Source organism: Polypterus senegalus, chromosome 14 (assembly GCF_016835505.1).
Source record: "Polypterus senegalus isolate Bchr_013 chromosome 14, ASM1683550v1, whole genome shotgun sequence".
Classification (NCBI taxonomy): Eukaryota; Metazoa; Chordata; class Cladistia; order Polypteriformes; family Polypteridae; genus Polypterus; species Polypterus senegalus.
Genome location: NC_053167.1, coordinates 140,496,324 through 140,568,412, shown reverse-complemented (window position 1 = coordinate 140,568,412; position 72,089 = coordinate 140,496,324). Strand labels below are relative to the sequence as shown.

At 43.1% G+C, this 72,089-nt stretch overlaps 1 protein-coding gene across 1 annotated transcript; it reads left to right on the top strand.

Moving 5' to 3' along the window:
- The first annotated feature begins 23,323 nt into the window (after positions 1-23,323).
- On the top strand, positions 23,324-63,613 carry LOC120514351 (cytochrome P450 2J6-like). The gene is made up of 9 exons (XM_039734669.1): positions 23,324-23,530; positions 50,292-50,454; positions 53,475-53,624; positions 53,711-53,871; positions 54,022-54,198; positions 57,982-58,123; positions 58,309-58,496; positions 58,592-58,733; positions 63,423-63,613. Exons 1-9 carry the CDS (start codon positions 23,324-23,326, stop codon positions 63,596-63,598), a joined length of 1,506 nt encoding a protein of 501 aa, XP_039590603.1. The 3' UTR covers positions 63,599-63,613.
- Positions 63,614-72,089: the final 8,476 nt, after the last annotated feature.

The following is a 72,089-nucleotide window of genomic DNA, read 5'->3' as shown; positions in this document are numbered from 1 at the left end:
CGCAGCTAAGTGTGAAGCGGCTGGGATGAGAATCAGCACCTCCAAATCCGAGACATGGTCCTCAGCGGAAAAGGGTGGAGTGCCCTCTCAGGGTTGGGGGAGAGATCCTGCCCCAAGTGGAGGAGTTCAAGTATCTCGGGGTCTTGTTCACGAGTGAGGGAAGAATGGAGCGTGAGATCGACAGGCGGATCGGTGCGGCATCCGCAGTGATGCGGGCTCTGCATCGGTCTGTCGTGGTGAAAAGGAGCTGAGCCGTAAGGCAAAGCTCTCAATTTACCAGTCGATCTACGCTCCTACCCTCACCTGTGGTCATGAGCTATGGGTAGTGACGAAAGAACGAGATCGCGAATACAAGCGGCTGAAATGAGTTTCCTTTGCAGGGTGTCTGGGCTTTCCCTTTAAAGATAAGGTGAGAAGCTCAGTCATCCGGGAGGGGCTCAGAGTAGAGCCGCTGCTCCTCCACATCGAGAGGAGTCAGATGAGGTGGCTCGGGCATCTGATCAGGATGCCTCCTGGACGCCTCCCTGGTGAGGTGTTCCGGGCACGTCCAACCGGGAGGAGGCCCCGGGGAAGACCCAGGACACGCTGGAGGGACTATGTCTCCCGGCTGGCCTGGGAACACCTTGGGATTCTCCCGGAAGAGCTGGAAGAAGTGGCCGGGGAGAGGGAAGTCTGGGCCTCTCTGCTCAAGCTGCTGCCCCCACGACCCGATCTCGGTTATGCGAAAGAGGATGAATGGATTTTTTTATACGTGTGCCTCCATGTCCAATCTGTGTAGGGTCGAGCACATATATAGCGCCATTACAGTTTGTTTGTCCTTCTCCACTGTAAGTCCCTCTGTGAGCCCACCAAACACAGCCGTTAGTGGATTAGGAGGGACTGTGACACCAAGGCTGTCTGATCGTCATTTTAAGATTTTGGTCCAGAATGATGTGAATTTGGTGCACACGGCCCAAAACTTGTGGCCCAATGAGGCCGGAGTTCGATTGCAGCGTTCGCAGGTTGGATTTTGCCCTGGAAACATTTTGGACAATTTCAAGTGAGACAGATATGCTTGATATATTAATTTTCAGTTGAATAATTGTATGCTTTGCACATATGGAGCACGAATGGATTCTCTGCATTGCTACCATCCACTCCTTTTCTGAGATGTTGAGTGAGAGATCGTTTAACTACTGTCCTCTGGGATATTTGAAAGGGAGGGACTGTAAAATGTTTTTACATATTACGGAAATGCTGTTGGAGTCCTCAAGACCGATCGATATTTTTTCCAGCATCGAGGTAGGAGGGGGGTGAGGAAAATTGGGCAGGTTCTGTTTAATTAACAAAGTTTCTTATTTGAAGGTAGTGAAAGAAATGTGTTGCTGGAAAGTTAAATTTGGAGTATAATTGTTTGTAGGATGCAAAGAAGTTTATGTTGTTAATATTGTTTTTATCAGTATGCTGCTGCTGGAGTATGTGAATTTCCCTTTAGGATTAATAAAGTATCATTTATCTATATATCATATAGTGCATTTCATATCTATCTATCTATCTATCTATCTATCTATCTATCTATCTATCTATCTATCTATCTATTCTTCCTGAGAAATGCTGATTTTAAACTTGAAACTGTGTTAGTGTGTTGGTACCATTTTCATGCCAATAATTTTATGACTAATGTTGTTGTCTTTGTAGACACCGATAATGAATGGCCATTTATAATTGTCACTCTCTGGCCTTCACTATCTGTTGCAGATCAGATATTCTAAGACACTGTTTACAAACGAATTTACTTTCCCTATGGACTAAGAAAATGTATGCATTATGCAGTTGACTCACTCTGTACTCTATGAACCAGACAGATCTGCAAAACCTGCATCTCTGGTCTGTTGATCTCATAAATGATCCTTGAAGTGAATGAAGTCAGGCAGCAGATGTAAATAGTACTGGCCCTTTCTAGTGGGAACTAAATATGTAAGACTGTCACTGTTAATAACGGGGCACTTTTTTCTTTTGCTGTCTGGGACGCTAAAAACATTGGGGGCTAAATTTACAGTATACCCACTTCTCCAGACACCACTACACCACTGTGCAAGATATAAGAGAAGGTAATTTCAGCAGGTAAAATTTAAAAACAATTAACCTTAACGGCACTTGCCGTCCCTTTAATACGTTAATTTATCAAATCTAGTTAACGCCACACCTGCGCACTGCGTGCTCGTCTTTCTTCGCTACTCTTTAAAGACGTTACGTGTTTCCGTGCAAGGAGCTGTAATGCAGTAACAGCAGGCTATACGGTCTAGACATAGTAAATGACGACTTTTAGTATTTAGGCATTCACTAAATCCACTTCGTGAACCCTTTATGTGTTGTGCTTTCGAAGTATTAACACTGAGCCCATGAGCCCACTTCTCTTATATTTCACTTTACTTTTGTAACAGCGCCTTCCGCGACAAAACCGGAAGTACGCATTCCATGTCCCTGCCTCGAAAGTCGCACCAATTTTTAATTGGTCAAGAGGAAGAATTACAAAGAGCGCATTCTAATTTAATTGGACGATGGACATGACATTTAATCAAACCAAGCTAGGTCGCTGTTTATTTGCTAGTTGGTGACAAAAGGAATTCTTGATTGGCGTATATTTTGTGAAAATAAAAATCAATCTAAACGCATTAAGCGTTACACGTCCTCCAAATTTAATACGATCATAAAATGCCATTTCTGTCTGACCAGGTTATTCTTTTACATTGTTTTAATGAAGAAGGCGAGACGGAGACAGTATTAATTCGGGTAGCATGGTTTTCTCCGAATCTTACACTTGGGATCACACTCTTTGAATGGCGCGCATGTGTGAAATTAAATACATAACATTCTGTACACCCAAAACGTGTGTCTTCTAAACGTGTTTAGAAAATGGATGGACAATCTTCATTCTGCCTATTCATGTTCATGATCGCCAGCCATGGTGAAAAATTCCAAACTCCGTGAAAATCATTCCTGTGCAGTTCGTGTGCAGGAGTGGAGCTTGTAAAAGAGTTCGCCACGGGAAGACATTCACGGTCCGTCCATGGCCTGTAAAAAGAGGAACGTTCATTTATAGGTTAGTAATGGGCGGACTGATGCCTCGCGAAGAATCGAAACGTTTAAATCAATTGTGTCGAAAATCGTGTGGAAGTTCGAAGCATTTGACACACATCCCTCTAGTGACTTGTCCTGGCTATCTGTATTAACGTTACGCAAAGTATTACATTTTTTATTTTATTTCTCGCTGCCACAGATCGGCAACAAGATTGTGCATCATATAGTAAACATCTGTATACACATATTCTTTTTCATCTTCATTAGGAGAATATAGCAACGATACTCTCATGTCAATGCAATCGATGTAACGTGCGTATCTCAAACAAAATTCATTGTCGACATCCGCTCTGCTAAGAACAGCAGTAGATCAGTTGTGTGTAGTTAGCCCGATTAGGTGGCTCAATGGCATCACTGCTGTCTCCCCATAAGGCAATGGTTCTCAACCTGTGGGGCGCGAAGTAACAAAATGGGGGGCGCAAAGATGTGAAAAAAAGAAAACAAGAATCGAAATATGAAAAATACATCTATTGAAACCAAAACAAATTAACTTAAACTACATTCTGATACTATAGAAAAATAAATATGGAGCTAGATAAATGTCGATAAAAGTTAAGTAGGTATAACAAAATATGCATCTATGATATATCATTAATTTTAAAAGCACAGATTGATATTACTGGGCTCCTTTCAAAAAACGTTAGGGGGGCGCGATTAAAACTGTTATGAAAACTCGGGTCGCAAATACTTAAAGGTTGAGAAACGCTGACATGAGGAGACCAGGGGTTTGCGTCCTTGGTCCTCCCTGAAAAAATTCCACCTTCCCCTAGTTAAATTGTGCACTGAAAATAATGGCATGTCAGATTAAAATAATAAAAATGTGTATATCGGTTGCACATAATATAATTGTTTTTATCAAAAATAATGTAATTATGCTTGATGCACTAAATATATCCCAAAACATATTTTTATATTAAATGAATGAAACTTTTTCTTTCCCTGTTACATTTATTATATTATGTTAAATGAACATGTCAATAAATCAGAATATTTTACCAATTGTTTTATAAACTCACTTAGCTATAACCTTTTTGGGTTGTCAATTATTCCAGTATCGTTTTATAGTTTATGTTCAAAGTTATTATTAAGAACTAAATAGGTTTGCATATACCTTTTATTTGGTAAAAACAATTCAAACCAAATACAAAAGAGTATTATTCAAAAGCTGAATTGTACACCAGCTGTACAAGAACACTGCTTCTTTGGCTGTGCCAGAATGCCATGGCCAATGTACAACTAAATATGAACACAAAATCCACCTTGGATAGAGTGTTATCAATTACTGTATGTTGTCTGTTAGGCCTTTTCTCTTAATTTACCGTCTTAATCTTCTTTATTTATTTATCTGCTTTGTACAATGCTACAGTATATACTGTATACCCTGCCGTTCTTTCTTAAATTCTGTGAAGTGCCTTGAGCATGGGAAAGGCGCTATATGAATAAAATGTATTATTATTATATTATAAAATACATTTATTTCATATTTGTGTAACTGTATATATTATAGAATAAATGTTAAATATTAGCAAACTATAAAGTGCAAAAATTGCTACTTGGCACCTTCTTTCACAAAATAATTTATTATTTTCAAACCAGCAAATTCGTCAACTGCATTGTATTATATCCGGGTGTATTATTTATTTGTCTGTATTAATAGTATTTATCTAACTCAGCCACAGGGGATGCACAAACCAGTGTGTTTCTTCGTGCCGGTCACAAGCCCGGATAAATGGGGAGGGTTACGTCAGGAAGGGCATCCGGGAGTAAAATGTTGCCAAGTCAATATGCGGACAACGTCGACGATCCGCTGTGGGAACCCCTAACGGGAGCAGCCGAAAGAAGAAGAAGAAGAAGAAGATTAACAGTATTTATCTGGCTGAATTATGATAATACTATCAACAATACTAAAAGTTGTTGTCCCGTAACGAATGTCAGAAATTTTTCTTCCCCAAGTACGTAAACGTATATTCTAAGCGAATAAATCTTGACAACTTAATAGTACATTTACTGAGTATTGTTAGTCTGTGTGATGAAGTTTTTAAAATAAATATCTGAATATTTCTCGTGTTTTTTTTTTTTTTTACTTTTATTTCACTAACCTTTAACCGACGACAATAACTCAAACGTGACTTTACCGCCGCGTTATCCGACCCCCGCTGTTAATTTCCGGTGAGAACTATTTTGACATCTACCTAAATGACTGGAATTAGCATATTGCACATTCCATCCATCCATCTTCCAACCCGCTGAATCCGAACACAGGGTCGCGGGGGTCTGCCTGAGCCAATCCCAGCCAACACAGGGCACAAGGCAGGAACCAATCCACCGCAGGGTGCCAACCCACCGCAGGGCACACACAAACACACCCACACACCAAGTACACACTAGGGCCAATTTAGAATCCACCTAACCTGCATGTCTTTGGACTGTGGGAGGAAACCGCAGCGCCCGGAGGAAACCCACGCAGACACGGGGAGAACATGCAAACTCCACGCAGGGAAGCGAACCTGATCGAGTTATGTTCAAAAGTGGAACATAAACAATACATATAATATAAAGTAAATATCCATCCATTTTCCAACCCGCTGAATCCAAACACAGTGTCACGGGTGTCTGCTGGAGCCAATCCCAGCCAACACAGGAACCAATCCTGGGCAGGGTGCCAACCCACCGCAGGACACACACAAACACACCAGGGCCAATTCTAGAATCGCCAATCCACCTAACCTGCAGGGCTTTGGACTGTGGGAGGAAACCGGAGCGCCCGGAGGAAACACGGGGAGAACATGCAAACTCCACGCAGGGAGGACCCGGGAAGCAAACCCAGGTCTCCTAACTGCGAGGCAGCAGCGCTACCACTGCGCCATCGTGCCGCCCTTAAAGTAAATACATTTTTGTAAATGTAACAACCTGCCATTTCCTTTGTTTCCAGTGAAGTTAACAAATTCAACAAATTCTTGACTTTTCATACTAGTCCAGTAGTCCGCAAGTATATGTTCATTTTAGCATAATGTGATAATTAGGAAATATTTGAATGAATTTGTCAATCACACAATCCAAATCAAATTTCTTGGCTCTCTCAGCCTGCATGGAAATTACTGCGATATTTGAAAAGCACACGTCTGACATCTGCGGTGGGCTGGCGCCCTGTCCGGGGTTTGTTTCCTGCCTTGTACCCTGCGTTGGCTGGGATTGGCTCCAGCAGACCCCCGTGACCCTGTAGTTCGGATATGGCGGGTTGGAAAATGGATGGTTGTACGTCTGTCATTGTTGATGGCAGATGTTTTTTGATCAACGTTAAGTTTTCTGAATGATCTCTCGGCCTCAGAGATGTAACTGGTATTGTCCACGAGACTTGCAGTAGTCGTTTTGTTTCGTAGACAGCGTCTTCATATTTTTTAACATGTCCAGCAAAGAAGTGGCTACAATTTCACAACTCTCCTTCTTTCGCGCAGCTGAACGCTGTAGTTGTTTTATCCCAATGTCTAAATCGGTGGCGTTTGTCTTGTATTGCTCTGCCAGAGGAGTTAAATTCTCAACGTCTACGAACTTTTCATTGCTAGGTACGAACGAATCTATTGCCGAGGTCACGCGATTCACTCCATGTCTGTGATAAACTGATGGCACTCGTTGACTTAATGCCAGCTTCTTGGCTATTGCTGGGCTGCTGAGTGATCGAGCAAGGAGCTGCAACTCGTAGTAGTTGATACGTACATGCGGTTCATTATTGGCCGTTTTCTTTGTTATAAATATAGAAAGTGATACTATGACAGTGAAAGAACAGTAAATCTTATCAACATTTGCGCCTAGTCACCAAATTTTTACCAGGTCCTGCAACAGGTCTCTAAGACGTTTTACCAGGTCCTGGGACCTTGCTGGACTTGGTGTGGCGCAGCCACTGACTTCACGTAAACGCATACCTGCAGCAAAGTTATGTTGCTTTCTATCCTGAAACGGCTTAACGTTCACTTCCAGAAAAACATTGGCGGGATCTGCAGTGTACAGTAGAATACAGCGCACATCTGGGCCAGTCCGAGTCCGACGGACTGCAGCTACTCGAAGGGGCTAAATGAAATGCGAGAGAAAGCTCATCGAAAAGGAGCCAAAGCGAGTAGATTGTGCTGCCATTAATTTGTACCATTTATTAACAGATAATTGTGTGACATTGGTGATTTAACACAAGTGAATAAATCAAGTTTCACAGGTAAGATATTTATTTATACAGAAACGCGTGTATTTTTTCTAGTGCTTGTGCGCCATCTAGTGGTCATGTGGATGGTTAAGTAGTGAAAGTAGCGGTAAAAGTGTTACGAAAGAGAATCTTCTTCTTCCTTCGGCTGCTCCCGTTAGGGGTTACCACAGCGGATCGTCTGTCCGCATATGGATTTGGCAAACGTTTACACCGGATGCCGTTCCTGACGTAACCCTCCCCATTTATCCTAAAAATAGGAAGAGAAGTACAACAGGCTTCGAGTGACTGTCTTCATTCCAGAAGTTTGAGTGCGTATGAATGAGGTTGGTTTTAAGCCCTCGATGTCCCACTGGCCTTGAGAACCGCAAAAATTAGACCTCATTTAAAACAAAATCCTCTTTGGATCCTGAGGTGATAGCAAACTATCGTCCGATCTCCAACCTTCCATTTTTGTTTAAGGTTTTGGAAAAGGTTGTTTTGGTTCAGCTTCAGGATCACCTCAATAAATTCAGTCTGGTTTCCGCACTTCTCACAGTACAGAGACAGCCCTGGTCAGAGTCACCAATGACCTCCTGATGGCCGCTGATAACAGGGCTCTCCATCACTCCTTATCCTCCTGGACCTCACAGCTGCATTTGATACCGTAGATCATAATGTTCTCCTTCTTCGTCTTCACTATATAATTAGACTTTCTGGCACTGCTTTGGAGTGGTTTTGAGTCCTATCTCACAGACAAGGCTGTGTATGTGGCCTTGGGGGGTGCTAAATCTCATACCACCACTGTCACCTGTGGGGTTTCCTCAAAGATCAGTCCTTGGGCCGACCCTTTTTAATATCTATATACTACCCCTGGGTCCCATCATCCACAAGCATGGAGTTTCATTCCACTGTTATACCGATGATACGCAGCTTGATGTGAGGCTGGATTCAACTTCTCTTACATCTCTATCAACCCTATCTTCCTGCTTGGATGAGATTGAGGCCTGGATATCCAAGAACTTCCTCAAGCTGAACAGCACTAAAACCGAAGCTCTTTTAATTGGCACCCCTCCATCAACTTCATTCCTCTGTAAATTGTATTTCCTTTTCTGACCGTACCTTTCCCCTCTCCCCTTCAGTTACAAATCTGGGTGTCAAATTAGACTCCCACTTGACGTTTGAGGCACATGTCCATCACCTTTGTAAAATTGCTTTCCTTCATCTCTGAAACATAGCCAAACTCCGTCCCTACCTCTCCCTCTGTGACGCTGAAAAGCTGCTTCATGCCTTTATCTCCTCCAGGCTGGATTATTGTAATGCACTCCTCATCGGGATCCCCAGCAAGAGCCTTCAAAAGCTCCAACAAATTCAAAATAGTGCTGCAAGAATCCAGATGAGGGTGTGGAAATATGAACATATTTCACCAATCCTTCGGTCACTTCATTGGCTCCCCATCCACCTCCGTATCGAATACAAACTCTGTCTGCTCACTCACCAGTGTATCCATTGAAATGCTCCATAATAGCTGAAGGAACTCCTTATACTACAATCCACTGCAAGAAACTTCCATTTTGCAAATATTCACAGCCTTCGCCCCCCTTGTGACCAAGCTTCATACAATGGGTGACCGAGTCTTTGCAGCCGCTGCTCCACGGCTCTGGAATGGCCTACCAGAGAGCCTGAGAACACAGCAGACTGTGGGCCGTTTTAAAAAACAGCTAAACACTTTTCTATTTAGGAAAGCTTATTAACAAGAATGCTATAATTATTGTTATTTTATCTCTGTTTTTATCTCTCTTTGCCTTTGTTTAAACTTTTTATGTAGCACTTTGAGATTTACTGCTAATGTAAAGTGCCCTATAAATAAAATGCATTATTATTATTATTATTATGTCTCAAAGCCTGATAGATTCCTTTGGATTCACCACATAGCATAGCTTGACTTTTATTTCCGGGAAATATGTCACCTTAGTGATAGCTTGTGGTGATGTGTGTTTTTTCGCTATACCATCTAAAAAATGGTGTCATTATTTTTTTTCCAGCACCTCTTGACTCAGGCAGCATGATGGCGCAGTGGGTAGCGTGGCAGACTCGCAGTTAGGAGACCTGGGTTCACTTCCCGGGTCCTCTCTGTGTGAAGTTTGCGTGGGTTTCCTCTCACAATCCAAAGACATGCAGTTTAGGTGCATTGGCGATCCTAAATTTTCCCTAGTGGTGGGCTGGGATTAGGATATAGCAGGTTGGAAATTGACCTCTTGACTCGCCAATATGAGAAAACCATCCATCTCCTAACCCGCTGAATCCAAATACAGGGTCACGGGGGTCTGCCGGAGCCAACACAGGGCAGGAACCAATCCTGGGCAGGGTGCCAACCCACCGCAGGACACACACAAACGGGCCAATTTAGAATCGCCAATGCACCTAATCTGCATGTCTTTGGATCGTGGGAGGAAACCCACACAGACACAGGGAGAACATGCAAACTCTACACAGGGAGGACCCGGGAAGCAAACCAAGGTCTCATAACTGCGAGGCAGCAGCGCTACCACTGCACCACCGTGCCACCCTGAGAAAACCATCACATATGATATACGGTTCAACTCATCTTGATATCTACTTATTCAAAACATCAAGCTTTCATAGGGCTTCCCCACTATTTTTTGCCATATACAATACAGTACATTACAATACACAGAACATATAGACTCAAAACCCACATATCTGGTCACAACAACCGCTGTGACCTGTGAATGTGTCCCAGTTCATAGACAGTAGGACAGAAACAACATTGGAAAACCTTTAAGTAAGGCATCTTTAATGTTAAAAATGAATAGACCTCTTCAGGCTAAGATTCATTAAGCAAGAGAGGAGAACAATGTCTAGTCAAGATCTTTGGATAAGATAATTGTCCAACAAAGCCTTTTGAAGTTTCTGATGAGTTCTTCCATACAATGTGCGTCTGTAGTCAGGTTGTCTGTGTTAGTCCGAGAGATGCAAACAATCCTCATATCTGGACATAAAACCCATGTCTCTATTTAAACCAGGTTGTAATGTGTTCAATTTTAGATGCCTTTGACTTCCCATTCTTTTCTCTCTTGCTGTGTTCTGAAGTTGCCCATAAGCCCTGTGACTTTGAGGTCCCTCTCACTGTGTCCATGACTGTTGAAGTGGGCTGCTACAGGAACATCTGTGTTGCCAGTCTTGATGTGGAGCCCATGTAAGTTCATTCTCTGGCGGAGTGTTTGTCCAGTTTCTCCTACATAGAGTGCAGTGTCAGGACATTTCATACAGAGAATGAGGTAGACAACATTAGATGATCTGCAGGAAAATGTGTGATGTTCTAGTCGGCAGTGTGGTATAACTACACGGTCTGCATTTTAAATATGAGCACATGTTTTACATCTTTTCTGTAGGCAGGGAGTTGTGCCATTTTCTGTTGGTTCACTTAGGGAATTTCGGACAATTAGTTGCTGCAGGTTTGGCGATTGTCTGTATGCCAGGAGGGGAGGTTCTAGAAATCCATTTTTCAGCGTTTTGCTATTGTGTAGCATTGGTTCAAGTTCTTTTAAGATTTTTCGAAGTACTTCAAGATGTGGTTATAAGTGACAACAAGGGAATGTGGTTCTTGTCGTCTTTGTTTTTATATTCCAGAAAGTTGTCTCTGGGTATGGCAGTAGCTCTTCTTAATTGAGTGTCTGTTGTTTTGGAGGTATAACCTCATCTGATGAAATCTCATCTAAGCTCCTGCAGTTGTTTATCCCGGTCTGTCGGGTCTGATCAAATACAGTTGTATCGTATTGCTTGGCTGAAAATAATTTAGTGCCTTATATGCTTGGGGTGGAAGCTGTCACTTTTCAGGTAGGTCCATCTGTCTGTCGATTTGTGAAAAACAGAAATTACATGGGTGTTGTCTTTCAGTTGAATGGTGGTGTCAAGGAAGCTGACTTCTGTTTTTGAGTAATTCAGCTTCAGCTTTATGTTGGGGTGGAAGGAAATATATTCATAATGAAAATGGAGGAGGACCTTCTCACTGGCAGTCCAGATTATGAAGAGTCATCTATGGAACGGGGATACAACACTGGTTTTAAGATGCACGTTGTCATAAAATCTTCCTTCAATTTTTCCATAAATAGGTTTGCCTAGTGAGGTGTAAACCGACAGCCCATTGCTGTCCCCATTTGTTGTGAGTAGAAGTCTGGTCCAAATGAGAATTAATTATGTGTCAGAGTGAGTTTTATCATTTGTAGAAATGACTCTGTGGGTAAGCCATGTTGTTTGACTTACATTTCACGTGCCTATATGCCATCATCATGGGGGATGTTTATGTAAAGGGCCTCAACATCCATTGTGACCAGTAAGGTTCCCTCAGGTGAGGGGCCTATAGCAGACAGTTTTTTTAAGAAATCAGTGGTGTCCTAGATGTAGTTGGTTGTATAGTAGGCGAGGGGTTTAAAGATGTGCTCCATCCAACCTGAAACATTTTCTGTAAGAGAGCCAATTCATGAGCATGCATTACTACAAACTACAGGAAGACCCCACAGATCTCTACAAGAAGGAAATAAAAAGATAGCAAGTAGCTTTCCTCTTGATATCAGGGATCATGTAAACAGTTTAATTCCAGAGAACCCCAAAATGGGTTACTTCTACATGCTTCCTAAAATCCACAAAGATGGGAACCCAAAAAGACCTATAATCTCACGAATTGGCTCCCTTACAGAAAAAGATCTTGACTAGAGATTGTTCTCCTCTCTTGCTTAATGAATCTTAGCCTGAAGAGGTCGTTTCATTTTTTACATTTAAGTTGTCTCACTTAATGGTCTTCCAATGTTGTTCTTTGTCCGGGTGTCTATGTAGACACAGGGAACTCCAGTTTCTGTATTACATTTTGCCTGAAGAAAGGGCCTGAGTTGCCTTGAAACCTTGCATATTGTAATATTTCTATTTAGCCAATTAAAGGTGTCATTTTGCTTGACTTCTTACTACAGTCATAATGACTAACATGATACAGCACCCCAGTACTACAGGTAGTTTTGCAGAGTAAGTTAAGGCAGTTTCTGAGTTTTAATGATATTGATAACAAAAGAAAAGTGAAAAATGAGCGACAGCTCAGAAGGACTTGCTTCAAGAGGAAGGTCATTTTACAGTTTTAGAAAGTTCTCCATACCCTTTCAGATGCCAGTGATGATCCATAACTCTGTCCCGAACACTCCATGAAATGTCTACTGATCAAAGATGGCACATATACATCATGGCAAAAAACGTCAATCAGTAAGATTTTTAATAATTTTCATTGGAGGAAAACAGTTGACAATACATGAATCATAACTATTCCAAAGAGGCAGGTATAAGCAGACATACAGTCATATGAAAAAGTTTGGGAAACCCTCTCAGCCTGCATAATAATTGACTCTCCTTTCAACAAAAAAGATCACAGTGGTACGGCTTTCATTTCCTAGGAACATCTGAGTACTGGGGTGTTTTCCGAACAAAGATTTTTAGTGACGCAGTATTTAGTTGTATGAAATTAAATCAAATGTGAAAAACTGGCTGTGCACAAATGTGGGTCCCCTTGTCATTTTGCTGATTTGAATGCCTGTCACTGCTCAATGCTGATTACCTGCAACACCAAATTGGTTGGATGAGCTCATTAAGCCTTGAACTCCATAGACAGGTGTGTCCAATCATGAGTGGTAAAAGGTATTTAAGGTGGTCAATTGCAAGTTGTGTTTCCCTTTGACTCTCCTCTGAAGATGAACAGACAGCGTGGGATCCTCAAAGCAACTCTCAGAACATCTGAAAACAAAGATCGTTCAGTCTCATGGTTTAGGGGAAGGCTACAAAAAGCGATCTCAGAGGTTTAAACTGCCAGTTTCAACTGTAAGGAATGGAATCAGGAAATGGAAGGCCACAGGCACAGTTGCTGTTAAACCCAGCAGGTCTGGCAGGCCAAGAAAAATACAGGAGCGGCATATGCAGAGGCAGGATTGTGAGAATGGTTACAGACAACCACAGAACTCCTCCAAAGACCTGCAAGAACATCTCGCTGCAGATGGTGTATCTGTACATCATTCTACAATTCAGCGCAATTTGCACAAAGAACATCTGTATGGCAGGGTGATGAGAAAGAAGCCACAAACAGAGTCGCTTGTTGTATACAAATGCTCATTTAGACAAGACAGATTTATTTTGGAACAAAGTGCTTTGGACTGATGAGACAAAAATTTTGTTATTTGGTCAAACAAAAAGTGCTTTGTATGGTGAAAGAAGAACACCGCATTCCAAGAGGAACACCTGCTACCCCCTGTCAAATTTGGTGGAGGTTCCATCATGCTGTGGGGCTGTGTGGTTAGTTCAGAGACTGGGGTCCTTGTTAAAGTCGAGGGTCGGATGAATTCAACCCAATATCAACCAATTCTTCAGGATAATGTTCAAGCATCAGTCACAAAGTTGAAGTTACTTAAGCAGGGGCTGGATATTCCAACAAGACGATGACCCAAAACACAGCTGGAAATCTACAAAGGCATTCATGCAGAGGGAGAAGTACAATGTTCTGGAATGGCCGTCACAGTCCCCTGACTTGAATATCATCGAAAATCTATGGGATGATTTGAAGCAGGCTGTTCATGCTCGGCAGCCATCAATTTGAACTGAACTGGAGAGATTTTGTATGGAAGAATGGTCAGAAATACCTTCATTCAGAATCCAGACACTCATCAAAGGCTATAGGAGGTGTCTAGAGGCTCAACTAAGCATTGATGTCATATTTCTGTTGTGGTGCCCAAATTTATGCACCTGTCTAATTTTGTTATGATGCATATTGCATATTTTCTGTTAATCCAATAAACTTAATGTCACTGCTGTTTCCATAAGGAATGTCATATATTAAAGGGCAGTTGCCAATGAGAAACAAAAATCCAAAGAATTAAGAGGGCTTCCCAAACATTTTCATATGACCATATATGGTAAAAAAGGAAACGAGAACAGTTAAAGGGTTGGGGCCCCAAGAGGGATGGATGCCCTGCTTAACACTAGAATTACCAGAGCCTACGAAAAAAGTCATAGATCCGGCCCACCTTAAATCTGTTCGCACCTCTCCATCAGCGTCTTTTGTCCTGTAAATGTGCCGATAAAGACAGGCAGCAAGCAGCCAACTATTCCATCCACTGACAGCCACAGAAGGTGCACCAAGTTCTCCCAGCTCATGCCTTGATTGATTATCTGGGAGTGAAGTGCTGGAGTTTTAGAGTGGAAATAATAGATCGTTATTTGGAACACATGCATTTCATGTGTGTTCCATTTCTACAATAATCTGTGTAAACACATTGTTAAAACTGAAACGTTTTTCATATTTTAGTAGTAAATGACAAAATATTGGCATCTATATATATAATTCACTAAGGCAAGACAACCATGAAAAGCACGCCGGAAGGGGCGTGGATTCACTAAGCCGCCGACAAGTGAGACACCTATGGCGCACACAGGAAGGAGCCACGCCCACCAACTCCAAGACCGTTGGATACGACGACAACTCGCAGGGCCACGGCCACCAACTTGGACGTGACGACACAGAAAAAATGGCGTCATTTATGTTTGCCTGTCGTAGAGGCCACATGCAGTGCAGGTCGGGTTAATGTCATGTACCTCTGAGCTACGTTGACTGTTCATAGAGGCATGTTTCTCGCGGAGGTGAATCGCCATATGCAGCGTGTGAAACGGTTTGCGAGGGGTATCCCATGGGATTCTTAAAACAATCCTTTAAAACTGAGGTTAAAGCACAATGAAGGAATCAGTCTTTAAAAACCTATAAGCCCTGTGCCTCTGTTTCATTACCATCTCACCTGCTTCACTAATGCAGGCCCTGCAACAGTCGAGACGCTCTGTCAGCAGCTGACCTTCTCTGTGCCTGACTGGTTCACACAGAGGCAGCGCAAGAGAAAGCCGCGCCAGAGACAGACAGAGGCACACACACAGGCAGCTGGTGGGCGGCTCTCCGTGAGTTTCTCTTGCGAGCGGACACATGACCAGGCGGTGTGTATGCTTCGAGAACGAGGCTGGACGTGGCTTGCGACCGGGCACATGAGCAGGCAGCGTGTATGCTTCGAGTGCGAGGGCGTACGCGACAGGACCATCTAGGAAAAATCATGTCGCGGATGTGATTCGCTGTATGCAGTGTGTAAAGCAGTTTGTGTGTCACAGATGTGAATCGCTGTATGCGGCGTTTAGAACAGTTTGCGAGGGGTGTCCCTGTGTCTTTCCAGAAGTGTTCAACCATCAATAAATAATTATGCGGCGTTTGTTATGCCGTGGGTTCATTATTGTGTTGTATTTTGCTCTCTCCAGAGTTCCATCTTTTCATTCACTTACTGTTGTATTCTCACACTAACCTGTTTTAGACAACCGTATCTTTCCAGAAGTTTTTACCATTCAATAAATAATTATGCATGAGATTGAGCGTGTGTCTAGGCGTGGGTAAGCCGTTGAACCCCATTCGGGCTGCAAACCGTGGAATTGCCACTAAGTGCGACTCATACGCTCCCACTGTTTTCGTCCCTACCCTTTGTACACACCCCCCTCCCACACGTTGACTGTTCATAGAGGCGTTTCTCGCAGAGGTGAATCGCCATATGCGGCGTGTAAAACTGTTTGCGAGGGGTATCCCATGGGATCATTAAAACATTCCTTTACAACTGAGGTTAAAACACAATGAAGTGAGCAGTCTTTAAAAAACGAGTTTTCGGTTACGACGCACGACCGCGTGCAGCATAGCTAAGTGTTGTACACGCTACATACAGCAATTCGCATCCGCGACAAACATGCGTCTTCTTAGATGCTCCTGCACTTTGTACACACCGCCCTCCCACCTCGCTACGCACGGACGATTGTGTGTTGGTTCGTTCCGTGCATTGTTACAATGTTGCTTTTCTTGCTGATTTATTACATTACCGATTTTGCAAATGTTACATTTTCTCCCTGTGCTTAAAAATGATTAAAAAACCGGCTTGATTATGCGGCCTAAGGATTATGCGGCCTATGGTACGCCGCGGGTTGGCTAGTAAACTATATAACATATGAAGTCTGAAGTCCAAAGTTCAAATAAACACTTTCACAAAAGGTTCAAGGATAAGACAACAGCTTCCATGGTGTAGCGGTAATATTTGCTGACTTGTGATCAAGAATCCCCAGTTCAATCCCGACTGCTTCCTTGTAAGAGGATCTTACCTGTCCAGTACCAGGTCCATCGATTAAATGGTAACTTCTGGACTGAGCTCTTCTTAAAATGGGTAGAATTCTGTAGTTTGGGTGGAAATGTCATCAGAGGTCCTCCAGGATGTCTTCCTTCACTCTGTAGTGAAAGAGAAAGGAAGTTAATGACTGCGGTCAGCCCTTTGTCATTTCCTCTATCTCTTACCTGGACAGACTCCCAGAAGTGCTCCTTTGGCTCATGTGTCCGACTCTATATACATGTTAAATGTAGTGTGTAGTAGTTATGAAAGAGCCCATGGTACCCATATGGAACTATACGTCACAAAAAGTATTGTAACCTGGATATGGAAGAGACTTCTGTTATAGTATTGGATTGAGGTAAATTAAGAAATGGGCTCATCCAGGAGACCACATTCAGTTCTGATTCATAGGTCCTCTGGAGTAAAACTCCATCAGGGTCTGAGACCCCTAATCTTGACAACTAACATTACAACACTGTTTCAAGAGTCTGATTGGCCAAAGGAGTGCCCCTGGGCACCTTCTTGGCACTGGAATCCTGTTTTTTGGATTAGCAAATGACCGAGACCCACTGACAGTCCTCTTGTCTAGCAGCCTTTCAGCAGATGGGAGTTTTCTGTTTGGCTACCTTTGTTCTATACTGTATGATTGAACTGTAGAAGATAAGACTTTATTTATACATTAACTGTCGCCCCACATCTCTCTAACAATTAACTTATTTTTAATATGGTGGAATGTTTAACAAGACCAAAATTCTGCAGATCATATTTGTTCTTCTGTGAAACATTTACGTAATGGACCTTTCATCCTTCATGCATAATCTTATCTGCTATACTACAGCATACATGCATAAAAGTCTGAGGCCATACGTTGGTAAAGCCCTACCTGCCTGGGGCTGTCAATGGGCATTGAGCAGATTAGTCGTTGAAACATGCAAGGCAGGCACAGTATCTGCCAGGCTTGACCTCCCTTAGCACACACCATTTCCACAGAGTCAGCACTTCTGAAGGCTCCTCTTTTCAACTGGGTGGCTCACTCCTCCTATTTATTTGGCTCTCTCTGACTTTCTCCTTCTTGCTGACTTATTTGTGCCCTCTAAAGTACAATAATACAGTGGGGGCTTTAAGAAGTACATTAAGTGACCTGTAACTTGACACACACTGGGCCGTGTGATGGACGGTTAGAGAAGAAGATGATGTGGCACCCTGTCCACAGTTATGGTGGATCCTGAAAGTATTCTGACCCCTTCACTCTCTGCACAACTTTATTGTGTTGTAGATTTAATTTGAAATGGACACATTTTCTGTTTCTGCCCATTAATCTGCCCTCCATAACTCATAATGACAAAGTGAGAACATGTTTTCAGAATGGACTGCAAATCTCTCAATTATAAAAAACAATCCTAGGAGAGAAAGATGGGGGATGAGACGTGATCTTCACGTTAAAATCACGGAAGACACTTAAAAGACCAGCAAGACTACAGAGGTTGGCCATGGAGCATCTTGCATGGACCTTGAACATGAAACTTTGTGCCAAGAGATTGACCCAGGACCGTCTCATGATGACGTAGAATATGAGATTCTTGCAAGACACGCCCAACTTACAACCAATATCAAATAAGAGCACGGGCAGCAACACACTCAGTCGTGGTTTGGCTTTGAGCACACACAGATCCAGGGCTCTCAGCGCATATAAACCATAGAAGGACAATCTATATATATAATTCACTAAGTCCATGGCAAGCAAGACGCACGTAAGTCATGGCAAGCAAGACACACCCAAGACAGAGCCATGCCTGCCAACTCACAGAGCCCCACCCACCAACAATTCGCTAAGCGGCCGACCATGGCACCCTAGATAGGCCATGGGATACGCACCAACAATTTGAGCGAGAGCGAAAGCATTTGCCAAGAATGTTTTCATTAATCAAAAATGACAGTCGGAGGTTCGAAGACGATCAGATACCGTCATAGTTCCGACCATAGATGCTGCCGACCGGCGATCCGGCAGCGTTATTCCCATGACCCGCCGTGCAGCCAACCGGGAAACCAAAGTCTGTGGGTTCCGGGGGAGTATGGTTATAAAGCTGAAACTTAAAGTAATTGACGGAAGGGCACCACCAGGAGTGGAGCCTGTGGCTTAGTTTGACTCAACATGGGAAACCTCACCCGGCCTGGACACGAAGACGATTGACAGATCGATAGCTTTATCTCGATTCTGTGGGTGCTGGTGCATGGCCATTCTTAGTTGATGGAGCGATTTGTCTGGTTAATTCCGATAACAAGTGAGACTCCCTCCAGCTAAATAGTTACGCAGTTATACAACAATTGTATGTTGCTCTCTCCAAAGTTCCATGTTTTCATTCTCTTACAGTCGTATCCTCAAACCCACCCAATTTGGACAACTGTGTCTTTCAGGAATTGTTCACCCTTCAGCACATAATTATGCGGTGTATGCTACGCCTCGGGTTAGCTAGTACGTTATAAATGAAACGTAGACGACCAAGCGAAGAAGAAAGCAGCGCGGAGAAAACAGACTCAAAAGCGTTGGAGAGACAAAAAAGAAAAAGACTAATCTAGGTGCAAATTCAGAAAATAAGGAAAGTAATTATCAGCCCGGAACAAGTGGAATTAATAAAAAGCACGTCCAATCGGGCTCAAAATTAAAAGACAAAGTAGAACTTCATAAAGACGTTCACAAACGTTGGCGCTATACACATGCAGAGCAGGTTAGAGATTATGAAAGCAGTGGAATTCGAAAGGCTCAAAAAAGAAATGTTGGCATGATACACATGTGGAGAAAGTTAAAGCATATGAAAGTAGGAAAATTAGAAAGTCAATATCGCAGTATTGCAAACAAACAGAAATTATTACTCAAAAAAGGGAAAGTAATCACCACGGACCAGCTGTCATTGAAAAAAAAAGCAGGACAAAGCGAGGTCAGAAATAAAAGACAAAGAGTAGAAAACAAAGTAAAACATCATAAAGAGGTTAAAAGACAAGGGGGCCAAACACATGCCAAGCAGGTCAGAGAAAACGAACACTGGAATTCAAAAGACTCAAAAACAAAACGTAGGCGCGAAACACATGCAGCGCAAGATACAGAATATGAAGCAGAAGAAAACGACAGTGTCAAAACAAAGAAAGTAAAGATCGCATTGGCACAAAAAGAGAGGGGCAGCACGGTGGCACAGTGGGTAATCAGTACTTTGTAGAAGCTGCTTTGGTAGCAATTTCAGCTTTGTGTCTTTTTGGGTAACTCTCTACAAGCTTGGTACACCTGCATTTGGCCAATTTATCCCATTCTTCCTGGCAGATCATCTTAAGCTCTGTTAGATTTGGATGGGAAATGTCTGTAAACTGTCATCTTCAGGTCTCTCCACAAATCAGAGATGGGTTGGGAGCATGTGCTGATAACACCTTGTCACACCCACCACACGACAAACTACTTGGATTGGGACCCGAGTGCAGCAGGTGACACCTCAGCACTGCACTGGAATACGGTGATGTTTTATTTTGCGGTGGCTGGAGTGCCAATCCTGCCCACCAACCCCCAAGTTCTCTCTGTAAATTGGAGGTCCTGATTTCAGATTAACATCCTACCCAGGATGAAGCAATGACAGGTTAAAGGGCCTCACTCGAGGGCCCAACAGAGCAGAGTGTCTTCTGGTATTTATGGGATTCAAACTGGCAACCTTCTGATTGCCAGCACAGATCCCCTTGCCTCAGAGCCACCACTCCACTGTGACACACACATTAGAACTTTAGAAAACTTTTGACCAGAACATGTCCTTCAGCCCAACAAAGCTCGCCACTCTCACTTACTTAACACTAGAATTACCAGAGCCTATGAAAAAACTCTTTGATCCGTCACACCTTAAATCACTTCGCACCTCTCCGCCAGCGTCTTTTGTCCTTTAAATGTGTTGATAAGCAGCAAACAGCAAGCAGTCTGCTATCACAACCCCCCACCCCACACAGTTTTTTCAGCTCAAGTCTGTTTACCTGCGTGTCAGTTGCTTGGAGTTGTAAGCCAAGCAAAATCACACCTTTTATAAATATAACATCGTTATTTGGAACACATGCATTTCACGTGTGTTCCATGTCTACAGCGATCTATGTAAATACATCGTTAAAACAGAAACGTTTTTCATGTTTTAGTAATAATTGATAAAAATATACACATGAAGTTTATAATGTGTGAAGCCTGAAGACCAAATATCAAAGAAACATTTTCACAAAAGGTACAAATATAACAGAACATGTGCGCTTTTATTCAAAAATATAACTTCAGAAAAACAACCCGCATTAGGGTGCGACATTGACACACATTTACTATGAATGCCTCGGTGGCTCAATGGTATCAGATGTTGACTGGAAATCAAAACTTCACAGGTTCAATCCCTGACGAGTCCATTTTGAGAAGTGAGCTGCTCATATTCTTACTATTTTAGAATAAAAACATACATTTGATTTCAGTCTGTAACAGCCGGTGTAATGTATGATACTTGTAAAGGTTAGCTTTGTTCCTTTTTTTATTATTATTCAGTTTTATTCTCTCAGTCGCAATCACGATTAAAAAGATTCAGCATGTTGGGACTCGAAAGATTCCAAATATTGTTTTTACAGAAGTTCTGAAATAAAATTGAAACTAATGAAATAGCAACAATTCAAAGAAAAAGAAAATCTTAAAACTGTGTATCTGTAAAAACAAAAAAGGGGGTTGGCGAGTGAAGTGAGCAGAGGGTGAAGCCCACTAATTTATTAAAAATAAAAAAGGTAAATTTTCATTCATAAAATTAATCGGTACTTTGTAGAAGCTGCTTTGGTAGCAATTCCAGCTTTGTGTCTTTTTGGGTAACTCTCTACAAGCTTGGCACGCCTGCATTTGGCCAGTTTATCCCATTCTTCCTGGCAGATCATCTCAAGCTCTGTTAGATTTGGATGGGAAATGTCTGTAAACTGTCATCTTCAGGTCTCTCCACAAATCAGAGATGGGTTGGGAGCATGCGCTGATAACACCTTGTCGCACCCACCACACGACAAACTACTTGGATTGGGACCCGAGTGCAGCAGGTGACACCTCAACACTGCACTGGAATACGGTGATGTTTTATTTTGCGGTGGCTGGAGTGCCAATCCTGCCCACCAATCCCCAAGTTCTCTCTGTAAATTGGAGGTCCTGATTTCAGATTAACATCCTACCCAAGATGAAGCAACGACAGGTTAAAGGGCCTCAATCACGATCCTACGATGAATCTAACACTGCTGTTTTCCCATAAAGACACGCTATAGCTCTGCACTCTGTAGGAAGTAAGTAAATAAATCCAAATAAATAACATCTGGACGGTGTATGTGCCCTAAAAAGATGTCTGACTGCATTCTCGTGTCTGCATGCACTTTGTGTGGCATTACACGTTTATTTTTTGAGCATGCCCGTGTCGCTCAAACACAGGACGCTCTGCAGTGTACTTGTGAGTTTCTTTTTTATTCAGTTGTAGTCTTGAATAAAAGTGCACTTGTTTTGTTATACTTGTACATCAACATTTATATGTTACTTACATAAAAGCCAGATCGAATGTTATTTACTTACTTCCTACAGAGTGAAGAGTTATAGCGCGTCATTATGGGAAAATAGCAGTGTCAGCAGCGGGGTTTAGGGTAGGATTGTGAACGCAAGGTGCAACTTAAAACTTGCATTCGCTAAAATGCTTGTGTTGGTGTGAGCCATATGATGGACTGGCACCTTGGGCAGTCAACTGTATTGGATTGGCATTGTAGGCAGCCAACAGGTGAGTGTGGGGTTCATCCTTATAATGGGCTGGCACCCTGGACAGGCAAATGTAGTGGTCAGCCATATAGTGAACTGGCATCCTGGACATGTGAGTTTGAGTCCTGTATTGAACGGGCATCCTTGGCGGACATGTGTGAGCCTTGTAATGGATTGGCACCCTGGGCAGGCAAATGTGGTTGTGAGCTTTGTAATGGATTGGCATCTAGGCAGCCGACTGTAGTTGTGAGCCCTGTGATGTACTGGCACTCGTGGCAGACAGGTGTGGGGGTCAGCCCTCTAGTGAATTGGCATCCTGAGCAGGTGAGTGTGAGTCCTGCATTGAACTGGCATTCTGGGCATACATGTGTGAGTGTGAGCCCTATAATGAATTGGCAGCCTTGGCAGGCAAATATGGGGTTAGCTACGTAATGAACAGGCATCCTGGACAGGCATGTGTGAGACCCTGTAAATGACTGGCACACTGAGCGGACCTGATTTTGTATTTGGATTAAGAAGATTTGAGAATGAACATTGATTGATTGATTTTGAAGGTCTGGATATTAAGGTCATTTCCGCTCTTAACGACTCTTGCCTCGTTATGTATATAATGCCCACAAAGGAGAAGCGCAGGACACTTCTCCTAGATCTCAGTTGTCCAGCGTGAGGGGTGAGTGCAGAAAATGGACGGATGGGCTTATTTAATACGGCATGGAAAGACAAAAAATCCACTCTGAAGACGACAAACTGGCTTGAACCATGAAAAACGGAATGTTCAAGGTGAAACAAAACCAACACGTTCGCCCCGGAGGTGGAGCCGACCTGACGAGGGATTAGGGAGCTCCTGAAGTGGCCACGCCCTCTTTCTGTGCTCATCTGCGAGGCTCCTTTCTCCCAGGTGCGATTCTGCACCCTGCTGCCAGTCGCTGCCAGTCGCTGATCGCGTTGCTCCTGCACGGTGTGTTGGCGTTCAGCTGCCAAGGCGCTCGCGTGTGAATCTTCCCCAAGTGCGCATCAGCGCGCCACAAACTCCGAGCCTCAATGTCGCTTACTCATCTGCTGCCCGCTCCTCTGTGGGAGCGCCTGGAGCTCCAGTATCTTTTGGTGTTCATCGCCGTCTTCCTCTTGGTCACCGATTATGTCAGGAACAGATCTCCGAAGAACTTTCCACCGAGTCCACCGGGACTGCCCTTCGTTGGGAATGTCTTTCACTTGGACCCTAAGCAGCCGCATATTAACATGAAAAAGGTGAGTGCCGCTTGCATGGCTTTGTCTTTTAAGTGCTAGAACGGATTATTTTATTCTCTTATTTAGTATCTTAAAGTGTTGAGGTTACCACAACGTCACACTGTTCCGACTACTCGCGCTATTTTGCACAGGTGACAAGAAGTCTGGACGTCTCTGAGGACGGTGACATCCTCAACGCACGCCTAATTATACAAACGCATACAAGTCTGGATATTTTAATAATGTGACACTTTATGGTGTAGCAGAGGACAAGAACTGAGGGAACTTTCTGTACAAACCATCATAAGCAATCATACGCAATTACTTGGAAAAGGATAAGGACAAGAACGACATAAAAATGCAATTGATAACTGCGGGGCTGTGTGGGTCGTCATATAGGATTCTTGCTTGACAACCCATCATTTAATTCTGGGAAAGCATACCGTCTGCTACAGGAAATAAAATGCCAATAATCATCTTTCATAACTACGAAAATAACCTTCAGCACATAGAAAAACGAGTTTGCTAGCCATCTTTAAGTTTGTGTTTCTCACAGCGCAAAAGGTGTTGGAGTCATCAGGAACAACTGACGACGCTGCTGCAAAGGGTGCGTTACTTATGTAAATAGACTCACATTAGCAGTTTTCTGTGCCATTGTGAGTTTACAGTCACACAATTATTCACATGCACTTTTGAAATAATTAATTGATAAACTCTAAATTATGTTTATGTGTATTCAATATTGAAAATCATTGTCTTAACCGTTTAGCGCATTACAGATTCTGTACTGTAAAAATGCATAATTACACTTTTTCTCGATTGCTAAGACACATTCCTGGAAAGCTGCTCTTCTTTTCCCTAAACTGTGAACACAAAACCCAATTTTCAAGCTACATTCACAAAACCTCTGACTCTTCTTGCAAAACCAAACTTTCACCCCAAAACAGTTCAATCTGTGCTCAAAACTGAACTATGCTGTCAAATCAGGCCTCAAGTCAATCTAAATGAAATACTCTACTGAGTAGTCACTAAACACTACGTAGAAAAAAGGAAAACACAATGCTCAGGACATGAAGCGGTAGAAATAAATGTTTGTTTAGGCTAAATGCATGTTGCAAATCAAAATACCTGGGCATTTTTAGTAACACTTGTACATAGAAAAAAGAATTTGCAAAAAAACAGAAATTCTGTGCATTTACATGTAGCGCTTGTACGTAAAAATAAAGCACAAAAATATACAAATGAAGTACAAAGAAAAGAAGCGCATTACTCCACAGCCACAGCATCATTTCTCCGTACTGGGTCAGGCCACAGGACTTCATCTACATCACAGGCCATATTTTCTCTGGCCAGGCAATGGGGGGAAAAACCCCTGGCATGCCGTATCCAGGCTTGACATGCCTCCACACCCAGGTCACCACAGGCCAGTTCAATGGCTTGCAGGAGATTTACCCTGGTATAAGGTTGGCAGTCATATACCTTCCACCGCCATGAGGAGAAGAATTCTTCAATGGGGTTCAGGAAAGGGGAGTACGGTGGAAGGCAAAGATTGATAAAACCTTGGTTCATATTGAACCACTCTCTAACCTGGAGGCCTCTGTGAAACCTCACATTGTCCCAAACGACGACATACTGTAGATGGGCTGCTCATCCTGCTGCCCTAACAGAGCATCTCGCATGTGATTGAGGAAAATGAGGAGCTGGTGAGTGTTGTAAGGCCCTAGGTTGGCCTGATGGTGGACAACACCATGATTGCTGATGGCAGCACACAGTGTGACATTGCCACCACGCTGCCCAGGGACACCAACAATGGCCCGTTGGCCAATCACACTACGGCCTCTCCTTCTCCTTTTGGTGAGATTAAACCCAGCTTCATCCATGTAGATGTATTCATGGAGTTTTTCCATTGCATCCAGTTCAAAAACTCTCTGTAGGAATAGATATATATTTTTGTAAGTGATGTAGGCCAACTACAGTAAATCACTACTTACAGTAACCAACATTTATGTGTCTGGATATATACCAACCTGTACATACTGGAATCTTTGCTCTTTGACTCTATCAGAGTTGCGTTCAAAGGGCACTCTGTACAGATGTTTCATGCGCAGTCTGTTGCGCTTGAGGACACGGTCAACAGTAGAGAGGCTGACACTGTCAATACCCTCAAAATGCACATGGTCCTCAATGATCCTCAGCTGAATTTCACGCAGTTTAATGGTGTTGTTCTCACGGACCATGTCGACAATTAGGGTCTGTTGGTGTGGGGAGAACATAGATGTCCTACCACCCCCATGTGGCAGTCTTTCAATTCTACAAAAAGAGAACATGCACTTACAAAACTACATACATGGAATAGGCCTACAAACAGTCAGACTAACCCTCCATTACAATACTACAGTACACTGGCACAGTGATGAACTGAAACATGTTTACTGTGGTACAGTGTATAGTACAGTCATTGTACATATGGAATTGTTGTCAACATTTACATACTATCATGTCAAAAAAGGTAACTACCTGTTCTCTTCTCTAAATCTTCGGATTATGGTGGACACAGTGAATCTACTGATGTTTGGTTGTACCCTTAGTCCAGCCTCCTTCATTGTCATACCATGGACAGTCACAGTAGCTCTGATTTCATCAGATATTTCTGTTCTTTGTCCTCGCTGACCACCTCGACCACCTTGACCTGCTCAACCTCCTCTCACATGAACTCCTCTTCTTAGATTTCTATCCATTGTAGTGCCTCACAAACCAGTGCTCTGGCTTATATGTACCCTCACATCATTAGCCACAAGTGTGATCAATTTGGAGTTGTTGTGTTCAACCGGTGACAACTGAGCTTTAATTGTGTTTGACTTTTGCCACCTGTGCTCACCATTATGCAACAAAGGTGCATCACAATGACAATGTGTTGACAAGATGTGTCTAAACAGGTGAAAAGTGCTTATGGTTTTGCCAAAAGTGTGACGGATTCAATAAGTGGGTTCAGGCAACTGAGAATGTGGTTCAGACAATAGGGTTTAGTGTTTTAGCAATCGAGAAAAACTGTAACATAATGTATTTAGGCAGGAGGTTGGCACAGTGGGTAGCGCTGCTGCCTCGCAGTTAGGAGACCCGGGTTCTCCCTGCAGGGAGCTTGCATGTTCTCCCCATGTCTACGTGGGTTTCCTTCCACAGTCCAAACTGTGAGTTTGGTGTATGTGCCTTGTGCCCTGGGATTGGCTTCAGCAGACCCCTTGTAGTTAGGATATAGTTAGCGGGTTGGATGATGTATATTTTAACAGTGTATTCTCCTATTTTCCATTAAATCAGGTTGAGTTTCGAAGGCTCCTTAACTCTTTCTCCTGTCCACCTAGTTATTCGGTCCCTTATTGTTCGTTTCTCTGGTTTTTGTGCATGTAAATGAAAAATTGTAAAATGTTTCTCTGATATCACAAGGCTCCCTCAGAGCCCCTGCAGCCAGGATTTAATTTTTAATTGTCATTTTACCACACAAATAAGTGAAGCGCAATGAAAATGGCACACACTGAAAATGTCCGGCAATGCACAGTGGACCAGTCCAAACACAATCTTGTATGCAGTAGCTCAGTCGGTAGAGCGGGTTGTCCAGCAATCGCAGGTTCGATCCTGGCTCCTGGCATGAGAATGCAGCTGTTGTGTCCTTGGGCAAGACACTTAACCTACCTTGCCTGCTGGTGGTGGTCGGAAGGATTGGTGGCGCCAGTGTTCGGCAGCCTCGCCTCTGTCAGTGTGCCCCAGGGCAGCTGTGGCTACAAAGTAGCTTATCATCACCAGCGTGTGAATGTGTGTGTGAATGGGTGAATGACTGTTGTGTTGTGAAGCGCCTAGGGGGGTTCTTGAACTCTAGTGGGCGCTATATCAAATACAGGCCATTTACAATCTGACTTAGACAGGTGAGAGAACACAAGATGTGGGGTAGGGTACACACACATAGGAAGCTGACTCGGGTTGGTCTGTTTGCGACAGCACGTCGATAAAAAAACACACATGTGTATCAGGAAGGCTCGCTTTTACACCACCACAAAGGGAACGAAGACCTGAAGGCACGCAGTCTTCGGTATTCTTTATTAAATGATCATGGTGCGTTCAAATAACAAGTTCAACAAGTGTAGTAATCGGCGTCTGCCCCTTTTCCTTTCAGATATACGTATAAACCCACAACAGTTAGTCACAAACAAACATAACATTTATATTTCTTCTTTAAATTTAACATTAAATTGCAAACTGAACTCAACTCTGCCTTAATGTACTGCACCACGCCGCCCGCTGACACCAGCTTTATTTCTAAGCCCCCCCGTACGCTCGCTGTATGCAAGTTTGGATGGCTCTGCCTTTCTCACCCAAGACGTTGTTCATTGTGAAAAATGACTGCCAGCTCCTGTGATGTGCTGTCAGCTTTTTACAGTGCATGAGTTAAACATTAGCTTGCCACAGATCAAGTCCCGCTTTTCTTAGTCACTCGCTGCATGTCACGAATTTAAAGGAAAGTGCATTCTTTTGACTTGAAGTGGGTAATCAGTGATTTTTGAGGAGATCTTATTATCATCATTAGGTGTTGACGATTTCAATTTGTTCATGTTGTTCACTCAAGTGTTTCTTTTGTGTTTGTTGTCTGTGGTCCTTCTTTAATATCTACGCATAAATGCAAAGAAGTTTGGTGAAACGGGAGTTTGTGTTTCAGTGGGCTGTCCCCTTTCCAGTAAATGTAAGTGATTTCGGAGCGGCAGGATGGTGGGGTGGGGGGTCCCCTTTTAAAGTCTGTATGGATGCAAGTGTATATTACAATAGAGTGGCTCATGGGAGACCCATTTAAGTTTAAACTGATGACAGTTTTTTTTGAGGCTTTTCCTGGACCTGAGGACTCCTCATTTAGCTCTACTTTTTGACTCTAGAGAAGCAGCACACACACTCACAGGCTACCACAGAACATGACACTGGCACTGGAGGTTTATTGTACTCTTGCTGACTACCGAGCTTCACATATTCTTTGAGATTTCCTGAACTTTCTTCATTTCATACGTGACTGTACACACCAAACGTCATTATGTCTCTTTTTTCCTGTCCAGGACACCACTCACTCTTCAGTCATCTCTCTACCCTATTGGCTAGTGCTGCTGTTCTTGTTACCTGTCAATCATTTCTGCTCCGTCCCTCATTTGCATAAAGCCCACTCTTGGCGCAGCATAGAGCATGTACTTTACGTTAGAACAGTAGTAATAAAAAGTGACGAATAAAAATGTATTAAAAAAAAAGCACGGGTTGGCTAATTTTCTTTTTTCTATGTCGCCAAATTTCAATCAAATCAGTCAAAGCATTTTTGAGACTTTGGGGTATTTAGTTTTTCTATCGTGGAGGTTGTTACCTCTAAATATTGTTATATCAAAATGTCTTAAATTGGCATATGCCTACTGTCTTTGATGTAAAATTCGGCTTTTTAACTAAAAGGGAAATAATGAGTGAGTGAGGGAGTCAACTTTGTAACCACTAGAGGGCATTGCATTTATGCCCATTTGCCACCTGGAATTTCTGGCCAAGTAAGGGAAGGGAGCCCATCCTGGCAGAGATGCCAGTCCTTGCATGCCATCCATTATATCTATATATATAAAAAGGTAAAGCCCTCACTGACTCGTCACTAATTCTCCCACTTTCCATGTAGGTGGGAAGCTGAAATTTTGCGTGCTCCTTCCTTGCAGTTGATTTAAAGGTCTGGAGATTAAGGTTATTGCAACTCTTGACGAGTCTTTCCTCGTTATGTATATAATGCCCACAAAGAAGAAGCAGGACAAGAAATAAATAGATCTCAGTTTTCCAGCGTGAGAGGCAAGTTCAGAAAATGGATGGATGGGCTTATTTAATACGGCATGGAAAGAAGTTCAGTATGTTTCATATCCTATTGCAACACCCAAGGGGGAGAAACGGGTGTACCCCCTAAACTGTATATATAGATAGGGGAAACCCCTCCTCACTATTTCTGTGACTTCCAATATACGTAGTGTCACAGACGGCTGGGGTTCTTACCCGGCCGGGACGCCTAGAAGGTCCGGAAGGTGGCAGTAAAAGCTTCCGGGTCAGGAGCACACAACCGTCCTGGAACAGGAGAGGACCACGGGAGAGGAGGAGAAACTTTCCAACACGTTGGGACCCGTGGCCACTGCCAGGGGGCATCTTAAGCCACCTAGAAGCTGAGAGAACATTACTTCCGCCACACTTGTCAAGATGGCGGAGGAAGTGCTGCCGGAAGATCGTCATCAGCCACCTGGAGCACATCCGGGCAGGAATAAAAGGCGCCACCTCCCAGCAATCTGGGAGCTAGAGTCGGGAGAGGGAGCAGGACGAAGCTCCCAGGAGGAGATTGGCGGCCAAGGACTGAGAGAAAGAAAGATTATTTGGTGATTATTGCTTTATGCATTGTGTGGTGTTTTGGGACTGTGTTTATTTAATGAATAATAAACGTGTGACTTTTATAAAGATGTGGTCTCCGACTGGTGGTGTCCGGGCAAGTCTCACAGTAGGAAGCCCAAATTTCCCTTGCTCATCCTTTACACTGTACTTACAAACGTTAAGTATGTTTCATTTCACGTTGTGCCCCGTAACAAACTTTCAAAAATAACGTCTTCTTTTTGGCAGTTCTCACAATTATGTCGCAAGGAATTTTCAGAACTGACCTCTCCTTTTAGCGGTTTCATTCCTTATTTCCCTTAAGAGATGATTTATTTCACAGCAGAGACAAACAAGTCCCGCCCCTGGCCCCCCTTCCTGTCTGCGCACCTGCCACGTGGTTGGCTCCCTGCCTGTATACATTAACGACATCCCGCACTCATGAGCCTCCTCACTCGCTTCCTTACTTTCCTCAGCTGTTCGTCGTGCTCACTGCTCCCTCCTTCTTTACTCCACCGCTTCAAGCCTGTTATTGTTGGCCTTCCTTCACGTCTTCCTGCTGGTGACTCCTGACTTTAATTTTACTCCACCACTTCAAGGTTGTTAATGTTGGGCTTCCTTACTTGCTCACATACGTCTTCCTGGTGCTGACTTCTGCTTTTCATTCCCTGCTCCACCGCGTCTCGTCTTCCTTCATACTTTCTTTCTCAACGGGTGCAAGTTTACTCCGAATAACGTGTCTATTCCGGTGATCACTGTCGATCACAATTGCACCGACCCGTATCCTAAGCTCATCAGACCGGCAGCTTGGTCATTTTACAGCCCAAGGGCAGAACTACAAACGTCGTTTACAAAGAGAGCCTTACATCCTAAAAATGTGGATTTCTCATACACAACATTTACAATCATAAATTAAACTCTTTACAATCATCAAATTCACTCTCAATACTAAAATAAGCCTACGACAATTATATTGACAATCATGTTACGTTACTTTTAAAATTTTCCTTTTCTTTATCATAACTTCCTTAACACACTACTTCTCCCACTTCACAGGGGATATCTATAATAATAAAAGGCAAAGCCCTCACTGACTGACTGACTGACTCATCACTAATTCTCCAACTTCACGTGTAGGTAGAAAGCTGAAATTTGGCAGGCTTATTCCTTACAGCTTACTTACAGAAGTTAAGCAGGTTTCATTTCGAAATTCTACACGTAACGGTCATAACTGGAAGCTAATTTTTCTCCATATAGTGTAAAGGAGTTGAGCTGGATGGACGTGGGGGCGGAGTTTCGTGTGACATCATCACGCCTCCTACGAAAGTACGTAGAGAACAAGGAAGACCTGCAAACAACGCTGAAGAAAAAATCGCCATTTCACAATTGAGAAGGCAGAAAAATATTATGAAGCAAGTGATGCATACAAACGTATTCATAAGTACAGCTACTGCGGAAACAAAGCACGGCGTGGACCGTAAGTTTATATTAAGTTTATAGACACACTCCCGACACGAGGTATAAACGAGACTTTGGATCACTTTGTAACAGAGTTAAAATTGCTGTAGGAAGAAACTGAACAAAACATTAATGTTTTACTTTTAATAACTTACACTATATTTTATTTTTTTCCCTTGCACTCAGTGAGCGAGGCTAATGCATATTCATAAGTGCAGCTACTGCGGAAACAAAGCACGGTGTAAACCTATAAAGTTTAAATTAAGTTAATTGACAGGCTGCCGCTAGAGTTTGTCATGCCCACGGCCAATGTGGGATACAAGTTTAATGAGAGGACGCAGGGTATTAATGACAGTTTTGATCACTTTGTAACTAAGTTCAAATTGATGGTGAGTGGCTGTGCTTATTCAAATTCCGAGAGACTGTGTTTGTGGGGGATTGACTGATAAGGCGGGTGGGGAAGTCACGTCATCATCTCCCCTTCCATTCACCTCATTTCGCTCTGAGCTGAGCACCGCGGCTAACGCCGTCTTCCGAAGCAACTTCGTCAGACTGCCACCAAATACTCACAGAAAAATCCACAAGTTAACACACACACTGTCTCTAGAGTTTCTCCACATTCAATGTATTCCTCGCATCCCCGTTATACCCTCTGATCTCCCATTTCAATTGAAATGCCTCAAATTTCCAGTAAGGCTCTGCTTCGCGATGACAATTAATAAGACTCAGGGACACACCCTACAAAAGGTTGCCATTGATTTCAGGCAAGATTGCTTTCCTCCTGGACAAAACTATACGTTGCATTCTCAAAAGTTATATATATATATTAGGGCGAAGCACGTGCCGCATACTGTTTGCATTATTTCACAGTAAAAATATTTCAATATATTCAATATATATATATTTCACCGCTTCGCGATTCATTTTACCCTCGCACCCCCTTGGTTTGAGTAGAACTATGAAAAAATATGAGGTTAACGCAGAAAAAAAGATCACCAATTGAAGTTTTATGAATAATTGATACTTTTTTCGCCATCAATAATTGTTTTTGTAAAGCCATACTCAGTTTAATCCTCCTTCCATGTTATAATTTTTCCGCGACTCGCCATGATTAAATGAACGGTAAAAAAGTAACAGCGAAACGAGGGTGACTTATTCAGGCAGGCAGCCGACAGCTCAATAGCTCGATATTGGATATAAGTAGACTCTATTTAGTCGCCAGAAATATCTTTCATAGTGATGGAAGTTGGATTTAGTCTTTAAATTTCTATGGTGAAGAAAAATTTATGCAATGATGATTAAATTTAACTTTCATTCCTACTAAACATATTTCTGTCGACCAAATAAAAATTACTTATATTTAAAATTTAAATAGAGCTTGAACAGATACCATACTTCATAATATCCACAAGTATGCACGTATGAGCGGGAGTCATCCGTTTTAACAAGCAGCGTATTGCACTGATACGAAATAGCCTGCCCATTTAATTATTTAGGAATGGATAAATAAATTAAGATTTTGTACAAATAATGTTTTTAATTTTGCTTCCTCAATGGATTCTGGCACCCCCAGCAACAGTTGCTCGCACCCAAAACGATATATATATATATATATATATATATATATATATATATATATATATATATATATATATATATATATATATATATATATATATATATATATATATATATACATATATATATATATAGAGAGAGAGAGAGAGAGAGAGATAGATAGATAGATAGATAGATAGATAGATAGATAGATAGATAGATAGATAGATAGATATGAAAGGCACTATATGATAGATAGATAGATAGATAGATAGATAGATAGATAGATAGATAGATAGATAGATAGATAGATATGAAAGGCACTATATGATAGATAGATAGATAGATAGATAGATAGATAGATAGATAGATAGATATGCCACCAACACTCATAACAGTGACAAAACAATTACATTAACAATCATCTTACGTTATTTTTAAAATGTTTCCTTTTCTTTTTCATAACTTCTTTAACACACTACTTCTCCGCTGCGAGGCGCGGGTATTCTGCTAGTGTATATATATATATACGCGACACGTGTTTCGCCCTAATTCTGGGCTCATCAGGCGTATACACTCACTGCACCAGCCTCAGGAAATCGAACCTCAGACGTCAGAGCTAGAGGCGAAGCCTCTTGCGTTGTGCCATGGCGTGTGGTTCGTTTATTTGACAGTATGTAGATCGGGGTAGTTACATTCATGGCATGCGTAGTCTGAATCACAATCTGATTAGGGCGAAACATGTGTCGCATACTCTTTGCATTATTTGACAGTTAAACTATTCAACCATTCTATGATCTGCTTCTCGCAACTGAAAGAGGGCACCGTGGCAGATGTTTGCAGGCTCGCAGACCAACCACAAGCGTTACCTGATAGGTAACCACCCATACAATCAGATTGTGATTCAGACTACGAATGCCATGAATATATACAGTTTACATACATTCTTCCCACATTTGTTTCGGTGGGCATGGAGCACAGAGATGTCATTGCCCAGGAACACCAGCTTTGGGTTAATCTAATCCTGTTTACACTTGAGATGTCACGTAACATACTTATGTAACGATGGCCTTGTTGAGTTTGTTCAAATCAGTTTTACTTGTTTAGTAAATGAATAGAACTATGAACTCCATAACCTGCAGATTTGCTCCACCTGGCAGAAAAACATGAAGTTTCAGGAATAGCAGAAACCTTAGTGAGATGAGAATGGCCCTCCAGGCGGCCCCCTGTGATTATCTCCTCGCTTGTTTTATTACCCTGCGGTGCCCCTTTGCACATTTATATAACACTGTGAGAAATCATTTGACATGGGCACTTTAACTACATACCACTGTGCCTAAATTGTACCAGCCACTAAACCTAAGTAACGTGATCAGTCTAGATTTTAATCAATCAGGAGTTCACATATTACTAAATATGTATTAAAGATGAATACAACAGAAAAAGCACCATATATTACACTCACTCATAATAAGTTGTCTTTTCGCCGAGTTGACTGTTGCCCAGTTGCCACCGAACCTATTTTTTATATCTATTACTTTCAGTTTTAGTTTTAGTAATTATGGCATGGAGCTACAATGGAGTTTAGTTTTGTATCGCAATCAGATAGAACTGTACACTTAATGGGTTTAGATATGATACGAGTTTAATGTAAGTGGAAGATTACTACACTACATGGTTTATTATCTGAATATGAACAATTTTATAAATTTTAAAATATTTTCTATGTCATTTGTGCTGAACAAATGTGCGCTGACTGTTGGCACTTTTTATCTTTTCCTTTTATTGCCCAGAATGGGGCCAATTTGTATGATCATGAAAATCATGGAGGCTCAGGTAGATCAGGGCTCTTAGGCTGGAATGAGTGTGCAGACCCCACTTACCAGTACTGAGGGAAACAAAGAAAAACAAGCAGGTAGTGTGAAGGTTAGGGGCATTGAGACTTGGACAGCCCATACATAAGAACAGTAAACCCTTAATGAGCAGAGTAAGAGTAGGTAATAGGAGTGTGGACAGGCACAAAACGACAGAGACAGCATCAGAGATTAAGAACAATAGATACCTTATCTAAACTGGTTTATCCAGAGCAGGATCTAAGGAAACCAGTTCAGTACCGTAAAGCCTTACCCCCATGTAGTGGAATGCTGCTGCGGGTGAGCTCTACCATCTCTGCAGGACATTTACACTGAAGATGCAGGACCAGAGCTCTCAGGATTATCAAAGACTCCTCACATCCCAGCAATAGCCTGTTTCATCTGTTAAAATCAGGCAAAAGGTTTTGTAGCAACCTGACCAACACAGAGAGACTCAGAAGGAGTTTCTGTCCTCAGGCCATAAGACTGTTAAATCAGAACATGCCATCTCATCCGTGACCCTCCACATACTTAGACTGGACTGTAATTGCACCATGACGTCTACCTTTACCTTGTTTTGAGAGTCGGTCTGTCCTTTAACACTATGCACTTATGCATTTGTCTAAGATTAGTTTTGCACTATAATCACTGCACTATTGCACTTTAACACTTAATTCTACCATACTTCTCTTAAAGTTACTATATTTATTTGTGTCCTATTATATTGTTATCTTTCAATCTAGGACTTTTTGATAGTCAAGCTGATAGTCTTCTAACTTTGCACAGTTTTTGATAAGCGGATCAGGATGCATATCACTGCGTGTTGTCCTGTATAACTATGCATGTGACAAATAAAGAATCTTGAATTTGGAGTCCACACCAAAAATACCTGGTATGCAATATGATAGATAGACAGTAACTTTGTATAATGTTGATGTTTACCCCCCCAAGGGTGGAATTGAAGAGTCGCATAGTGTGGAGGAGGAACAATCTCCTCAGTCTGTCATTGGAGCAGGATGGTAACAGCAGTCTGTTGCTTAAGCTGCTTCTCGGTCTGGAGATGATACTGGATTCTCCATGATTGACAGGAGCCTGCTCAGTGCCCGTCGCTCCGCCACAGATGTTAAACTGTCCAGCTGCCTTCCTCACCAGTTTGTCTAGGCATGAGGCATCCCTCTCCTTTATGCTGCCTCCCCAGCACACCACTGCCACCACCGCTGCCACAACCGTCTAATAGAATATCTGCAGCATCTTATTGCAGATGTTGAAGGACGCCAGCCTTCTAATGAAGTATAGTCGGCTCTGTCCTCTCTTACACAGAACATCAGTATTGGCAGTCCAGTCCAATTTATCATCCAGCTGCACTCCCAGGTATTTATAGGTCTGTACCCTCTGCACAGTCACCTCTGATCATCACGGGGACCATGATGGGCCTGGGCCTCCTAAAATCCACCATCAGCTCTATTTTGCTTGTGTTCATTTGTAGGTGGTTTGAGTCGCACCATTTAACAAAGTCCTTGATTAGGTTCCTATACTTCTCCTCCTGCCCTCTCCTGATGCAGCCCACGATAGCAGTGTCGTCAGCGAACTTTTGCACGTGGCAGGACTCCGCGTTGTATTTGAAGTCCAACGTATGTTGACTGAACAGGACCGGAGAAAGTCCAGTCCCCTGCGGCGCTCCTGTGCTGCTGACCACAATGTCAGATCTGCAGTCCCCGAGATGCACATACTGAGGTCTGTCTGTAAGATAGTCCACTGATGCCACCAGGTGTGAATCTACTCCCATCTCTGTCAGCTTGTCCCTAAGAATGCAGAGGCTGGATGGTGTTGAAGGCGCTAGAGAAGTCCAGAAACATAATTCTTACAGCACCACTGCCTCTGTCCAAGTGAGAGAAAGGATCGGTGTAGCATATAGATGATGGCATCCTCCGCTCCCACCTTCTCCTGGTATGCGAACTGCAGAGGGTCGACGGCGTGGCGGACCTGTGGCCTCAGGTGGTGAAGCAGCAGTCGCTCCATGGTCTTCATCACATGTGACGTCAGGGCAACAGGCCCGAAGTCGCTCAGCTCACCAGGGCATGATACCTTTGGGATTGGGGTGATACAAGATGTTTTCCAAAGCCTCGGGACTCTCCCCTGTTCCAGGCTCAGGCTGAAGATACGCTGTAGAGGACTCCATACAATATGTATGATTAGGCTAATGTTAAAAACAACAAGAATATGATATTTCAACTATCTATTTTGAGAGAGAGAGAGAAAAATTGAGAAAAGGAGGACAGATATTTTAAAACATTATTCTGCTACTGGATTATTTTCACAGTATCAGGTATTTTGATCTGTGAATATAAACTAAAAAAAGATAGATTAATAAATATAAAATAAATACAAAAACACACTGTAACACAAATGTAAGTTTAATGTCACTGTGCTCTGTACAAGAAATTATTTTATGAATTAATTCACATGTGCAGGCCAAGTTTGGCACACAGGGGCTGGGCGCTGCACTAGTTTAGCAGTTTTGAAGGGGACAACTGCGAGGGTAGGCATTGTGCTATTCCTGTATTTTTTGGAGGTGGGCTTGAGTCTTTTCCTTTCCTTGTTTGGAGACCAGAGAGGACCTGCATGTGGAACAGACAGTATATAAGGCTTGTACTACTGCCAAAACATTTTGAAGCCGATGGATGGATGATGTCATCCGTCCAGAAAATCCTTTCAAAGCAGCAATGGAAAATGGCAGACTGTATACACCAAGTTCCCACCTTGTGTATTGTCTGCTATGGCTTCCTCCGTTTATAAGGCCGCGTAAATCGTCAGTAAAGAAAGCTAAGTTATCCTTTCCTTTTATGTGATTTTTAACCTCTGTGTCACTATGGGAGGGATATCGCCTTTTACATTATATCTATACTGTATAGTTTCTGGTTACTTAAAACACCGCAATTTAAAAGAACTTATTCCAACATGGGAGCTTTTGCCCCTAAAGTAAACACACACTAGTATGTTTAGACTCTCTTCACCTACCTACCTGTAGTTCAGTAGAGACGTTGCCAACTCAGGAACAAGGCTTGTATCTCTTCATTGTTAAACGAGATTGGTCAGCAACAATATGATAATCTTGTATGATGGCCCAGTGCGTCTCTCGATCAGTGTTGTTTTATTTTCAAAAAGGATTTCTCCTATGAGAAGTGGCAGGTGAGTTACTGTCAACAAAAAAAACATCCACCTGGGAAATAAACTGAAGTGTTACTCACTTGTGATGTTTCTGTCCATACGGTGAAGGTTTTGTTGACCAGCACCTTCTGATTTCAAGCATTTAAATTACATCTCGATATACAACAAGCACAAAGAAAGATCAATCACGCTTTATGCACCCGTATTCAGCTTGCTCCGTCACCGCTAATGCTTTGGGACCACAGTCGGGTGGAGTGGTGGCTCTGAGGCTCGGGATCAGCCCTGGCAATCGGAAGGTTGCCGGTTCGAATCCTGTAAATGCCAGAAGGGACTCTGCTCTGTTGGACCCTTGAGCGAGGCCCTTAACCTGCAATTGCTGAGCACTTTGAGTAGTGAGAAGAGCGCTATATAAATGCAAAGAATTATTATTAACACCTGCCTCCGTTCACTGGATGAATACATGCGGGCGGCTCGTGGTGAATTACTTTCTGTTTTTAGAGTTAAAAATTACAAGGGTTAAAGACTAACGCCAAGAATATTCATTCAAAAGCAAAAACTAAAAATATTTTTAGAAAATTATTATTTTATTTCAGTTAGTCTTTCCAGCTCCTTAAATAGTTTTGTTTAGTTTTAGTTGCTTATTTCGGTTTTGTTAATTATTTTATTTCAGTTTACGAAAATGTTTTTTTTAATAATAATTTCAGTTTTGATTTGAGTTTTCGTTAACTATAATAACCTTTGTTGCTACTGTAAAGTTTGGTGGAGGAGGGATAACGGTAGGGTTTGGGCTCGGCCCCTTGGTTCCAGTGAAGGGCGCTGTTAACACTACGCCATACAAAGACATCCGAGATGACCTTGTGGTGACACTTTGGGGAAGACCTTTGACTGCACCCCAGGTGCCTAAAGACATGGAGGACCTCGATTGGACAGCACAGAGCCCTGACCCTCAACCCAACTGAACACCTTTGGGATTAATTGGAACATCAATTATGAGCCAGGTCTTCTCACCCCACATCCGTATCTGGCCTCACAAATTCATTTCTGATGAAATGGGCACCGATTGCAACTGACACACTCACAAAATTGTGCGGATAGAGGAGTGGGGACTGTTGTGGAGGTCCAATTCCTTATTAAAGTCCATGGTGTTGAATGGGATGTCCAACAAGCTCAGACAGGTGTGATGGTTAGGTGTCCACAAATATTTGGTGATGCACTCTGTGTGATTATAACGTAAAGCCATGAGAGGCTTTGTGTAAAATACACCTGGACTGACTGGGTGTAGAGAAGCCATTTTCTCCGTGTGACGACCTGCATGAAGGAGCCACGTTGAGATGGCACATTTTGCATAATCCATAGACAGACGGTGCTCTACTAATTTAATATTCTGCTCAACACAATCCCCCCTTGGTATAACGCTGCCCCCAGCTGTTGCTCTGTTATTTTGGATGCACTATGAGGAACACGAGCAGAAAAGCTGGTGCGTTGACCTCAATGACATGTTTCATGACCTGAGACTCATGGATAAGAGAAGAAAGTAACGCATCGCAGACGGATAGATAATAAAGTCGTCCATAAGACCCTCCATCCCAGGAGTAATCAGGTGTGGGATGCTCTGCGTTTACATTTTTCACTCGTTCACTTAGCAGACGCTTTAATCCAAAGTGGCTTACAAAGAGGTCAACTGAATCAAAGAAGCATCAGTCTGGGGACTGTGTAGGAAAATGTCTTACAGGACATGTTTACAAAATTGACTACCAAAAGTAAAGAGACTAATGAATCTGTCCTTAATGTAATGGGTGGCAGGTATGAACTCCCTTCCTGTACCTGGCCGGGAAACCCAGGTGGCAAATGGGCATGAAAAGAGGCAGGAGGTTCCCTGCCTACTCAAGGAACTGGGCATAGCATGCCATCTGAAGAATGGGTATGCTGGCATATTTTCAGGTTTAGCTGGGGAGGCCAGCTTGAAGGAAGTACAGGGGGAGCTGAATTATTCAAGCTACATGCTCCCCTGAACTCCTAGGTGGCAGCAACCCTGGAGTCACCTACAGGGTATGATGGGAGTAGTAGTGCTGTAAGACAGCCCTGTTGGGGTCCCTGGGTACTCTCAAGGGGTGCTGATAGGAGCTCTGCTCTGTGGTTTTTGGGACTTCTAATTGACCCAGAAGTGCTTCCATGCCCTAGCACCAGAAATACTCCCGGGTCCGAAATAAAAGGAACCGCCCTGGCACATCTAGGCAAGTCGGAGTCAGGAGGAAGGAGGACAAAGCTCACCTGGAGGTGTGTGGAGATGAAAGAAAGAAATAAAAGAGGAGTTGTGTGTATTGGAAGATGCATTATGAAGGTATTGTGGTTAATAAATCACTTATTTGAACCTGGGACTTGTGTTCGTGTGCCAGTGTCTGAGGTTTGGAGTGCTGCAATGCCACTAACTGGCCACATCAGTTACAAAAACCTCACATCAAAGTGATTGTCAGTTACGCAGAAATTCACAGAACAAGAGAGTCCTCAAGAGCTTTTTAAACACACTGAAGGAGTCAGCAGTTTGGATGGAGGTGGGCAGCTCGTTCTACCAGCTAGGAGCTGCAGATGAAAAGAGTCTGGATTGAGACTTGATATACCATGCAGAGGAGGCATCACCAGACCTGCTTAGTCAAGAATGAGTAGAGGACCTCACAAGTGTCCCCACATATGTGTTTGTTGACCCACTGAGTACTCTTTGGGCAGGCATCAAGGATATCGCCTTATTATGTTCCACTAGAGGGAGCCAATGTAGCAATCTCAACAGAAGACTGACATGTGCACCAGACATGCCACTGCATTTCAAATCATCTGCAGAGGCTTTGTGACACATGCCGGTGCTCCTGCCAGCAGAGATGTGACAAGGCCAAAGCCTGGACCAGGAGTTGTGCTGCAACAGATATGGTCTGATTTTGTGGACGTTGTGTAGAGTAAGTTTGCTGGATATCCTGGCCGGCCTGTCAACTGGTACTGTGAGTGCTGTGCAGAGTGGAGGCAGGACCTCTGGGTTTTCCCCAGTTGATTCTGGGGTCAGTCAGTGGTGTGTTCTTGCTCCTACTCTGTTCAATGCTTGTATGGACTGGTCGTTGGGCAAAGTTGTGGGGTCCAATTGCTGTGGGGCATCTGTTGGTGAAGAAATATTCACTGATCTTGACTTTGCTGATGATGCTGTGATCTTCATGGAGTTGTTGGAGGTTCTCGAGAGGCTGAGTGAGGAGTCCGAGTGTCTGAGCTTGTGAGTGTCCTGATAAAAACCAAAGAGCCAGGCCTTTAATGACCTCTTGGGCAAGGTCATCAGCAGTGTGTCTGTCTACGGAGAGAGTGTCGACCTCGTCGTGAGGTTTACTTACCTTGGCAGTGACATTCATTTCTCTGGTGACTCTTCCTGTGAAGTCAGTAGACAGATTGGGAGAGCATGGGGGGGTCATGATAGATAGATAGATAGATAGATAGATAGATAGATAGATAGATAGATAGATAGATAGATAGATAGATAGATAGATACTTTATTAATCCCAAGGGGAAATTCACATAATCCAGCAGCATGAGATCACTGGAAAGGTGTGTGGCGCTCCCGATATCTCTACTAAAGTCTTTAGAGTCCTAGTGCTACCTGTCTTGCTATATGTTTACGAGACATGGACGCTATCCAGTGACCTGAGATGAAGACTGGACTCCTTCATGTGTGTCTCTCCGGAAAATCCTTGGGTACCGCTGGTTTGACTTTGTGTTGCTCATGGAGTCCCGAATGTGGCACAATACCTGCATTGTGAGGGAGCGTCAGTTACGGCACTACGGCCATGTAGCGAGTTTCCCAGAGGGTAGTCTCTGCTCGTAAGATCCTCATTGTTGGGTACCCGAGTGGCTGGACCAGGCCAAGGGGTCGCCCACATAACACCTGGCTGCGGCAGATAGAGGGTCATTTCTGAGGGTGGGACTGGACCGTTTGTCTGCCTGAGGGGTTGCAAACCGGGATCCTGAGTTGTGTCATCGTGTGGTGGGTGCGGCAACACACTGTACCAGTGCATGCTCCCCAACTTGACTTGACTTGTGTAGAGTAAATCTACAAGACCAACAGACTGTTGTGACATGTTTAATGAAGGATAGCTGGTTATCAATCACCATGCACCCACCACCCCAAGGTTGTGCATCGACAAGGTGGGAGTTAACCATAGTGAGCCAAGCTGAACATTGATGGGGTGCTGGGATAACAAGAAGGTCCTGCATTGCCAGGTTGAGCTGGAGATGGTGTTCCTTCATCCAGGTTACAATATCAGTGAGACATGTGGAGGATTTTAGCTGTTCTTCTGGACAGATCAAAAGATACGGCTGTGAATCATTGACACAGCTTGGGTACAAAAATGATAAACAAAAACACAGAACTTGATGATAGGCCTAGTGGGGAGTTGTAAAGAGTGAAGATGGGAGGACCCAGCAGCAATCCACAGGGTACCTAATTGCTTGCCTGATGCAAGGTTGATAGATCTTCTCAAAAGGACATGGGGTTGGATGTGCCGAGTGACTTAGGTGTCCTGAAGGGATGAGCAGCTTGGGTGCTGATGTCATTCATGGTAGTGAAGTGTCTGGGTACTGAAGGTGCTCCTGCTAAATGGCATGAGACGGGCATTTGGAATCTGGGAATATCCTTCATGACTAACTGAGATACAGGACAAGGGCTATGTATGTATGTATGTATGTACAGTCGTGGCCAAAGGTTTTGAGAATGACACAAAGATGAATTTTTACAAAGTTTGCTGCCTCAGTTTTAATGATGGCAATTTGCATCTACTCCAGAATGTTCTAAAGAGTAATCAGATGAATTGCAAGAAATTGTAAAGAACTTCTTTGCCATGAAAATGCAACTTTACACGAAAAACCACTGCATGTCAGCCCTGCCATCAAAGGACCTGCTGACATCATTTCAGTGTTCCTCCCATTAACTCAGGTGAGAGTATCGATGAGAACAAGGCTGGAGATCACTCTGTCATTCTGATTGAGTTACAATAGAGAGGTGAAGAAGGCATCCGGGCAGCCAAGAAAGTCCAGCAAGCGCCAGGAGCGTCCACCACCACCAGTGCAGAGCTGGCTCAGGAATGAATGGCAGCAGGCAGGTGTAAGGTAGGCAAAGACTTTTGGAGGATGGCTTGGTGGGTGTCAAGAAGGGCAGCAAAGAAGCCAAGAAAAACATCAGGGACAGACTGATATTCAGGGATTGGACTGCTGAAGACTACTGGGGGAAAGTCGTTTTGTCTGATAAATCCCCTTTTGAATTGTTTGAGGCATCCAGAAAAAAGAAAAGGTGAGCGGCGCTGCCATCAGTCCTGTGTCAGGCCAATGGTAAAGCATCCTGAGACCATTCATGTCAACCAAGGCAGTGCAGGGCTCACTAACAATTTGGCCTAAGAACACAGCCAGGAATAAAGAATGAGACCAAAACATCCTCTGGGAGCATCCAAGAACAGTTTGGTGACCAACAATGAACAATCCAGTATGATGGAGCACTGGGCCTCAAGTCAAAAGTGAGAACAAAATATCAAAATTTAGGGTCCATGGCCAGGAACATCCACAGACCTTTAATCCTATTGAGAACTTGTGGTCAATCCTCAAGAGGCGGGTGGAGAAACAAAAACCCACCAATTCTGACAAACTCCAAGCATTGATGATGCAAGAATGGACTGCCATCAGTAAGGATTTGGCCCAAAAGTTGATGGACAGCCTGCCAGGGTGAATTACAGAAGTCTTGAAAAAGAAAGAAGGGCCATAACCTTAATGTCATTGTCAATAAAAGTCTTTGAAACTTCTGAAATGCTTGTAATTCTACTTCAGTCTACCATAGAAACATCTGAGAAAAAGATCTAAAACACAGAAGCAGCAAACTTTGTGAAATCCAACACTTGGGTCATTCTCCACACTTTTGGCGACGACTGTATGTTTGTCATTGTTCTTCACTTTTATGGATAAAACTGCCAGCCACAGGGCTCTCAGACAATGGGGTACTGATGTTCTCCCTTTGGGGTTTCTTCTTTTATGGCGGAGGCCACTAAACTACAAAGACCCTGCTGTGTCCTTCCATAGTGTTACTGGCTGGCAGCCCTTGGGTTTTGATTTTTTTTTTCCCCCAAACATGATGGCTAAAAACATAAAACATTAAAAAGAAGAAGAAGACTGAAATGACCAAGTAACTAATTACATTGGAGATACGGTAGTTGGATTTTAAAAGGTTAAAAAGTAATCTACCAATGAGAAAAATGCAGAAAACAGAAATGAAAAACATAAACGAATAATTAAAAATCTAAAGTTTAACGACAACAGAGCCAAAGAAGAGCCGCTAATCAAGTTCATCAAACACTAGAAATTAATAATCCACAGATAAACAACCAGAAATAAATCATCCAAAGTCCAATAGCAGAAAACAAAAAAAAAAAACAAAAAACAAACAGGGGTCACTTATCAAACTAGAAGTCAACAACACAAAACTGTAACTGTAACAACAACAACAACATTTATTTCTATAGCACATTTTCATACAAACAGTGCTTTACATAATAAAGAATAGAAAAAAGACACAATAAGAAAACAAAATAAATCAACATTAATTAACATCGAATAAGAGTAAGGTTCAATGGCCAGGGGGGACAGAAAAAACAAAGCTTTGGGGGTACAGTAAAGGGGGCAGTGGCACAGCAGAGAGCCTGTGGTGGCTGGATGAGGGGCAAGTTGAAAGAGACCCTCAGCTTAAGCAGCACCAGACAGTCCTTGAAGCTACTGTACTGTACAAACAGTATTATTGGTATTAGGGGGGGATATCAGAAGAAATTGAAAAATGTCAAATGCAAACATGAACAGGATAAAGACCAGGGTCCCCGAGGTGATTAAGAACACAAAAAGTTAGAAGATGTACGCCTGGCGAAACACTGAGGTATGCCCATGGGCTGTGCAGGCTCTGTAGGCCTCAGGAGACTGAGATCTGTAGGTGGGTTCTGGAACTTTCTCAACCCATTTGAGGGTTGTAGGGGCCAAAGGTTGCAGTCTCACCAGGTTGGCCAAAAGGAGTGGACAGGACTCGAGTCCATCGCAGGGACCACACACACACACACTGACACACCCCATACTCATACACTGTGACACAGTATACAAAATGCTAATTAACATAACATAAATAAAACAAAAAATAACAATACATAAAAAAAAAACAAATTTCTTCTTGTCTTGAGCGGTCTGACTCTTGTCATTTCCATGAAATGGGACTTGAAGAGCCACTCAGTTACGACAAATGTTAGGGAAAAATTGATGTGAGAGACAAACGTAATTACAGCGAGTGCCCCATTATCGATATCAGGTGGACGTGGCATTCTGATGGTAAGATACAGGGTGACCAAACTGGGACACTTATGTAGCACATATGTCCCCACATAAAAGCCCATCCTCGTTTGTTTAATGGCTGCTTCATCTCATCATCATCATCATCATCAGAGAAGCGATCAGGACATGGAAAAATAAAACCAAAAAGAACACTTTCATGAGAGTGCTTGAAGTGCACTCTTCAAAATAATGGCTCTGAAATGGAAAGGCATCAGGAATGATATGAAAGACCAGCAGAAGTGTGGAAGAGTTTTGGAGAAGAGTGAGTAGAGGTGTGGTGGGATCCAATGCAGAAGATCCATGAACAGGAGAGAATGCCAGATGAGTGGAGGGGCGGAGGGATTGTATCCATTTATAAGGAGAAAGGGTGAAGTTCAGAGTTCGGTGGCAACTGGGCGACAGTCAACTCAGTGAAAGACAACTCGGTGAAGAAACAACTCGGCAAAAGAAAACACGGCGAAAGACAATTTGGTGAAAGACAATTCGGCGAAGAAACAACTTGGCGAAATACAACTCGCCGACATCCTTTACCAGTAAGGTAATAGTTAGGTTCAAAGAGTATTTTTAATTATATGTAAATGACAACGTGATTTAAAATGTTAAAAAAAAATTTATATAATTGACGAATGAACTTTATTCTGCAGATGGAACAAACTCTATCTTACATTACCTTCTGCAACCAAAATTGCTAATCCTTTATATAAACTGTATTGATTATAATCGTATGATAACGATATTTAGAATACAAAAGGTGACCTGTGAGTACGGCTTAAGGAATATATTTACTCTCAGCGTATTGGGACTCTCATAAAGCAGGTGATACTGTGGATTTTCCGGTGCCCTACGTTGTCGTTTAAATATCATTAAAATATCTCTTTGAACCTAACTATTACCTAACTGGTAAAGGATGTCGCCAAGTTGTCTTTTCGCTGAGTTGTCTTTCGCCGAGTTGTACTTTCACCGAGTTGTCTGTCGTCCACTTGTGTTTTCTCCAAGTCGTCTGACGCCAAGTTGTCTTTTCGCCACGTTGTCTGTCACCAAGTTGCCCCTGAAAGGATGTTCAGGATTATGGAAACTAGGGAGAGATAAAGCTGATGTCACACACAATGAAAATTTGAGAAAGGCTTATAGAGAGAAGACTTAGGAGAAAGACCACCATAGGGGAGGAGCAGTTTGGGTTTATGTCAGGGAGGGGAACAACTGATGGAGTCTTTGCATTGAGACAACTGATAAAGAAGCACTGAAAAAAAAACAGAAAGGTTTACATGTGGTGGTTATGGATTTGGAGAAGGTTTATGATAGAGCGCCATGTCAAGAGGTCTGGAGGTGTAAGAGGTTGGGAGCATGTTCTGATTATAGCACGTTGCTGCACCCACCACATGGTGTGAGTCTTTTAACTGTGGCTGGAGTGCCAATCCTGCCACCAACCCCTGGGTTTTCCCTGCAAGTTGGAGGACCTGCTTGCAGGGCTGGATGCAGATTAATATCATAACCAGGATGGAGCAATTGCAGGTTAAAGGCCTTGCTCAGGGGCCCAACCGAGTAGTCAGTTCTGGTATTTATGGGATTCTAACCCGCAACCTTCTGATTACTGGTGCAGATCCCTAGCCTCAGAGCCATCACTCCACCCTGCATGACAACAGGCCGTTCAGTCCAACAAAGCTCGCCAGTCCTGTCCACTTAATTCTTCCAAAATAACATCAAGTCAACCTTGAGGGTCCCTAAAGTCTTCCCGTTTACCACACCCCTTGGTCACTTGATGAATGTGTCTCTGGTTCTCTATGTGAAGAAAAATTTCCTAATGTCTGTGCAAAATTTATCCTTAACAAGTTTCCAACTGTGTCCCCGTGTTCTTGATGAAATCATTTTACAGTCACAGTCTCGATCCACTGGACTAATGCCCTTCATCATTTTAAACACTTCAATCAGGTCTCTTCTTCATCTCTGAAAAGGCTCAGCTCTTTTAATCTTTCCTCATAATTAAACCCCTGTAGCCCTGGATTGAGCCTAGTTGCTCTTCTCTGGACCTTTCCTTGCACTTGCTTTGTCATTTTTGTAACCTGGATAAAAGAAACTTCACCCAGTACTCCAGATGAGGCCTCACCAGTGTGTTATAAAGCTTCAGCATCACCTCCTGTGACTTGTACTCCACACGTCAAGGTGCTATATAACCTGACATTCTGTTAGCCTTCTTAATGGCTTCTGAACTCTGTCTGGCAGTTGATAGCGTCGAGTCCACTATGACTCCTAAATCCTTCTCATAAGGTGGACTTTCGATCTTCAGACCTCCCATTGTGTATTCAGACCTAACAAGACCTAAACTTAATGCAAGTGTGAGGCTCAGCTCTTTTAATCTTTCCTCATAACTCATCCCCTGTAGCCCTGCAATCAGCCCAGTTGCTCTTCTCTGGACCTTCTCTAGTGCTGTTATGTCCTTTTTGTAGCCTGAAGACCAAAACTGCACACAGGACTCCAGATGAGGCCTCACCAGTGTGTTATAAAGTTTGGGCAGAACCTCCTGTGACTTGTACTGCACACATCAAGGCGCTATATAACCTCACATTCTGTTAGCCTTCTTAGTGGCTTCTGAACACTGTCTAGAAGTTGATAGCGTCGAGTCCACTATGACTCCTAAATCCTTCTCATAATGTGGACATTCGATCTTCAGACCTCCCATTGTGTATTCAGACCTAACAAGCCATAAACTTAATGCAAGTGTGAGGCTCAGCTCTTTTAATCTTTCCTCATAACTCATCCCCTGTAGCCCTGCAATCAGCCCAGTTGCTCTTCTCTGGACCTTCTTTGGTGCTGTTATATCCTTTTTGTGGCCTGAAGACCAAAACTGCACAAAAGACTCCAGATGAGGTCTCACCAGTGCGTTATAAAGCTTGAGCAGAACCTCCTGTGACTTTTACTCCACACATCAAGGCGCTATATAACCTCACATTCCATTAGCCTGCTTAATTTGTTCTGAAAACTGTCTGACACTTGATAGTGTTAAGTCCACCACGACTCCTAAATCCTTCTCATAAGGTGGACTTTTGATTCAAACCTCACATTGAAAGAGAAAGGAGGACCGGAGAAGTGTGTGAGGATGTCCAGGGTGTGTATGAGGAGAGTGAGGACTCTGTTTAAAAGCAGTGTTGGGGTAACAGACAAAGATCCCTGTTAGAGGAGGTCTGCACCAGGGGTCCTCACTTCTTTGATCTGGTTATGGATGTGTTGGCTTATGAGATTAAAGACCAGTCCCCCTGGTGCTGGCTTTGTGCTGATGACATTGTGCTGTGTAACACCAGGAAAGAGGATGTGGAGAGGAAGTCGGAGGAACAGAGAACGGCTTTGGAAGATGGACGACTGAAGATAAATGGGACAAGATAGAAAATCTGAAGTTTAATGGTGATTCAGAAGTTAGTCCGCAAGTGGAGCTATTACAAAAAGTGGATTAGTTTAAATATCTGGAATCGGTGGTAGATGGAAAAGATGGAAAATTAGAAGGGATAACCCATAGAGTGCAGTGTGAATAGAATAATTGGGAGAAGGAGTATTGTTTGAAGAAAGAATAAAGGTGAAGGTTAAAGGTCAGGTTTTTAAGATGGTAGTTAAACCAGCAGTGTTGTACGGAGCTGAGACACAGACAGTAAGGGGGGAACAGGAGAAGAAGCTGGATGTGGCAGAAATGAGACTGTTGAGATGGATGTGTAGAATTACAGATAAGGACAGAATAAGAAATGAGACAATCAGAGGTACAACAAAAGTGGGAGAGAGATATCTGAGAAAGTGCAGGAAAGCAGATGGACGTGTGATCAGGAGAGACCATGAATATGTGGGCAAAAGAATGATGGGAATGGAAGTCCAGGGGAAGAGAAAGCAAGGGAGGTCAAAGCAGAGGTGGATGGATAAAGTAAAGGAAGACCTGAAGGAATAGGGCTTGACTGGCGAGGAGGTGCAGGGCTGGGCTGTTTGGAGAAGGCACATCAAGCCCACGTAGAAGTGGGAAAAGATGAAGTGGACACTCCAGTCACCTGACTTAGGTCATAGGATTGGAGAAGCAGCAGAAGAAGACCCCCTACTAGATATGGTGAGAAAAGGAGCAGATGAAAATCTGTAGCATATCCAGAAATTTGTTGGTGGGTTGGCATATAGGAAACTAGGTGGGCGAATAACATTTCCCCCAGATGTGACGGTTTATAGGACTTGAACATCAGCAGCTCAATGAGGGCAAATTGAAAATTGATTGGGTAGGCGGGGGCTCCGAGTGGGTGGGCAATTGCCCACCTGTGCCTACCCTTGCCTTCACTACTAGTTTAAACACCCGGAGAAGGTTCAACAACAACAACATTTATTTATATAGCACATTTTCATACAAAAATGTAGCTCAAAGTGCTTTACACAATGAAGAATAGAAGAATAAAAGACACAGTAAGAAAATAAAATAAGTCAACATTAATTAACATAGAATAAGTAAGGTCCGATGGCCAGGGTGGACAAAAAAAAAAAACTCCAGACAGCCGGGGAAATAAAATAAAATAAAATTACAGGCATCATCTGATGACATCAGCCCCGAACCAAAGGCCACAGATGTTGGAAGTGTGAACATAAGAACGTAAGAAAGGGGAGACCATTGAGTTCATCAGGCTTCTTTTTTAGCTAATAGGTGAACCCATCATCACATCCAGATACTTCTTAAATGTTGCTGAGGTTTCTACTTCATCTCCATGTTTTGGTAGTTTGTTCCAAATTCAGAGCGACTGAAGGTGAGACTTCTTTGCACATTTCAGATACTTGCTCTGAGGGTCCATTTTGATATTAGGAGCGGCTGTTGGACAGCCACGCATTTAAAGCCCATTCCAACCTCCTTGTTGAATTATAATAAATCACATAAGGTTCTTCCAGTATGAATAACATATATACCTGTAGCGCCTTTCACTGACACACCTTTAACCAGCCCTCATCTCTTCCTCCAGCTTGCTCAAAAGTATGGCAACATCTTCAGCCTGCGCTTGGGAAGATCTCGCGTTGTGGTTGTCAACGGCTATAAGATGGCCAAGGAGGCGTTGGTCAATCAACCAGATGCTGTGCCAAGCCGACCCTCAGACCCCATGTTTGAAAGGATCAACAAGTTATACGGTAAATTCTTTATAATTCATTTGTGAATGGTATGGCATCAAAGCACGTGGGCTCAGGACAGTTGTGGGCTGGAGTGGTCTCTGTGTGATACTGGCAGGGTCTCCCTGTGATCAGCCAAAGAGTTTCCTCTCAGGACTTCAGTTGAAAATGATGCTGTCAGGTTAATGAGTGACTGCACACCATCCTCGGCTGTGTGGCAGCATGCCAAGTCAGTAGAATGGTGCCCCCTTCAGGCTTTGTGACTATGCCTGCCAGGATTTACAAATGGAAAGGTGGAATGAGGGCCTGTGGTCAGATTAGGAGACATCCAGTGTATCAGTTCGCCCTCTAGTGGTGACTGCCCTGAACAGCAGCCCCACTTCTATTCATAGTGCAACGTTTCTCAACCTTTACGTATTTGCAACCCGATTTTTTATAACAGTTTTAATCGCGCCCCCCTAACGTTTTTTGAAAGGAGCCCACGAATACTAATTTGTTCTTTTTAATTAATGATATATCATAGATGCATATTTTATTATACCTACATATTTTTTGTCGACATTTATCTAACTCTATATTTATTTTTCTAGTATCACATCTTTTCACATCTTTGCGCCCCCCCGTTTTTGTTACTTCGCGCTCCCCTAGTTGGCACAGTTTGAGAACCACTGCCCTAGTGAGTCAAGTGTGCACATTGCAGATTGTGCCAATTAATGCAGCGTAGATTGCTGACCATTGTGCAAGGCACTATATAAAAAGGTAACATTACCTCCCCACCAATACCTCGTTTTGTGATCACAAGCATGTTGTTTCACCCAATGTTACTCAAAGTAAAGAATTACATTAACAAGGGTAGCGCACATAGTCAAGAGATGGATGGCATTCTACCAGTCCACTAATTCAATCAACAAAACACTTGAAATGGGGTTTTCTCTGAGAGGTGTCCTTGTGTTGTGCCCTGAGGCTCCATTGATCGATTTTTACATAACGAGGCTGTCAGGCCCTCAGGTCCTTAAACGGTAAATCTGACAGACCCCAGGACCTTGACAGACCAGTGCAACAGTATGAGAGATGGACACAGAGGTGCAATTTATTGTGCAATGAATCGTTGAGAAAGTGCACTTTCCAAAAATATATATAATATTAAAAAAAATCAAAATTGTTAAAACGTGCTATAAAAACGAACAATACATTTCTCAAAAAATTGTGAAGATTGCACTCACTCAGTTTGCCTTCCTATCTGGGGAAGTCACTTCCAAGCACATTTAGTCCCAATGAGCTTTCCTTTAATTCAGCCTTTAATTATGTTTTGTCTTCCCTCTCACTAAAGTTCAGGGTGGTCCCTAAGCTTTCCATCACAACAGAATTCCAGACCATCTCATCACAAAAAAAAAAAACAATTTCCTGCAATGTTTATATAGCGCCTTTCATTATAAACATCCGTAAGCCATCCTGAACGACATCCGATTCTCTCAGCTCTTTTGTGTTTTCTCTATTTCTTCTGCATTCACGTCAGGCTTTTATAAGCTTCGCCCGCCATCAGCTAACAAGGAACCTGGTCACCCATTCCCCTGTCACGCGTCCGGCGCCTCTTTAAATCTGTGAATTGACCGCGCGTGCGTGCGTGCTCGCGCACCTGCTTTCGAGATGGCGCTGCTGCACGCTCACCTACACCTGCTGACTCTGGCAGATGAAACGCTCCTCTCCAGTCGACAACAAAGCCACAAAAAAAAAAATGATTTTTAAAAACTTTACCGGACTGTCCCGTCTTGCCGCTTCCAAATCAGCGACAGCAAAGTAAGCGACTCCCAAAAGAAACGGACAGGCGGCGGCCGATAGGGCCCTTCGAGTCGAGCCTGCGCGTCATCCTCTTGCCGCTGATATCATCCTTCACCCCTTCATGTGCACCTGAAAGAATGCAGGCACGTACCATTTCTCTGATCTTTACCTCTAATGCTGAGGAATAACAGGGCACAGTTAATTATACTCATCAGGACGCCACGGGAAGACACAACACCGTCCCGTTGAAAGCTGGAGAGGGCACACAGAAAACGAAACTGCCGTGAGGGGAGTCGCATCGTCACAGAGACCCAGTCAGTGTCCACATTGTCGAAATTCAAACACAACTGTGCTGCACGTGGTAAGAATCTTATATGGCATTTGCTATGAAAGGCGCTATATAGAATCACCAGAATGAATCCTCCTCAGCCATAATATACTTAGTGACTCCCCACGCCCCAAAGTGAGCACTTGCATTGTATCTATAATCAGCCTTAACTGGAATAGCTTTCATTAAAGTCAATATATAAATTAAAAGGGCTGTCTTTCAGAACTGACTTTTTTTAACAGTATGCAAAAAGGTTCACTTCACTAAAAGTATCCAACCTCATCAGTACCAGTGATTGTAATGCACTTACCTGCATTTTACATTTCCAGTATATCACTTACCAAGTCCAAATTGTCAATACTAGTTTTTGTAATGGACAAGAAATACAAACAATTATCTGCAACCTGTATATAGCGTCTTTCAAGATGAACCTCCACCAGGAAATTAAAATAGTTACCTGCAATCTTTATATAGCACCTTTCAAGATGAACATCTGCCTAAAGCACACCCTCTCTTGATGCCACTATTTGTAATGGATAATCACGTGCAATTTTCATTTTATATAGCGCCTTTCATGGTGCACCTCATCCCAAATAGCAGCTCTATATAACTGACATTGAAGCACAAACTGGCACAGTGGGTCTCACAAGGCTTTGCAGAACTGAAACTTGAACCCTTGTCCCGCACTGCAGGGCAAACAACCCCCGTAAGAAGTTCAAATAGGACGCACTCTTTGTCCGTCTCCGCAGATGTGTAGCAGTGAATTCAAAACCTGCTGGCCATAGTTTGTCCCTGAGCCTTAACAATGGTAGTTTCTGAACTGGACGTCAGCTGCTCTGCTAGTTAGAAGGTCCACCTGCTCCCAGTCCAAAGCTTTGTCAGCATGGAGAGTGGGATGTCTAACCTCAAATGTGCCCTCTTTCTACCCGGCCAGGTGTGGTGCTTAGCAGCGGGTACCCCTGGAAACAACAACGGAGATTCATGCTGACAACTCTGCGAAACTTTGGTGTTGGCAAGAAGAGCCTGGAGTCCACCATCATCGAGGAGCTTGGGTATTTTCACCAGGCCATTCAAGAAGAGCAGAGTAAGTAGCATGGTACCATGGGCAGCCTGGTATCATGATTTGGGTGTGAGTCCTGTGTACCTTCATGTCCCCTTCATCACCTACAGGTAGACCTTTCGAGCCTCACTACCTCATTAACAATGCCGTCGCCAACATCATCTGCTCAATCGTTTTTGGCCGCCGCTTCGAGTACAGTGACCAAAGGTTCCAGGAGCTGCTGCATCTCATCTTTGAGGCTGTGTTTCTGGAAGGGACCATTTGGGCTCAGGTAAGGTGACTGTGTCTGGGTGATTGATGTGTAACTTGGTCCTTGGGCTCCAAACCTCCTGAAGCCTTGAAACACATGGAGAGGCTTTCTGGAATGCCTCTGGTTTCACTGCCACATTCTAAAAAGCTTCTGATGGTACTTCTCTTCCAGCTGTACAATGCCTTCCCCACGATAATGAAGGTCCTACCAGGGCGCCACCATGTCTTGTTTTCAGACTACGACAAGGTTGTCGAGTTTTTGAGGTCAGAGATTGAAGAGCACAAGAAGGACTGGGACCCCGCAGCACCGCGCGACTTCATCGACTGCTACTTGGAGGAAATCGAGAGGGTAACGTATTGAGGACAATGACGCCAAAGTCATGCCACTGTGGAAAGTGGCCCGGACACAGACAGGCGGACATCAATAGTTTAACCAACATACGTTTATTGTACATTATTTACAAGATAAAAGTGCAACACAACCCCAAAACTCCTCAAAAGTCCAGGCCTCACAATGCCTTTGCGCCTCTCTTCAGGCCACCTCCTTTCCTCTTCTCAAAGACCTTGTCTCGTCCTCCCAACTCCAGCCATCAAATGGAGGGAGGCGGCTCCTTTTATAATCACCCGGATGTGCTCCAGGTGCCTCCCGATAATCTTCCACCGGCACTCCCCAGTATGGCGGAAGTATCAGCTGTACTCCTGGAAGTACTCCGGGTGTCCTTGGTCGTCTTCCCCCCAGCACTTCCGGGTGTGGCGGAAGTGCTGAGGACCAGGGCTCTCCAGGCATTGGGGCGCCCCCTGGCGGTGACCACGGGCCCCTATAGGGTTGAGCTTGCAAGCTCAGTTCCCATGGTCCCCAAAGCCACCAGGATGGTCACCCCCTTGTGGTCTGGAGGAGGAATAATCCCTCCTCCGTTCCTTTCGGGCATCCCGGCTGGGTGCCACCTCCAGCCGCTTGCCACACCACCTTTTACTGAAGTCTTCAGCACAGCCCAAGTAAAAATCAGAAACAACAGTTTTCATAAATATTTGGGGTAACATGGAACCCGTGTGGCAGTCATACTAAAAAAAAAAAAAATGGGAGTGGTCTCTCCTCGACTTTCTCGTATACTGAGATATAGGGATGGATATTTGAGGAGTAAACTGCAAGACAATGATTATATTTTTATATTAAGTACATTAAAGAACCATCAACAACAAATCAAATTAATAATATGTTGAAAAATTATTATAAATATAGAGTTGAATAAATCAGACTCTGCAGGTGCATGAATAAAAGGTTAAGTACCACTTCTGGTTAGCGGAAATAGCCCAAAAGTTGACGGAAATCTACATTTTGTACCAAATACTTTGAGCCAAGTAAAAGTTAACTTAAGTTATCATTGTTTGCACACACACATGTTTAGACAGACACACAGACTTACTTAGAAAAAATGTAATTTTGGCTTCAGGGGTGTCTTAAACGTCGAGATTCTTCAAAATTTCGAAATGAAATTTTTGGAGGATTTCAATACTTTCCCTATACTTCGTATGCGAGAAAGTCAGGGAGGTCTAAAACGTCGAGATTCATCAAAATCTCGACATCGAATCTTTGGACGATTATAATACTTTCCCTATACTTCGCATACGAGATAATAAAAATGTATCTGCCCGACCGTCCACAGGCTGCAGTGTGAGGGACAATTGGTTCACAGGTCAGGCTTGAAGTGTTTAAAGCTACTGCCCCCTGATGGCTTTGTCTCTAATTGCATCTTCATCTCCAGAGATGGCCAGAACCACAAGTTGCATTTGTTAAGCCTGGAAAGCCTCATGAAACCTAACTGTTGATAGAGTGTTGCTCTCTAATGCAGGGGTCGCCAACTCCTGTCCTGGAGGACCACCATGGCTGCAGGTTTTCATTCTAACACTTTTTTTTAACGAGTGTCCTGTTTGTGCTGCTGATTAACTTCTTGTCAATTCATTTTAATTGAATTGCTTTTTTTAAGATTTTCTCTCCTGAATTTCTTTATCGTTCCTCCGAATTGCTTCATTTCTTTCCTTAAATGGTAACCAAAGTGAGGGAGCCAACAGAAGACCAAGTAAGTGAGGGCCTCAAACTCCAATCAATTTCACTCCAACCAGCTACTTCATGAGGAGCCAATTCTTGCCGTTAATTAAACCTGTTCTTTAATTTTGTGGTTTTTGTTGCTGCTCTCGTGGTGCATTAGCAGACATTTCCAAAATTGTTGATTTTCTCTTTCTAAGAGCACACTTAAAATGTTTTGGGGACCTGAGCAGATTGACATTCATGAGACCTTCATCTTTCTTAATTTTCAGATATTGTACTTTGAACACCAGCTGTTTTAGCTCATTTTGTATCTTGTGATTGTTTGGCTGATAATTAAGGAAAAGAGAACAATTAAAGGGTCTGAGTCTTCAAGAACAAGTAAATTCAAATGAGTTCAAACGAAGATATTTAGCAGCAAAAACAGGTCACTCATTGAGAAAAGAGTTAGGCCGGGGTTATACTTCACGCGACGCGGCACATGCTGCAGCGGACACTCCTTCTATGCAAGCAGTGTGCTGTTTATACTTGCGTGCGTACTTTACGTAAATCTGGAGGAATCCACCAGGTGGCAGCGCGAGATATCATCACGGTGAGAACAGGTTCGGCTTCGCTGTGTTGTGGATTGCCTGAAACATCCATTAAATTCCGATGACGCCTTACTGCAATATCTCTGGAAAGGATGTTTAATAATTAAATCCATCAGCTCAGGGATTTGTCCATTTCAGCTAGCATTGGGCACGAGGCAGAAACAATCCCTGGACGGGGCATCAGCTCATTCAAGGTGAATACAAGCACACACATAAACGCTGGCGTCATTTTAGTGTCACCAAATCTGCATATCTTTGGAAGGAAACTGGAGCTCAATGTGGAAGCCCAGCAGGAAAACATGGAAACTCCAGGCAGGGAATACCAGCGATGTGACTCCCTGCGAGACAGCAGCACTACCGCTCCACCACCGTGTCACCCCATGTGTGTAATTATTAACAGTATTCATTATTTAAACGAAATTACCGATTTATCTGTAACATGTAACATACATACTTTAATGCATTTCATCATGAAAGTGATATCAAGTATAAATCTAAGGATTCTAAATGTGCAGAGAGATGGAATATCAGACATTTAATGTGCTCGATGTGGCGGTCCACTGCTGTCAGGACCGGATGGAAGCCCTAGAAAAAAAGACGGCACAGAAGACGGTATGTGAGACTTTTAAAATGTATCGTGTCATTGCGATGGGGAATATGCGACGCTTGAATATAAAAGCACCAAAAATGTATTTGTATGTCGGCATTATGCTTCACCACATCGAACCGTTCATGAAACATCGAAGCGCGTACACCGATCTCGTAGGATCCTCAAAAGCTTTCTGTCACGTGTAGATAGTAAACAGAGACTCTGACATCACGTTCCAACTTTTAGCACACTGTGACACCACTCCACGACTTTTTGCTGTTACTGCATCTCGCGCACGTGTCGCATTCATTTCTGAGGACCTGCTCAGAGGACGCAGCAAATGAACGCTGAGCACGCATGGCAGCCATGATGCGGGCGTGTACGCATTCTGAGCGTGAAGTATAAATGAGTCCTTAGAATGAAAACCATGCAGCCATGGTGGTCCTCCAGGACTGGAGTTGGTAACCCCTGCTCTAGTGGATGTCTCCCGTAATTCAGTTCTTCTGGCCTTTCATAATTGTGTTACCACCACTGAAGGTCAATGAGGTTGGGTGTCCTTCCCCATATTGGATCTCTAAAGTACAATACATCCAATTCTGACTTTCACCTTCTCTGTGGTCACCTAGAGCAGTTCAGGCATCAAATATTCTTCTGTATTTCAGTATTCTGTCCTGCTTTTCAGAATTTGAAGCTCCGTCCACCTTTATAGAAGGGCCACAGTCTAGCTTATTGACGCTCATTTGGTCATCAACAGGTCGTAATCTCAGATTTCATCAAGTAAAACAAACAAAAACAGTTTTTTGAGGTACATAAAGATGTGTAATCGTAGAGATATAAATGATTACCTTTTTGCAGACCTCACAGGGAGTCGGCGGTGGGATTTAATTTTCATTTTATGGTTTCCAACAGCGTAAAAAGGATGTAGAGGCAAAATTCCATGAGGAAAACCTGAGTTATACCCTTCTGGACCTCTTTGTGGCGGGAACGGAGACGACGTCCACGACTCTACGCTGGGCACTGATGTACATGATGAAATATCGAGATGTTCAGGGTAAGATCTGGTCATTTGCTTCTGACTGCACGATATCATGCAGCGAGTGTAAAAGTCGATATTCATGGAGGCTCAGAAATGAGGATTACTGTGTGAAAGCCTCAGTCCTTTTTGGTGGGGAGGAGGAGGATGATATCTTTGTGTTGCATAAGACTAACTGTCGCTCCCACTCTCACTCCCGGTAGAAAAAGTCCAAAAGGAGATTGATGCCGTACTCGGTAGAGACCAGCCTCCGTCAATGCAGGACCGGAACAACCTGCCCTACACTGACGCCGTGATTCATGAGATCCAGAGAATGGCTGACATTATCCCAATCAACATGGCCCGCAAAGCTGACGAGGAGTTCTCCTTGGGTGGATGCATCATTCCAAAGGTGAGATGAACACAACGTGGTGGCACCTAAGAGTGCAGCGAGTGGCGTTTGAAGGGAACCGTAACTCTCTCTCTCCCTCTCTGTCCCCCCTCCAGCACACCACAGTGCTTGTGAACCTGAACTCGGTGCTCTTCGACGAGGAGGAGTGGGACGACCCGTACACGTTTAAACCCGAGCGCTTCCTTGATGCCAATGGAAAGTTCGAGAAAAATGACGCCTTCTTTGTTTTCTCAGCTGGTAAAGCGTTTTCCTGTTTTTCTCCCAGTGATATGGTAAACCACTCAAGCTCTGTGCCGAGACATTTGCTCTCCTGCTTGTGTTGTTTGGCTCCTTTTTTTGGATTCCGTTTATCATTTTTGGAGTTAGAATTTCACATTGTGTTCTTTGACCTATGGACTTACTGCTCTCGTGAAAGATATCGTTTTAGTTTTAGTTTTAGTTTTTTCAGGCAACCTTTCGTATTTTACCCTTGGCAATTCTTTTATTTCTAAACTTTATTTATACAGTGGGGTTGAATGACAAACAGAATGAGGCCCGCGAAATGTTGGGGTGATAGCTGGGACGCACCATTTAATGCACTTGAAATTACAAGAGAGAAAAAAAACTAAAGAGTGCTTTGTGGTGAGTTCTAAAACAAGAGGAATAGGCAATGGCTCTGGATTAACATCTCATTATGGCTTTATTGTTCTTGGGTCAGGCTTTTGGCGGAGCTCCGTACCCCTGGCTACTCAGGTCCAAAACGTGACAAAACTTTTCGGAGATGTCATCAGGTCTTGTACCGTCTGGGCTTCACTGATATAATTTCTCTCATTAGGCATCTATTTGGCACGGTCAGGGAGAAATGAGACAAGACCATTAGTGACAGCGCCCCCTCTCGTCCTAGAATGGAATTGCATACCTCAAGTGAGCCCGGAAGGAAATCCTCTGGGATGCATTCATGAATGAATGTATGAGGAATGACCAGGAGAAAAGATAATGTCAAAAAGGATGTAGTAAACATCACAACCAGAAACATTTACCACCACTTATCTGGTCAGGGTTGTGAAAGCAACTGTCTAAGCAAAGATGCCCACATGTTCCCTTTTACCAACCTACTCATTCTCCATCTACTCCAGGAGGATGCTCAGTTGTTCCGAATCCAGCTGCGAGATATAATCTTCCATTGCATGACCCCTACTTTTGACCCCAACTGGTCTCCTCCAGGTTGGAAAGGGGCTTCAAAACGTCTCCACTGCCATTCAGAAGATTCTAATCAGAAACCCCAACCACCACTTGTGGGCAACTGCTTTCTGAGACATCAAGGCTAGGGGGCTGTGAACTGAGCGCCTGTTAAAGCCCATTGCGGCACTTCCTGTGTGATTTTGGGCTATACAAAAATAAACTGTATTGTATTGTATTGTATATAATCTCTCCAGCATGTGCTGCGTTTGCCCCAAGGTCTCCTCCAGGTTGGACATGCTTCAAAACGTCTCCACTGATAGCCATTCAGAAGATACCCTAATCAGAAACCCCAACCACCACTTGTGGGCAACTGCTTTCTGAACATCAAGTAGTTTATGAACTGAGACGGACCAGAGAGAGTCAGGAGGCAGATGAGACTCTTGGTTTAAAAAGTGTATAATTATTTCTGTTGAACAATTTAAAGTGCAAAAGTCCAAAATAAATTAAAACATTTTGATAAATAAATCTCTTAGATTCGCATAACATCTTCCAGGAGTGCAAAAATAAACACTTTTAAAACTCCAAATGATCAACATAAAATCCATTTGTGATGTTTCCATATCTGACAGCCAAAAAACCGGACAAATCCCCTTTGCGAAAACCTCAACTCATCTTTACGTTCAGCCACCTTCTTTGGTAACTATTTAGCTCTTTCATGAAGAACACATCTTGAGGTTTCTAGCATCTCCTCTGTTACCCACAGAACACTCCAGTAAAGACCTCAGCAATTTCTTTGCAGCCAGGGCACTGTTGACAGGGTCAGGCGGTGTGACAAAGACCTCCACAACTTTCTTTCAGGTCCCATAGCTCTGTTGCCACCACACCCAGAATTTGACCTTACTCTTTCATCTCCTTCTGCTGTCTAGCGACTCTAAACCATTCTTAGATAGATAGATAGATAGATAGATAGATAGATAGATAGATAGATAGATAGATAGATAGATAGACACTATGTAATAGGCAGATAGATAGATAGATAGATAGATAGATAGATAGATAGATAGATAGATAGATAGATAGATAGATAGATTCAAACACTGGCATCCTACTGAACTCACCATAATCGGTCTTGCTCCTTCAAAAAACAACCGGCATGATAATCCATGTCATCTGTCCAGCTCTTCCTTGGAAAGGCACCTGACCTCTGACAAAACCCTCACATGAATGAATGCTCTTCTCCTTTGTTCATCTTTCTTTGATCTTTTGTTCCTTTATTCTGTCTTTTCCATTCTGGCATTTACCTTACTCGTTTTTTCAGCATGTGGCAACCACAGATGGCCGGGGTAAATTATCACTTCACTCCTCTCATGATTGGGAATGGAAGCCACTTGTCAATGATTCAACCTCCAGGATGTACTCTAAAACCCATTAAAAATCACTTCTAAATTCATCCATGGAAACCCAGCAGGACACAACTTCTCACAGTGCTTTTGTCATGGAGGAGCAGCAGCTCTACTTTGAGCTCCCTCTGAATGTCTGTACTCTTCACCCCGTCTCTAAAGCTGATGAGCACAAACACCCTACAAACGAAGCTCATTGCTGCCACTTATATTCTTAAACGAGTTCTTTTGGTCACTACCCACACCTCATAGCCATAGGTGAGGGTAAGAACTTAGATCAAACGGTAATCAAGAGCTGTGCCTGACCGGTACAATGTCCGCATAACTGCTGCCTCAAAGCAATTCTGGAAAACCATTGGGCAACCCAGTAGGGGAAGCCAGTGCGTCGGCCATGTTGTGTTTGGCAGGAATGGAGTGCTGATGACCTCTTCTGGGGATATAATAAAGTCGAGTGGTTGAAGGAGCACTTCTTGGACCTCCTGAACCCCACTGGCACACCTTTCTCAGAGGAAGCACGGTCTGGGGACTTAGGGTGGCTCCCAGGGTGGTGCTGAGGTGTCACTCACTGCACTCGGGTGCCAATCTGGGTGGTTTGTTGTGTGGTGGGTGTTATCAGCACATGATCCCAATCTCCTCCTCCTGCCCCTATTACTGGAAGTTCTCCTTGGTGGCAAGACTCTAGGAATGGATGATTTTTGCTTGGAGTTACTGAAGGCTCTGGAAGTTGTGGGATTGTCTTTGTTGAAATTGCCTTTTTAACATTGTGTAGAAGTATGTGACAGTGTCTTCGGATTGGCAAACTGGGTTCCCCTTTTTTTAAGATTGGGGACCGTTTAGTGGGCTCCAACTTTAGGTTCATCACTCTACTCAGCCTCCCAGGGAAGGTCTGTGCCAAGGTGTGAGAAAGTAAGGTCCAGCTGGTGGTTCAACCTTAGATCCAGAAGGAGCAATGTGGATTTCATCTCAGTTACGGAAAACTGAGTGAGCTCTTTACGCTCATGGCAATTCCAGATAGGTTCATGAGAGTATGCCCAACCAGTCTAAACGTGTTTAGTGAACATGGAAAAGGCATACGGCTTTGTCCCTTAAGGTGTCCAGTTGGGAATATGAGGTTTCAGGCCTGTTGTTACGGACCACTCGCTCCACTCACAACAGGAGCAAGAGCTTTGTTCACATTGTTCACGATGGGTTTGGGATGCCCTTTGCCAATTCTGTTCATAATTTTTAAATCGGCAGGATTTTCAGGTGCTGCCAAAGGGTGCAGGGGTTACAGTTTGGTGACCTCAGGATAGCATCTCTGAATTTTGACAGATGATGTGGACATGTTGGCTTCATCGGGTGGTGGTCTCAGACATGCACTGGTGTAGTTTTCAGCCGCACGAACCTCCACGATATGCCAGGTGAATTCGGTCGTGCGAAGTGTCCGCTGGGTGAAGCAGCCAAGTGGCAAAAAGGTGAAGGGATTGTAATCTAACGGAAGGACAAGCAAGACTTTAAGCACTGTCCGCAATGCAACAGTCAATGTTTGTGTCAGGGGAAATGTGGAAATCATTAATCCTTGTGCTGTGGGCACATCGATTGTGTGGATAACCTCTCCTGCGCTAACGAAAGAAAAAAAAAATATGTAAGAAAAAGCAGCACACTTGTACTGTCCTGTTCGTGACGTCAAGCTGTGCATTGGTGTGAGAGATGCATACTGAATCTACAGGAGCACAGCAGTAGACACTGGACACCCCTTTATTACTGTATTTATGCTGTCGTTTTGGTATTTACGTGCTGCTGTAACGCATAACAACCTTTTTCCCCGTTAAAAAAAAATCAGCATTTTTGGCTAATTTTTCCAAGGCGAAAGCATAACACTAAAAGAGATGAAGAGCAGAAACCCCTCTGATTTTCACACAAAGAACTCGTGCCACAGTTTCTTTATTTTATATGTTGGATTGCATTGCATTTGGCACAGATAGTCCTCCATACAGGTGGCATCCTGCTGCAGAGACAGCATTACTGCCTTACCGTAAGGAGACTGCGATTTATGTGTTATCTTGAGTCCACGTGGGTTTCCCCAGGTGCTCCAGTTTGCTGCTACAGACCAGAGACATGCAGGTTAGGTGGACTGATGATGCCAAGTTGCTTTGTATGTTCACTCTTGCGATGGCCTGGCACCCAGTCCAGGTGTTGTTCCTGCCTTGTACTCATTGATTGCTAGTACAGGCTCTAGCTTCCCTGTGACCCTGTCCAGGATAGTAGGATTATGAAAAGGGATGGCTGGATCTCTATTGACATCAGGATGGGCACACCAATCAGATTATCTTCTACTCTGACTCTCCTTTTTTTCCTTTCTTTTTTTTTTTTTTTGTCTTCTCAGGTAAGCGTTCCTGCGTTGGGGAGCGATTGGCCCGCATGGAGCTCTTTCTCTTCTTCACGTCTCTTCTTCAGAAGTTCACCTTCCAGTCCCCTGAAGGAGTTGAGCCAACCCTTGATTTCCAGCAGGGCCTCACCCGGGTGCCTGCGCCATACAAAGTCTGTGCTATCCCGCGCTAAAGTGTGCCCCTCTGCTGTTGAGAGTTCTGCATTACAGCCTCCAATTTTGCATATGATCAAGAAGGATGGTGCCCTATATGCCACTGCACCAGTCTGAGGGATCCATACATTTTTACCTGTTTTCAAGACAGAGCTACGAAGCTCAGCCAGAAGACTAAAAGCAGACTGGCAAGGTATCTGATAGGCAGGCGCTCTCACTTTCGCTTTGTGACATATTAGACTAGCGTGATTGCTGCTTTTCTTAATTAAAGTGATGTCCTCCACTCTTCCTGCACTCTGGTTTCTTTTTTATTGTCTCAGTTACCAAACAGCCTACCAGAATGTAGACACCCTCAGAAATAAAATGTTGCATGACAGTCGTTGGCATTTCCTGAAGTCCTCCTCACCCTCCAGCAGGTGGGGCACCACTAGCAGCGTAAGCACCCAACAGTCCACCCCTTGCCAGATTCCCACTCATTGTCAGCACCTCTCTGTTGTTGTTGCCATGGCAGACCCTGGTATTCCAGGCACCTTTATAGTGCCATGCTGTGATGAGCAGGACCTCTGGTGCATCCCAGCCGTATGCATTTACATTTGATATTTGTACAAGGCATGCCAAGAAGGTGGCAACTTGGTCAGCAGAAAAAAAGCTGGCGAGTCAATCAGAGACTTCATATTCTGTAGCGTCAAATAGTATCATCACAAGGTGTTTAATACATTCAATGGGATTGTTTTTAATATTTTACTATCATAAGCACATACCTGTGAAGTGACTTGGCGCTGGGAACACACAGTCTGTGATAATGATAGTTTTCAGTGATGTTATATAGCACCTTGCCCTAGCAAATACCCAACCCAAAGGTACATTATGCATACAGTCAATGATTTCATATTTCTACAAGCTCACCATTGCAGGTGCAGTGACTCAGTGACATTACACAAGAAACCAGGAGAATGGAGTGTTTTCTGTGATGTTATATAGCGCCTTTCCAAAAGAGGTTTATTCATATAGTAGGATTACTTCAATGTTTCTATGATCTCGAGTACAGGCATTGGAACAGACTTGCAACGGATCTCACAAAGACATTGGAGGAAGTGATCAAAAGGATTTCATATAGTGCCTTCCAAAGTGCGTTATGCATACAGTTTGCTTGTTTCCATGCCCTTTACAATGTTAGCTTTGCAGTTGAAGTGATTTGCACAAGTTAAGCTTTTATTTAGAGGTAGAAAATGTTGGTGTGGTTTTACACAGTGCCTTGCCAAGGAGCAATATGTATAAATACAAAACCGCAGTTTTCATCTTTCTACTTTCAGGACCGGCTCAGGGTCACACCGGGAGCAAAGTGTCGTGGCGAAAAATTCATCATCAGAAGGCTTTTTACCTAAAAAAAACGGCTATTAGGACTCGGGATAGACAGACAGAGTTTTAAAGCTTTACTGCAATAAATCAGCCACACGGACTCAACAGCATTCGGCCGAATGAGATTGAGCCCCAAACATTACTGCAATTGAAGTTTTTATAACAATTTCTTTCCATTTTTACTGTCCATTATTCCTCTTGGTGTCTGTTCGGCTTATTTTGATTGGCCTAAGACTGGGTGGATGGCTTCCTCTTACCATCTTTGGGCTTTTCTTAGGTCATTTCCTATCTTTTCTGACCTCGCTCGAATGAGCTCTCTTTCCCATCTTCTCTGACTCCCTTCTACTCCTGTCCGGCCGAACCTTGAGTTTCCCTTATTATCTCCTTACTTTCCCATTGCTGGCCCCCTCGTGGTATTTGTTATTTTTCTATGCTGCTCCCATTTTCTCTAACTGGCCAAGGCTTCAATTCCATATATGGGTTTCCTCTCATCATTCCCTTTCTTAAACCTTCCAAACTTTTTTTTATAATTGTGATCTGAAGCTTAAGCTTTAATTAAAAAGAAGTATAGTATGTGCTTTCATTTAATCATTGCTTGGCATGCTTGATTTGTCTTAATTTCTACACTAAAGTTAATTTCTAATATATTCTTCTAATATTTTTGCTAATGCCTGAATTTACTAAGATTTTCTCTTCATGCATTATGTCAGCGTGACCCTGCTTACAGCAAAAGCCTTTTGTTGCCTTTCTGCTGATTCATCAACCCAGCTGCTTTTCGATATGCGCCTTTCGGAGTCATCTTCTCTGTGTTATCGCTTCCTAGCCTTGAATCACAGGTGTTCTCAAACTCTTATCTTGTCCGAAGCTGGTTTCGATGTGTCAATTTCTCTTCTTTCCTAGACTAGATATTTTGCTGTAAGCTTAAAAAAATAATGCAATATAACTGATTTTTAGTTAACTATTTGCTCGACCTATCATATTTGCTCAACATTCTAATTTATGCTTAATCTTAATATTTTGGAAGCTTTTAATTACTTTTTATGGCTGTTTATGTTAATTTGCTATTCTCTTATGCTGATATAAAAAATTTTCCTTCTACACAAGTGGTATGGATGACATTATATAGCACCTTTCTGTAGCCAACACTTTCCAAAAGCCCTGTCTAGATTCAGTAGACTTGTTTCCAAACTTCTATAGTTGGAGCAGAAGAACCAGAGTGTCACTTCTGGCACAACATTATAATAATAAACTGCATTTATAGAGCGCCTTTCAAAACCCAAGGTCGCTTTACATATGGATGGGGAGGATAAAAAAAGATCACACAGAAGACAAAAAAGTTCATCAAAGAGGAGATTTAAAGCTGGAGAAAGAGGAGCAAACTCTGAGAGACTGAGGAAGAGGAGCCATAACACTGAAGGATGGAGAGTCTGGTGTGTGGGACAGTAAGGAGATGACTGTGTGAGGACCTGAGAGAGCGACCAGGAGTGTATGGAGCTGAGTGAGGTAGAGAGGGTAGAGAGGGGCAAAGGTTAGGTAGGGCTTTGAAGGTGAGAAGCAGAATCTTCAATTTAATCCTTGATGGAACTGGTAACCAGTGAAGCTGGGAGAGAACAGGGAAGATGTGAGCAAAACGCTTTGTGTGGCTGCAGAGTTCTGAATGTACTGTAGCCTCTGATGAAGAGGGAATTACAGTAATCAATACGAGACATTATGAAACAATGTACCAGAGTTTGAGCATCATTAAAGGACAGAAATGGATGGAGGCGGGCAACGTGACGGAGATGACAGAATAAAATTTGGGACAGATACCTAATGTGTAGCTCACAATTAAGTGATAAATCAAAGAAAACACCAACATTTCTGACAACAGGAGCAGGTTTGACACCAACAGAAACAGAGAAGCTGGATGCCATAGAAAGCGAGTAGTGTGAGCCTACCAACTGAGAATTCTTGAAACAGTACAGAAAATAAAGTGAAACAGTCTCAATGATTTTAACTGAACGTGACTGCAGCCTACCATGTGTGTTTTTATTTACTAACAGCAGGATGAACAACGACAAGAATTCAAGATGAACATTCCACAGTCTTCCAAGAAACAGCAATAATACACTACCACCTAGTGGGAAGATAAACAGTAACTGCTAGACTATGTGTATTGTAGTTGTCGCATTAAACCTATATTAAATTACTCCAATACCCCGACTCAACAACTTCCTTTTAATATCAGTCTCATTCTGGATCTTAGATCTAGGAATTTGTTTCTTGCGAGTGGCGTTGTCATGGCATCCGCAATCATTTTATCGGTCCCACAATATGAAAATACAATCATTTTTTGTTCTGTTAAATCATGAACCTAATGGTGTCTGACATCAATATCCTTCTATATAAAAGCGGTCGGGATTGTCCTTCCATCCCGTGAGTGCTACGCAGGCGCGGAGTTTCATACACGCCCCGTCCATTTTGCAATGCACGATGGGATTTGTAGTTTCGTTTTTCCAGGTAAAAGATGATTTTCTACTCCAGACTCTGCGATATCTTCTTCTTCTTTCTTACTATATAAAAGCGGTCGGGATTGTCCTTCCGTCCCGTGAGTGGAAAGCGTAGCGGTATTCCGCTTATCACAGACTTACTACTTGCAGCTTTACGAAGCGACATGATGTGAGCAGAGTTCTGGTGCGTTCCCTTGCATGCGCGATGCTGGAAAAACAGACAAAATTATGTCTCTGGAAATAATTAATGTTGATGGAGTACAAATGCCTCACCGTGTAGTAAATATCAGGGGGGTTCAAAAGGGCGACCTCAATATAGAAAAAACGTTTAAATTTCATCACAAAAATAACAGAAACTACGAGTATTAAAGTAATACCGCTCAAATGCAATATAACCAAATGAATGAGTTTGTATAAAATATCAAATTGATCTACATATTGAATTGCCTTAAGAAGTGGTCAACTTAAAAGTCGGTCGCCTTAAAAAGCGGGTCAGCCTAGTGCTTTAATAATAATAATAATAATAATAATTCTTTGCATTTATATAGCACTTTTCTCACTACTCAAAGCGCTCAGCAATTGCAGGTTAAGGGTCTTGCTTAAGAGCCCAACAGAGCAGAGTCCATATTGGCATTTACGGTATTTGAGCCGGCAACCTTCCGATTGCCAGTGCAGATCCCTAGTCTCAGAGCCACCACTCCGAACATTTGGTTCTTGCATTAATCTTTTCAGTGGTTGCAAGCTTAATGCATCCTTGATTGTCCTCATTTAAGACTGTAGGATGGGTCATCAGCTCTCCAAGATCTTCAAGTAACTGGCGTAACCAGACAATTTCTTGACTGGCATAGGTAGCTGAAATGTATTCTGCCTCTGTAGAAGATAAAGCCACTGAAATTTGCTTCTTGCTGAACCAGGATATAGGACTCTCTCCTAACTTGAATAAGTAAACACTTGTAGACTTGCGAGTGTTGTGGTCACCTGCCCAATCAGAGTCCACATATCCTATGAGGTCGATATTACCAGTTGCAGACAATTTTTAATTCAAGTCCTTTGTTTGTTTGAGATATCTCATGACTCTCTTGACTGAGTTCCAGTCTCGTTGATGGGGTTTACTTACGTGCCTGCAGAGTAGCGACATTGCAGCTGTGATGTCTGGGTGTGTGGCCGTTGCAATATACAGAAGTGCCCCCACTGCTTGTCTATACTGTTCGTTAGTAGAGAGAAGATCTTCTTCTCCTTCCAACTTTGGATACGCTGTGTCCATGGGCGTGCTTGCTCCTTTGGCTTCAGTCATGTTGAACTGCTGAAGAATTACATCACATTACATTTTGCGCTCTGTTTCAACAGGAAGCTGCCATTCTCTTCACGCTGTATGTTGATCCCTATGTAATATGTCACTTCCTTCCCTAAGGTCTTTAATATCAAAGTGTTGTTTGAGAACAGCAGTTAAGATGCATCCATTCTTCATTTATACATTTACAGTATAAACACGGATCAGCATTACTTCGTGTGAATCCTTCATCTATCAGAACGTCATTTAATTTTGAGTTCCACGCTCGAGCTGATTGCTTAAGTCCATAGAGGGATTTTTGCAGTTTGCAAACATTATTTATATATCCTTCTGGTTGTGTCATATTTATCTCCTCTTCAATATCACCATTAAGAAAAGCTGTCTTGATATCAAGATGTTTCACAATCATTTTCCTTTGAGCTGTCACTGGAATCAAGGTTCTGAAAGTACTTTGTTTGGTAACTGGAGCAAAAGTGGCATCATAATCCTCACCAAACTTTTGTGAGTACCCTTTAGACACTAACCTTGCTTTGTACCTACAGACATTGCCTTCAAGCTGCTGCTTCACCCCCGGAGGCCACAGGTCCGCCGCACCCTTGCAGACCCTCTGCAGTTCGCATACCAGGCGAAGGTGGGAGCGGAGGATGCCATCATCTATATGTTACACCAATCCCTCTCCCACTTGGACAGAGGCAGTGGTGCAATAAGAATTATATTTCTGGACTTCTCTAGCGCCTTCAGCACCATCCAACCTCTGCTCCTTAGGACAGAGATGGGAGTAGATTCATACCTGGTGCCATGGATCGTGGACTATCTTACAGACAGACCTCAGTATGTGCGTCTCGGGAACTGCAGGTCTGACATTGTGGTCAGCAGCACAGGAGCGCCACAGGGGACTGTACTTACTCCAGTCCTGTTCAGCCAACATACATCGGACCTCCAATACAACTCGGAGTCCTGCCACGTGCAAAAGTTCCCTGACGACACTGCTATGGTGGGTTGTATCAGGAGTGGGCAGGAGGAGGAGTATAGGAACCTAATCAAGGACTTTGTTAAATGGTGCGACTCAAACCACCTACACCTGAACACCAGCAAAACCAAGGAACTGGTGGTGGATTTTAGGAGGACCAGGCCCCTCATGGACCCCGTGATCATCAGAGGTGACTGTGCAGAGGGTACAGACCTATAAATACCTGGGAGTGCAGCTGGATGATAAATTGGACTGGACTGCCAATACTGATGCTCTGTGCAAGAGAGGACAGAGCCGACTATACTTCCTTGGAAGGCTGGCGTCCTTCAACATCTGCAATAAGATGCTGCAGATGTTCTATCAGGCGGTTGTGGTGAGTGCCCTCTTCTACGCGGTGGTATGCTTGGCAGACAGCATAAAGAAGAGGGATGCCTCACACCTGAACAATCTGGTGAGGAAGGCAGGCTCTATTGTAGGCACGGAGCTGGACAGTTTGACATCCGTGGCAGAGCGACGGGCGCTGAGCAGACTCCTGTCAATCATGGAGAATCAACTGCATCCACTGAACAGGATCATCTCCAGACAGAGGAGCAGCTTCAGCCACAGACTGCTGTCACCGTCCTGCTCCACTGACAGACTGAGGAGACCCCACACTATGCGACTCTTCAATTCAACCTGGGTGGTAAACGTTAACATTATACAAAGTTATTGTCTGTTATACCTGCATTGTTATCACTCTTTGATTTAATATTGTTATTATCAGTATGCTCCTGCTGGAGTATGGAAATTTCCCCTTGGGCTTAATAAAGTATCTATCTATCTATCTATCTATCTATCTATCTATCTATCTATCTATCTATCTATCTATCTATCTATCTATTACTGTATATAGTGCTTTATCTATCTATCTATCTATCTATCTATCTATCTATCTATCTATCTATCTATCTATCTATCTATTCTTGCTAATCCGATACAGAGGCTGTGGGCCGAGGGGAAGAAGAAGTGTGATGTCAGGAGTCGGGAGCTGGGCAGGGCCCTCCTCGCTGTACTGTTTCATTTCTATGTGGGCGAAGCCACGGTTGACAGCTAGTAAATTATAAAGGAAATCTGTCCAAGGAGAGACCTCTGAGGGGACTCCACCGATTCCACAATTATCCTCTTATTTGTACTTTTGAGATCCAGTTTTGTTGGTTAACATAAGGACCTTTCAATATAAAGGACACTTAAAACACACTTAAGGAGCTCTACATTACGGTTTGGGTGTTTTGCTTGTATCTTTGTACTCTGGTTTTCTTCTCACAATTCAAAGACATGCAGGATAAAATAACTGGAGACTCTAAATGAGAACTAACGAATTTTGTGTCCCCAATCCATAAAAAGCTACCTTCCAGTAACAGTAGGCTATGACATTCAAAACATGAATGCCACTGTTCCCACACCTCCACCTGTTGCCCATCACCTCCAAAACACCAACAGCCAGACTACATTAAGGAAATGTTCTTCTGAATGAGCCAATGAATAACTAGAAGTCAGTACTGAGTTATGGAGTTCATGTTAATCATGATGGAACACAAGATTTATGATTTCAAACTGGCAAGGGTCAACTGTGAATTAGATGGAAACTTTTCTTTTCTTTAGTTTCCTGACTGTACAAAATGCAAACCCAGAGCAGCTCCTCTGAGAGGCTAATTTGTGTTATTTTAAAGCAAATGCCTAACAAAATCTGATTTGTGTTGTGGAAAACAAAGAAAGAATTTTCAAGGAGAGATGAATCACTGGATAGCTGTGGACTTCTTCTAGCTTTACAGTAGAATTAAAGAACAAAAAGGGAAAAAAAACACCCCCAAAACATTTGGTTCCCCAGTTATGATTATTCTCTTCAGCATTCTCTTCAGTACTCAGGCATTAGCTATGCTAACATAATGACTCTGGAAGAATCATTGTGGCCTTTTTCCTTTCCCCATAATATTTCTTGCGCTAATGGAATAGTCATTTCTATGGGGAAGTAAAAAACTTTCAATGAATACACTCATGCAATTGCCACTTATTGACATTATTCTCATTGTGGGTTCCTCAAAATTATGTGGACACTCAGATTTTTACCACCATTGTGGCTTACTGGATGGACATAAGGCTTTAAAAAGTCCTGAACTCTAAAGGAACAAGCACCCAACTTGCTAAAGGTCATCTCTTTAAATGATATACAGTAATGGTATGGCTAGATGAGGAATTGACAGATGGCTTGACAAATATTTGGGGCATCAACTGGGTCATCCCATTTAAAATGTAAGAAAACAAATGAAAGTTACGCCCGTCTTGGCGATGTTGCCCAGGCTAGAAGACAAATTTAAAAAGGATTTCGCAAAAGTTGCAGGAATTCTGAATCACAGGTAGTCCAT

What these genes read in the sequence shown, in the direction of transcription:
- LOC120514351 (XM_039734669.1), top strand. Translation starts at nt 23,324, where the DNA reads ATGTCGCTTACTCATCTGCTGCCCGCTCCTCTGTGGGAGCGCCTGGAG. An exon ending in CGCATATTAACATGAAAAAG is followed by an intron (nt 23,531 to 50,291) that starts GTGAGTGCCGCT and finishes CTCTTCCTCCAG; the next exon opens with CTTGCTCAAAAGTATGGCAA. An exon ending in AAGGGACCATTTGGGCTCAG is followed by an intron (nt 53,872 to 54,021) that starts GTAAGGTGACTG and finishes CTTCTCTTCCAG; the next exon opens with CTGTACAATGCCTTCCCCAC.